General features: G+C 43.9%; 2 protein-coding genes across 2 annotated transcripts; one reads left to right on the forward strand and one right to left on the reverse strand.

Annotated features, from left to right (window-relative positions):
* Positions 1-4,120: 4,120 nt before the first annotated feature.
* LOC119178378 (uncharacterized) lies at positions 4,121-6,784 on the reverse strand. Its single transcript, XM_037429582.2, has 2 exons — positions 6,618-6,784; positions 4,121-5,739 (listed from the first exon to the last, which is right to left on the reverse strand). Exons 1-2 carry the CDS (start codon positions 6,782-6,784, stop codon positions 4,962-4,964), a joined length of 945 nt encoding a protein of 314 aa, XP_037285479.1. The 3' UTR covers positions 4,121-4,961.
* A 5,937-nt stretch (positions 6,785-12,721) lies between these two features.
* On the forward strand, positions 12,722-46,096 carry LOC119178701 (small ubiquitin-related modifier). Its single transcript, XM_037429932.2, has 5 exons — positions 12,722-12,970; positions 13,051-13,104; positions 21,265-21,342; positions 23,548-23,619; positions 45,378-46,096. Exons 1-5 carry the CDS (start codon positions 12,953-12,955, stop codon positions 45,465-45,467), a joined length of 312 nt encoding a protein of 103 aa, XP_037285829.1. The 5' UTR covers positions 12,722-12,952; the 3' UTR covers positions 45,468-46,096.
* Positions 46,097-60,403: the final 14,307 nt, after the last annotated feature.

Below are 60,403 nucleotides of genomic sequence, written 5' to 3' on the forward strand. Positions count from 1 at the left end.
TATATATATATATATATATATATATATATATATGCAAGTTAGCGGCAATAAATAAACTACCCCTATTCTGCACCTTACAAATTTTCCACATTCTTTTGCAAGGCAAACACTTTTTTTCTTAACTTTGTCAAATTTTTTGTCCACCTTATGACAAATGCGTTGAACCTTATTTGGTGCACTAAAAACAATGTCTATACCAAAACGATTTGCTATATGCTTCAGCCTATGTGAAAACTGACCAATGTAAGGTAAAACAGCAAAGGGTTCTGGTTGCGAAGCCTTTCTTGTACACTCGTGCTCCGGACCACTCTGTAAAATTTTAATCTTTATGACTGCTCTGCTCACGAAATTTTCTGGGTATGCAGCCATTTTCATGCGGATGATTGGACGTCAAAATGCCAAATTCATGGTGGAAATGCATGACTTCAACAAGGCACTTCGTAAACAAGACACAGTGATTCCATTTTTTACAATTTTAAAATGGCCTGAGCTAGAGTTGAGCCAAAATGTTACCAAGAATGTCTTCAAACCAACCCGCCCAACTTTACATTTCATTACATGGAACAACGAGCATCCCTCAGCTTCAAGATCCACTTTGCCTCAGTGATGTTGGCTGCTGAACGGTTGGAATCGTGAAACTTCTTCAGTGCCAGCCATTCCAGGTTCAACTAAACTGCACGAAGCAGGTAAAAAAAAAAGCACGCCTGCTGCCACAGTTTATGATGACATGAGCTCATGTCAGTATAACTCATCCCCTGATGAAGGGAGGACCCCTCCCGAAATTGTTGGGAAATATATTTATCCTTGTTGACAACGCTCCCGTTGTGCCATATCCCATACATATATATATATATATATATATATATATATATATATATATATAGAGAGAGAGAGAGAGAGAGAGAGAGAAATAAATAAAATTACATGCGAAACGTGACTTCAGTGAACCAACAAGAAGTGTTTTTTAGGGTGAAACAAATGAGGTGTTTTTTTTCTCTAAAAGAGCCAAATGCAGAAACTGGAATAGGCAAAATTTCACTGGAACTTAAATATATATATATATATATATATATATATATATATATATATATATATATATATATATATATATATATAGAGAGAGAGAGAGAGAGAGAGAGAGAGAGAGAGAAATAAATAAAATTACGTGCGAAACGTGACTTCAGTGAACCAACAAGAAGTGTTTCTTAGGGTGAAACAAATGGTGTTTTTTTTTTTTCTAAAAGAGCCAAATGCAGAAACTGAAATAGGCAAAATTTCACTGGAACTTAAAGCATGCCTAAGAATCTTCAATTTCTAGAGGAATTATACTTAAAATGTGGCAATGCCTTATTGTAACATTAGCTCAAAAAGGCAGTTTTCAGTAAAAAATGAGCCAAGTACTCCGACCGTTTCAATAAAAGTGAGCCACATTCATTAAACCAGCACTGCTCTAACAAGCATAATCAAAACAACCAATATGGTCTCACCCAAAATGTTTCATTTGTGTCTTAGTTGCTTTGTTATCATGTATACGTTCCGCAATTCGGTTTTCTAGCCCGAGTTGGCACTTACTGAAGGACATGATGTTCAATGACAAACCTCGATTGTAAAGGATAAGAAGCTGACTTGCCTAGTTCTTTTTTCATCTTAGTGGTTCTTTTTTACTTTAGCGCAACAGCATTTAGTCCTCCATGCAACAGCATTTAGTCCTCCATCCACTCCAACACAGTATATTTGAAATAAAATAGGCATCATATAAAGATGTTGGGTGTCCAAAGAAGAAGTGATCAGAAATGGCATAGCATAAAACTAACTGGAACACTTTTCAAGGTCCAGGAACAAGACAGTTTATAATGGTGCGCCTTTTTCCAGGAAGGACCACTCGCTATTGAAGTCTAGCAATCGCCATTACGCCCATATGCCGCCATGCGTCGAAGCACTGCCCCGACGGAAGCACAAATATGTTGGTAATTCTATTGCGAAATGTTGCTATACCATACATTCGAACTGTTTTACATAGTGTGCACGTGCGTCACGCAGCGCCGATTCGTCACTTTCGAAATGCGCCACCGGCCGACTTGACCGGGTACCTACTGACTCCGTGGCTGACCGCTGCCGTGTTGTTTCCTCGTGCATGCGCCCGTTCAGTTTTGCCTAACGATGCAAGTTTGAGCAATTATCAGCTGCTGGGGAGGCAAGTTGATATAGCAGTCCACTAAGAGCGAGCTGAGCGTCAGGGTGTTCTCTTTGCCGAAAGTTATTAGCTAAAATTGAGAACGCACATTGCGATTTTCTGAAAAACACCGACATGTTTGACTGGCGCATATTAACAAAAATGACTTGAAGAACCGGTGATATTTGCGTCTTCAGGTGTAACTTCATTTCGGGAAGTGCTATATCCAAGCACATACCTGCAAACAGAGATAGGTACTGTATATACAAACTAGCCCGCGTCTCCGCGACTGCTGCGTGCACCGTCAGCGTGTTAGGGAGGCGGTTAAAATTGTGAAGGCGATCGCGCCAATTCGGGTGTTGCATTAAAAAAAAAAGTGAAAATGGATACGAAACGATATTCGTTCACTCGCGATTTGAAGTACAGCCGTTCGGTTCGAGTTGGAGGGTCAGGTTTTTAAAAATTGGTTGATTGATTCCCTTAGACGGTCTGAGTCATTGTCAGGGACTCTACTGTACATTAGCGCACAACAACAAAATATACAAGGTAAAAAATGAGTCAAAACCTACGCGAAGAAAAGTGACCGGCTTCAGCGCGGCACGCACCACGCAAAGTCTCTACCTTGCATATTATATTCCTTGGCTGTTTCCACAAATTCCAATCAAAGACGCTTAACATCAGCACTGTTTAAAACACTCGAGGAGCCGCACTGCTACTTAGGTGGTGTGGGCCGCAGAAATATATTAAAATTATTATTAATAATATATCTCTTCTCAACTTGCCTAGCTCTGCACGGTGACTCGTTTTCGGTGAGAGCTGTGCACTTTGCTCATCCACTTTTAAAATTGGGACTCGAGAGAGCCTGAGCTTGCACTTGTTCTTAGACCACGCAATTTGTAGTGAAAGCGAGATAATGGGACCTCGCAGATCGTGGCGGGCAGCCGGTGTACGCGGTGACTGGTAAACATGTCACACGTTTTGATTTTCCGGTCTTGTATCGAGTGAACGAGCAAGGCCGTCCTGATCAGATGAGTTCATTAAAGCACGACAACGAAAAACCGCCTGCCTTCTCTCTAAACATCGCGCACAGCAACAGATGACGAGCCTCAACAAACCGCGCTGCAGAACGCAAACTGTTGTGGGTACCCAGCGAGGTACCCGGGCATGGCGGGAGATGGCGGCAACGGCGAAAGTGACATCACATGAACACTATGAATTATGCTAACTATAGTCCAAATGAAATGTTTCAATCTATATGTGCCAAATACAAACTTTACTGCACAATACTGAGGATATTTGGCTATGTATATCTTAACCACATTATAGACCTGTGGTACTTAAGGCAGAGGAACATACAGGCAAGAAGTTGCCAATGCAGGTCCAACCATATTGTCAGTAGAAGAAAAGTGGTGCGTTTTTCTCAGTTTCATTTAAAGTGCAATTGGCTCTTTTAGAAAAGAAAAAAAAGAAAACGCCTCAAGTGTTGCGCACTTGAAAACGTCACTAGGGTCGTGACCACAGAGCAACAATAGCATAGAGAAATAAAAAAAAGGTTAAGAGCGGACACTCCCATAGACCCCAGCGGCCCAATCGACCCTAGCACACCTGGTGGTTGGTGAGAGCAAGTGGCGTGCGCTTCCTGTTTCGGTTTCACTGGCGCAAATTTTGAATTACTTTGCATAACCGACGTTTGGCTATGACGAAAGTTCATGATTTCAGACCACTATTTATCGCCCAAATAGATAGTTCTTGTAGGTCATTTTGATTTAGCGATTCCCTGTTTTGTTTTGTGGTTCGTGCGAATCGGTCGTGACGCAATTTTTATTTTGATTAAGTTATAATAAAAAGACATGCAGGTAATGATAATTCACTACGGTTTTATTCATCGCGCTTGTGTTTTTCTTTTGGAACAAGTGATCAATGTATATATCAGTCAAAGAGACAGAGTATCCGCAATGTTTTATTCAAAGGCAAGGTAGAGTCCGAGAATATAAAAAGCACAATATGACAAAGGTAGACAACAAATGCATCTCACCTTACAAATAAATTGTAACAAATATTGTAACAAATAGAGAGAGAACACAGGCAACGCACACATCGCTAGAGTTGGCAGAAGCCGCAAAGCTGGTGAAGTATGACACACCGGGCCAGTGGGTAAGTAAGGATCTATGGCAAAAACACAGCGCACAATGCTGATGAAGAAGTGACTTATACACAGCAATGAAGTCGCGAATCACGCCTGGGGTTAACCGAAATAATGCATAGAAAAAAAGAGCGCACAGAAACCACACAACACAATATAGCAGAAAGGCAAAGGTGCAGTGTGCTGGCTGTGCTTAAGAACAGCTAGCCCAAAATGAAAAAAAGCAGACTTGATGCCTGCTTGTCCTCAGAAAGGTAGGGATTTGCAGCTTGCTCACTACGTGAAAGAAACTTTACGCTACAACACTGGCAGGTCTTGTGGCTCTTCTTATGCGTCGCCTTCATCAAAAACTTAAGATCCCAAGTGATTTGCGTGTGGGTGTTGCTGTGACGCTTGCAAGCTAAAATAGATTGTAGCCATCACTTATCCAGAATTGTGGACCTTAATAGGCAATATGCGAAATTAACAGCGCCATCTAGTGAACCTAGCAGGTACCATATCCGCCATTTTTATGCTGGCGAGGCTTGACCACTACGCGCGGGCGACCATAAACTTCTGATGGCTTTTTCACACGCAACGCGCCTTTGTCTGTCTGGCAGGGCGGATGCGGGAGAGAAATTTTATTGTCTACGGCCTCCTCTTAGCTCACCACAACACCTTTGGGTGACTGGGCTTTTCGGACAGCACTCCGCCTGCGACGGAAAATGCGAGCCGGACTCCGGCTTCGTGCACGTGGGAAAATGCGACGGATGGGCAGTTAGCGAAGGAGTTACGTCGTCTGCCATCCGTTCGCGCCAGAGGCGTTGGCAACGCTTTGAATACGGCGGCGGGGACGCGCCCACGATCCAGACAGTGACGCGTGCTCTGACACGGGTCTTTATAAAACGGTGCTTTATTATGAAAGTGTCGTTTAGAAACGCAGCGGAGGATGCAATGAGCGGTCGGTGTAACTTCGAGTGGGGTATACTTAGTAGTCGAGAAGACGCGCTCCAGCCAGTCGAGTAGTGTCACTTCGCCTGGTGAACTCGCTTTGTGTTCAGTGTAGGCGGACCGTGGGTGTTTAATGCAAGCGAATAAGGGTGACATTGACATGTCCATGCCACCCTCACGTGGACTCCGCCAGTCCATGTTCTGCATGGCCATGGGATTGATGCCTTGTCGTCGGGGGTGCCTCCATTGCTGTGGCAACTCTGTGCATGAAAGCTCTGGTGGTGCCTCTTTGAAGCCCTTCTGCTTCAGCAGAAGAAGGACGCGCCGAGCCACAAGAATGTGGCTGCACGCACCACCACTCCCAGCGGGGCGCTCACAAGTAGAATCAGCCACTGCTCCACTGTCAGTTTTCAAAGCCAAGCAGACTTTGTACGGCCGGCCACTCTTCTTCTGGCTTCGGTAGCACGTGGCACGTGCATAGACAATTCCGAGACTGTAAGAACAACAACAAAAAAAAGAACTTTGTAAGCTGCACACAGTCAAGCTTGCCATCTTTTTACCGAGTGCCATATCACAAGTACGAATAAAGCTGTCGTGGCACTGGCCAAGACAGCTTTATGCAAAGCAACACGATTATGCAACTTACTCTCCACAAAGCACTGACTATGTCATTCGGGAATATCCCTGCGCAGCTTACGTTACAGTGCAAAAGTACAAAACCTGCATGAAGTGCTTCGATGTGAACAACCTCTTGTGCAACATCAGAAACACTGGTTTTTATTCACGAGTTGGAAAACCACATGCCAATAAAAATCTCCGAACCAACGTGCACCCAATGAATCAGGTTTTTAAGAAGTCTCCCTGTTAACTTACATTGGCGCTTGTGGTGGATCAGTTCCGTTCTTTCTAGCTGTCCTTGTAGACCCGTTTAGTCTAAATGTTTAGTGAACAAACTAGCGTACGTCATTTTTCATACAAAGCAGCATGCGCACTCGTAAAGGCAGCACATTAATATTAGACCAGTATTGCATATGTGCGGACGTGAAATTTGTTTGCGCAAAAAACTGTTTTCATAGTACGAGCCATGTCTTTCGAGGCATGCACGCTGAACCACCGGAACAGCTGCGAAGTTCCTATGCGACCACGTCGGCTGATTGGACATGCTAAAAATAAACGCTAAAACATAGCCTCCTCTTGCAAAACCATAATGACAAGTTATCCATGCACGCGAGCACGTGCAGTGAAAGAAACACGCAGTGACATGACCGACCTCGCCGAGAACACCCGCACGACATTAACATCGGCGGCACTATTTGTACGTTGCTCCAAAAGGACAAGCACTGCATGCTTTCAGAAACGTCGCTTACGTACCTTGTGTCACAGGCGTTGGTCACAACCGACAACGGCAAGGTGTACGCTTCCACGGCGAAGGCACAAGATTTGGTCTGCTGCTTGGATGACGTCGGAGCCTGGTTTATTAAGTCCGCTACAGTGTCATTCAATATATGTGGCGAAATTCCTAAACAGTTTGTCCACATCACATGTTCGGGCACTGGGAAACGTCTTGCTGAGGCTACCACAGTAGCTCAGCGCAGTGAAGTAAATAAATGTTCAGGCGTCGTACGGCCGTACTAGCGAACGCGTTGCCGTCGACCGCTCGCCCACATTAAAATGGCGGCGGGGTCAAAATGCACAGTGTTGCCAGAGCACAAAGCAATTTTGCATATGGTCCATTGGTGCTACGAGAGCGGTATTACAGGGCTAATAAATAGCAGAAGGAAACCACTTTGGCTCATTATTTTTCACAAAGGCTCTACATCGTACGTTATCACTCACAAGCTATATAAAAATAAAATGACAGCGTCCGCAGTCCCATCAAACGCTGCAAGTTTGGGTATTTTTTGAAAATTTTGATGGGCGAGATGAGAAGGTTGATGAGAAGCTAAAATACAAAAAGCGTGATAACGTGAACCGTGCCCACTTCATACTGTGTTCCTTACCCGCTCGAACACATTTCAACAAGCGGTTTTGTTATCGATATATTACTTGAGCTGGAGAGATAAAGCATACACAGTGACCAAGCGACCCACAGTAAAGTGTACAGTTCGCCCGCATTTGCTACAAAAATACAGACAGGATACCCAACATTCTTTTTAAGGTTATGCAAATCACTTCGAGCGAATACACAGTGTCCCTACTCCTCATAGCGGGTAACCAAAACCTTGTATGCAACGAAGGAGTGGTTAGTCGAGTTGAACTGAATATAAGCATATAAGACCATAATGAAGTCTGCTGTAACGAAGTAATAACAAAGCTATTGCAGGATTCAGCTCAACTCGAATACTTTAGTGTAAACCCGCCGCTAATTGCTAACCTTTGAACTTGTCAAGCTGTATGCCTGAGATTGAAGACTGGAACCTAACCCTATCTAAGTTTCGGTTCACAAAACGCACATGCCAACATAAACGAACCCGGCAAAACATTTTCAGAAACTTCGCGCGACACCCAGCAGAGCAGAAATGAAAATCGCCAACACTTGACAGATGGTGATACAAAACATCGCACACTTTCAGGTGATGTGCAGTGGCCTCAATTATGGCAAGAAAGTGAGATTCAAGTTGTTGTACGTATGCAAAAGCTGCTTCTGATGGCACAGTGAGATTCCCAAAAAGTTTGGTGGGGACGTGGTATGCTTTGAGCATTGTGAAATACTGGTGGGTACCCTTAAGCGTCTCACTGTCGTCTTTCAGTAACTGTGGGCAACTGCAACCGTCACATGCATTCCGAAGGAAGTGTTTGATGAGAAAACCAGCTACATAATATGCAGCGGAGTCATCGATAATATGGGAGTGAATGTTGGTCGCAAGTTCAGAGAGATCGTCTAGAGCGGGAAAGTCGTCAGGCTGTGGCTGTGCACCACACTCCTCATTATCCACAAGAGACACACTGGTTAGGGAGAATGGCGAGAGCTGCTCCTTAAGGAGGTCATATTCATCATCCTCGACATTTCCGTATTCTGACAGCTTGAAGAGTTTTCTTATGCAGATGTGCTTCAGGCCACAAATAAATTGTGCTACATTGGGGTTGGTGTTGCAACCCTGTTTTTGCCTAATGCGGCCAAATATGTTCTCCAGAGGATCCTGTTGAAGCCTGCGTGTTAACAGGTATTCAAAATTGTAATTTTTGGAGAGGTCGTCCCATAGTTGACAAATTGCCTGAATTGTAATTTGCCAACCTACGATGGTTTGTGGTTGACGTCTGCCAACAAACTGCCATGATGCAATCCAGGGAAGCTGGCCTCGGAGGGAGTCAATCAGCTCTGAATAATTTTTCATGATTGCATGCCGCAGCTTTTGCGAAGTTCTTTTTTTACTCGAGCTGTTCAAGGCATCGAAAATCCTGTCCATACGATCACAAAATTGAGCTGTAGTGATGGCCGAGGCAGGCAGCACCTTCGCATACACCATTGCCGTGATAGCAATCGAAACTGATGCACTGAGGACCTGAGTTGCTTTGCTGACCTTCATATTAGAAAAAGGTTTCTGATGAACCTGCCGTTCAGTGAACTTTGGAGCCAATCCCAACCGCAACTCATGTGAGGATTGGTAAAGGCTTACAATGTGCGACCAGTTAACGATGTCATCCCCAATGTATAACTTGTGAGCTTGGACATTATTGCGCGTTGTTTTAATTAAAAGCGGAACATCGAAAATGTAATATACCCGCTCACCATTAACTTCAAAAAAAGGCTTTGCTACAGTCACTCTTAGTTGGTTAGCGAGACTTACATTTGAACTGCCCTGGTCACAAATGACTGCTTTCACTGCAATATTAATGCTCCTAAGCTCCAAAATGAGTGACACCAGCAAGTTATGCATAACAGATGATGGTATTGATGTGTGCCCTATAGTAAAAGCAACCGGTTGAACCCACTTTCTCGAAACGCCAACAAGAAGAAAAACCAGTGCTCGATCAGCGATGGTTGAAGTGCGATGAGTGCCATCATCTGTAAAACCCTGGACAACGTCTCTTGCAGCATCATAGTACAAATTCTTTTTGAGTGCTATTTCGTCGAAAACTAAAGCGCCCACTCGGTCCCGTTCATTCCAAGCTTGAGTATTTGTTGCAATGAAAGAAAGGATTCCTGGAATTATGCCTGGAGTCATCTTTACATTAGCTAGCCACCTCCTTAATGAACGCCGGGAGGGCAAAGAAAAATATGGAGCCAGAAATCGGTATGCTCGCGGACCTCGGAAGTTTAAGTGAAGAGCAAATTTCTTGAACCACACGGGAAACCGCTTGCCCTTGCATTTGGGCCTCAAGCGAACATGTGCAGAAAGAAGTTTAAAAACCTCCTCGGTGACGTGCGGTCGGATAACTTCAAGGGCCTTTGAAGTCGATGACGGTGCTTGGTGAGGCTGTCTCCGCAGTCTTTTGATAGTTTTCCGCTGTGCTGCTACTTTGGCTTGCAGATGTTTAATGGTTTGCTTGTACTTCATTGATGGAGACATTGTCGCTGGCACACAGGAACGCACTGCAATAAACAAAAAAATGGATGTAAAAGCGAAGAACAACTAATCCCATACGAGCACTTTCCTCGCTCTTTCAGACCCAAGGTGCACAACTTTCTGTGGTGCAAAGTTTTCGATTCCACTACCTAAAAACAAACCATTCACAATGTTGACAATGCACAAAAAAATGAAAATCACTGAGAGCCCACTCTTACATTTTGTAAGTGCACACGTAGTGTCCTTTTGAGGATAGTTTCCTCAGAATGTCCTAAACATAAAATAGCACATTAAAAACAGCTGCAATAAAAGCATAGTCACCATTTTCTCTAGGGCACTCAGGCGTGGAGCTGTTGGCGGAGACGTCTTCTGGAGGGTCTTGTGAAGCTTGTTCAGTGCCTCGGAAAGTGCTGTCGGAACAATCTTGCGAGCGGCCTGCGGAAGTCTCTATATCAATCCACTCTGGTGTTGAAGTGAACATACAACTTACCGGTCACACAAGTTCCGTTTGTGACAGCTGAACGACTGGTTAAGGTTTTCTCCGGCAAGACGAAGTCAGCAGAAATTCTTTCACCAGCTAGAAGGGAGCTGCCATCTGCAGAGGTTTGGTCAACAGTCAATTTGGGTAAAAAAAAAAAAGAAATCGCGACACTGAACGCACCCTGTTCATCGGGGCACCTCAATGTGTGGGAGCCGCTTTTTGAAGCCTCTACCGCAGGTCCTGAAGAAATGAAATTACGACAATGTGTCAGTAAGAGGCTTAAAATTACACAAACTGAAGCTCATCCGCACCTTGCAGTGCAGCTTCTGCAGCCATGTCACAGTCACTACTTGAAGCGACGCTCAGAGAACCTGCATATATGTGCAGTTGGTACAAGTTACAAAGCTTGTAGCATGGGGAAACTTAAACAGCTCTTTCAAACGCATAAATTGGTCGAACGTGGAAGAAAAGAGAAGGCACCAACTAGAAAACAAGTAATTTGTGATTTTTGGAATTATCAACAATGCCAGCTTTCACTGATGAAAGGTATACGTACATGTGCACTCAGGCTTGAAGATAATGTGAAATAGCCCTTTAAAGTCTTTCAAAACAAGTTGCGCAGGTCAAGAGCATCAAAAAACGACAGAAATGTAAAGCTGCTGTTAGGAAGGTAATAGCCCACAATTCACAAATTTTAAGACTTTCCAAGAGTTACTTCTATAGTGAGGTTTTTCCATCGGCTACAAAGATCTTCACGGTTAACTGTCGCCACTGATTCAATACAAGTGGCTGCTATTGCACATATTTGAGTTTCAGTCAATCACTTACATGGTGCAGCTGGTTGCACACTGGGAACAGCCATTCTTGTAAGCCTTGTGTGCCCAGGGTCCATGAAACTTTGAGCAGTAAAAAATAGTCGCTACAAACCCTGTACGTTGCGTACAATAGGCTGGCCGGCTTACTAAGGAGATCATCGCGTCCAGCATACTGCATCCATGCTTTCATCCTGCATTGGCAATGAACTATCAGCTGAAAGGGGAAGTGCTTGAATAGTGATTTTTTATTGTTACCCTCACTGAGCAAGTACGAACAGTAAGCCTAAAGACATGCAAACCATACAAAAGCTTTAACACACCTGCCGTCCCGTGGTATGCGGAAGAAACTCGTCCCAGGCTTCTTGTGGGTTCTGCCATTGTTGAAGCTACACGATACACAGCAGTAGCTGCCGTAGCTTGGACCGCCGGACGGCATCGCATCAGCGCGGTCTGAAAATGTTAGTAAGTGGATGCTTCGCTGTCAAATTACGAAAAAGATGTGCACGTCATAAGTGTACCAGCAAACCCCTTTAATGATTAGCTAATCGATGCACAATACAAAACCAGTGATACATCTCCGACCCATAAAACTGACTTACAAAGATAGACGTCAAGACCACGTACAAAGATCTTCAGAAGTTTCCAGGCCGCTATCCCTTGTAATGCAATGGTATCGCGGCCTGGGAACTTTAGAACACCTTCGCGCGTACGCAGTATCAGCAGTAAATTGGGAAGAAAAATTGTAGTTGAAATTTGTGCGGTAAAATTATATTGGAAACGTCAAAAAAAATTGTGGGCAGCTTGCACTAGTGGCACAAGGATAGCGAAGAAACGAAGATGATGGCCACTTGGCTAGTCCAGATTTACCTCCGGCACACCAAGAATTATTCGTGTTCCGTGCCTTCGGGAAACGCGTTGTGAAGCTTGCGAGGCCCAGCGAACGCTTCTCAATATTTTGCACCGAGCCTATGACCTAGCTGCCCAGCTATGCTCAGCGCACAGACGCTCGCGTCCGTGGCAGACGCAGCACGCGTCGCCTTTGCTATACTGCATACGTTGCACAATGTTCCCGTCTAGCCGCCGCATAGAGCCGCAAACTTTCTTTTTAGCGAACCTCCCCGTCCTTACAAGCTTCAGAAAAAGGTTACAACTGCGTGAATGAGACGCCACGTAAGAAACAAACTCGCACACACGAAGCGCAACGTGTGTGTGTGCATCTTTCTATGATTGTTGCATATAGTGTCTTATTCGCGCAGGTGTAACCGTTTTCTGAAAAAATGACCCAACAAGCCCAACAACATGTCATTCAACAAGCTTCGCTTGAAAACGTGCCTCACCTGTTATCTCACGCACGAAAACGCCGACGCAGCCGACGTTGACGAAAGCGACGAAAGCTTCTCGCTGTCAGTCATGCATGGGCTTGTCGCTGGGTGGGTGGTGTTTATGACAGTACGGCTGAAGAAAAATAATCGCGTAAAGTGTGTTGAATAAATTGTTTTTATGTATAAAAAACATACCTAATTTGGGCGTATAATTATTATTTTCTAAAAACAATTCTGTTGCATTGATTATAACTGTTTTTTTTTTTGCGCTTGCGCTCTTTGACGTTTGGTGAGAGCACTAGTTCGTTACGTCGTCTTGACGCACTTCCTAAAGCCAGGTTTCGCGGAGTGTCCTCTCTTGTCTTTTCCTTTCTCTATGACAATAGTTCTATGACGTCACACCGAACCATTACCGAAGTTTGCCCGCCATTCTCCACCGCGAGATCTGTGCAGTACCCGCCGCAGTGTGTCTGTTCGCGGATCGGGGGCGGCCGTTTGGAGTGTGTATCCGTTTTCTCAACCCGACGGCTGGCAGTAAAGCTGCTTCGACATCAGCGACAGCGCCGACGCTTTAAGCACAATGTCCGACGCAAACCAGGTGAGGTAGAACAAGAACACGGCCCCAAGTGGGGCGAAAGTCGTCGCGATTCTAAAGCCCGTCATACTTCCATTTGTCAGGACCCCAAGCCCGAAGGCGACTGCGAATACATCAAATTGAAGGTGGTAGGCCAGGTGAGTGGATTAAAAACTTCGTAGTGCGCAAGCTGACCTATAAGCCTAACTGCGCGTTGAATGACTCTCCGCGCGCAAAACGTGCCGCGCTCGATGTCGGAGCCTCGTGGTTGGTTAGTCATAAAAGCGCCCGTGGACACTTGTGCCGGCCGTCTACTACGGCGCAGACTGCATGAAATGGGCAGGAAAATTTCGAACCTAGCCGTTGCCCAGGTAGTCCCAGGCACATTGCTGATTAGTTCTCGGCTCCCTTGTCAGTTCTCCACCGTAACCGTTGAAAGGTTTCTCTCCACGAAAAGAAAGAACTTACGCACAGTCGAACTCAAGTCGCCGATGTCGCTCGGTGGAATTCGAATTTGTGCACATGCTTCTATTTATTATTTGCGAATGTTGTTAGCTCATTACAAAGCTTATACTGTCGTGTGTGTCGACACGTTCGTTCAAAAAAAAAAAGACAGGCGGCAAGAACGAAGTACAGGCGTAACAAGCCCCCCATAAGTAAATTCCTGCAGGTATAACACGTCTATCTGTTTAATTATGGAGATGGGCCGTTTCACTGGTCAACAACTTCACGAATAGACAAAGCTCAAGATTGCCGACATTTATTGTGATAAAATAATGTACTAGCACAGCTGATGTGGGCATAATTGCAACTAGGTGGAACCCAAATCATATTTTCTTGTTGCATGGTGGGCTCTCCTGAAATTCCCTGCCTCTTGGGAAACATAACTGACTTGTTGTAAACACTCGCCGAAATATATTTTGTTAATGAACACTCCGCTGTCATTAGAGGACGTCAGTCTTGCAGAATAAGCTGCGTCAACACTCAGTATCTGCATCCTTGAGCACGTCACCAAGAATGTACTGCTTAAATAATGCATTGGCATGTGTGACAGTTCGGTGTTGGGTAGATTCTTATTTACAGTAGCAGTGCATATTTAGTTTCTAGCTTTCTTCATCAGCGTGTAATATCAGTATGTTGTATCGCAAAAAAAAGCTAATGAAGTCATTCTTCAGTGGTAACGCACGTTGCCATGTGCCATTGATACAACCAAGAGTATTTCTTTAAATGGTCTTTGAGGACTGGTGTGCATTTTGAAGCCCCCCAATGGATCAGTAAGCATGATATATGCCTCTAATTAGGGGCATCATGCCGTCTTGCTAAATGAACTCAACGTCTCTCATCTTGGTGTATCAGGTCATTCTTGCTCGACCTCTTTTATGGCTCTTGCTTTAGCTGTGCTTGAGTGTTTCAGAATTGGAATGACGCACGTAGCACAATTGTTCATTTTGCTGTTGCTGTTAATGCCTTGCATGCGGGTTAGGTACAATGCTGTGTGGCGTTAGGTGCGACTTGTATACATTCAACTTGCGTAGCACTGTATTACATTCCAAATCGCTCCACACGTCTTTTTCCCTCTTACATGTATCTTGCACTTAGCGCTTAGTTCCAGTATATGGGTATGAGCATATGCAACCATAAGTTGGCAAAGTAATAGGAGATCATTTAAACTCGCTGGACTTTTTTCTTGACGAGACGAACTCAGGCTTGAACTCTCCAACGTATTACTAAGCCAAGCTCGCTCAGACTCACTGCTTCACCTTAGTCAGTAGACTAATGACTCCGTTATTGTAGACTTAGCCTTTTTAGTTTTGGTGTCAATTTTCTTTGACAATGATATTTCACATAGTCTGTACTCTATATGATAGGCCTTTATATCTTGTACCTTCAAATACTAGTTATCACATATTTCAATCCACTAAAGACATGATTACAAAAGTCGCACGAGATATTTTTTACAATGGCTTTCCCCGATAGAGTTTGGCGAAGAAAATCATTACACCTGCCAACGTTGCACCTCAGATCAACAAATATCTGGTGACACATTGTTGAGGAATCTGAGAAAATATTTGAGCATAAAATTAAGTTGATATAACACTGACAATAATGCTCGATATGAGTAGCTAAGATCGTAGGTCTGCAATTAAGGAAACATGTGGTTCGAAAAAGAAAGAAAAACCGTTGTGTTAATCTGTAGCCTGGTGTAATTAAAGTTTTGCTGCACATAAAAGCTTTTATGCTGATCTCAAATATGTAATTACATTTATAATAAGTTGCACAGTTTTTGTGCCATGACAAAGCGTAAAGTATACTTCGTTTTAAACAAACATTTTATGCAGTGAGCTTTTATGGTTCTGAGCTATTATAGGCTCATACTCTTCCAAAATAACTTAAAAAAAGTGCATACAAAAACATTTGAGCGGACAAGAAAAATTTCAGTGCTCGAATTTTTAGAATGCTCACCCCTTACTCCGTTATTTCAGAGCTTTGTCCGGACTGCCACAATCACAGTGATTTTAACCACATGCTCTTGATGAGCCCCTTTTTACAGGGAAAAAAATGATGAATTTTCCGAAAATAATTTTCATTTAATGCTCACAAGTCCGGTTCTCATACAACTCAAGGCTGTCCAGAATGCCCACGATGCGGCGATGAGGCTAGGCCTCCCCGTCCCTACGTGGAAGGGGTCCGCGATCCTACCCCTATAAAACGGGGGTGGAATCCTTCAGGACCCCAATAAAAGTTTTTCATCCATCCATTAGCCCATACTAATTGCTTACTTCAGGGTCGTATTAATTAGTGGTATCAAGTTGTGAAGGAGAGATGCTCGCACCCTTCACATGCTAAGGAATAAGTGTGTGAAATTTAATCCCCATCAGGCTATCAGAAGTACTAAAACATGTCTAAACTCAAGGTGTAAGCGAAATCTCATCTGTGTGGAAACGATGTTTTTTAAGATGGTTTCTTCGATCATGAGATCTGCCGCGGTGGAGCAGTGCTTATGGTGCTCGGCCGCCGACACGAAAGTCAGGGGTTGATCATGGCTGCGGTGGTCACAATTTAATGGAGCGGAATGGAGGAGGCCTGCGTACTCTGTGATGTCTGTGCATGTTAACAAACACCACATGGTCCGAATTTCCGGATCCCTCTACTAAGGCGTTTCTCATAATAATATTGTGGTTTTGGGACGTAAAGCCCCTGATAATGTGGTTTCTTCCATCATGAGAGCTTGCCAGTCATTGTTATTTTGAGCATGTTGCTTTAGAGACATGGACCTCGTCATGTGAAATGAAATGGCAAGCAGCCAGGGGACTTTATTTAGACAGTGAGCTCTTTTTAGTTTTTAATAGCCACCTTGTGCTCTTTTAAACTGATTTTAACATACTTTGAATTTAATTACAGTGTTCAGTTTTTTTGTCATGAAAGTAGAGAAGCTAAACTTGTGAAAGCAAATGAAAACGAAAATGATGTAATAAAGAAAAACGAATTTTTCGACTCGCATCTCTTATTATAGGTCGAGCTCCTCGTACTCACTCACCACATAAATGTTGGGCTGAAAGCTCACTCATACTTGCCAATATTTATCTCAACCAGACTTGCCTGGACTCTAACTCGCCAAAATATTCTCAGCCGAACTTGCGGGCCATTCAGTGTTTGAGTGAGTCGACTTGCGAGCTTGCCGACCTATAATTGCAACATGATGGTTTCTACAACAAAGCAATGATTTGAAGTTAGCAGTTCCTCTGCTTTGGACTATGCCTTATTCACTTTTTAGACTTCCTAGTCTACTCACTTTGACACTGCAGCAAGTGTTGGTTAACGTTTTTATGCTACAGCCTGTGAATGCTACTAGTAGCAGAGGCTCAAAATAATGTTGGATGTTTTGGTTCATCGATGTATTTCTACCCATTAAAGTCAAGGTCCATATCCAGAATTGTGAGAACATCTGTTAAGATTTCTTCTTTCAATAAGTTGCAATGTGAACAGCTTTCTTCTCATTAATATGCTTCTCTCACGCATGTCACTTCCTAGAATGTCGTTGCTCTAGCTAATACTACTGTTCTCAGTAGCAGCTGTAAACCTTCCAATTGTGGAAAGGAATGACTGAGTAAACAGACTTATCTTTGTTGGCTCGTGTGTTGAAGGGGTACTGACACAAAATTTCGCAGACGAGATAGCATGTGGGGTCGATTCCCGTGAACATTCGCATATCATCTGCAAAATATCTACAGCGAATATAGTGTGAAAGGTATTTCATAGATAATTTTGAAGCTTGCGTAAGCGCCTGACTCCATCATGCCATTGACATCCTCGAATGGGGACCCCCTACTACGCTCAGGTCACCACGCTGCAGTCAGTGAAATAAATTATGACATCGCCTATTTTTTTCTTTTGCCATGTTTATTCTCACAGTCTACACTTCTCCGTGGCTGGTCACGAGTGCGCGGTCGTGGCACATGCTTTTAAAGTTTTGTTTGGAGACACTGCAGTACAGTTTCCTAATCGAAAGTAATGCTTGATGCGGACCGTGCGGAAGTGTCACAGTCCTGGGTGCTGATGTGGTTGAGAACTGCACAAGCTAGGTGGCGACAGTTACACCCGGTGGCTTCTCGTTTTCGGAGTACTCTCAAACTGAAACTGGTCGATAATGAGGGGCCTATAATTAATTATCTGTCACGTGTTGTAGCAAGTGATGTGTCATGTTATGACTAACTAGCCCCAGCAACACATTGCAGCACAAAAACGTGAAGCCCAAGTTTTTGGGTCAGTACCTCTTTAAGTCGATAATGAGGGGCCTATAATTATCTGTCACGTGCTGTAGCAAGTGATGTGTCATGTTATGACTAACTAGCCCCCAGCAACACATTGCAGCACAAAAACGTGAAGCCCAAGTTTTTGGGTCAGTACCCCTTTAAGTCATCTGTAGCCTTCTTACTTGTGTGTAAAAAAAAAAGTGTTCAGGGGATGAGATGATGTCTTTTAAGCAATGAAACAATGTTTTCCAGTGTTACAGTGCATCCATTGGAAATACATGCCAGCTGACTGTTATGATCCGAAATATTGTAGAATTTTCTTCTGAAATCAAACTAGTTTTCAGTGTTTGTACAGTGTAACCGACCACCAACTGCTACCACACTAGTTCTGACACAGGCTGACGTACGTACAGCGAGAGTAGTGTCATTGAGATGGTTGAGAGATTGATGCCAGTAAGGTGAACTTCACTGCGATGAAGTGGCCAGAGAACTTGTGTCTATTATGGCTGCTTGCGACTCTTTCAACATTCGGTAGTTGGGTGCAATTTAAAGGGCCAGAAAAGAACCTTGGCATTAAACATTTGTGATAAAGAGATAACTCCATACTGTTACGATGCTGTTGCAAGAATTTTGCTGTCGTAATAAAGAGGAGGAGCTTAAAAAAGAAACCTGCGTTTTTTGCTCAACTACAATGTCTTTCTCCTCCACCGAGCGGAGTAGGTGTGGCCTATGACTATGCACACGCCTTGGCACTGTAACACAACATCAGCTGTTGCGCAAGGTTACGAACAATAGTGCATTTACCCTATTTTTCCGGCAGCGTAAGGTGTACGGCGGTAATGATATTCTTATCAGGCGTAGGGTGATTTCCCTCTTTAGCTCATGATCAATCAGTATAAAATATAGACGACTGGCACAAGATTTCTAAGTGTGACATTCCTAGATGAAGCAAAAAAAATAAATCATTCTTTGAATAAAATCGGAAAATTTTCAATACGCACATCACCAGCATAAAGCAAAGACCAAAGGTAATGCGTCCCACATTTCTGCGCGAGCATTGTTTTTTGCAGCAGATGTTTTTCTTTTTTTCCCTCCCCTATCAGCCGTCTATGATTTGATTGTTACGTGGGGAAGCTTTCGAATTCCGCAGTGGCAGTTGGTTTCAGTTATAAAGGTGAAAGTTTTAAATACTTCATTGAATGCAAAAACTAACCGGACAATGCGAGCAATGCAAAAAAAAAAATCAGTGCATGATTAGGCACCTCGTTACGTCAGCTTGACGTCGCATATTGCCAGAATTGGCAATGCCATCATGAAGTCATAGTGATGACATCACTAAGGTGACGTCAAATTATGTCATAACATTGCATTAATCATAACATGGTCATGGTGGACCGACTCCAGAGGTGTTAGGTGTAGAAAACTTGCAATGTCTTTGATCCAGGAGGCAGTGCAAAATTATGGAAGATACAGAAATATATCAGGGGGGGGGGGGGGAGATCATTACAGTCAATAGTTAGTTTTGTCAACTGTGAGTCGTATGTGTGTGGGAAGGGTGTTATCTCAACGCTCCTCCCATAAGACACTTTCTCTTCTCATCAGCAGTCTTTTGTGGTCCTTTGTCTCTTTTTGAAACTGCTTTTCAAGCCAATGTTCAAAGTTGCTACTGATTACAGCGACCTTACACGTCTGTATGTCATGCAGTGAAGTACGTACATTATTATTGTTATGTTGCATTCTTTTTAAGCTTAGGATAAAATGTTGGGCAATGAAAAATATTGATTAGGGTAATTGAAGCCGTAGTGTTAGGTATATTTCACTAATTGGTTGGCAACACTGTCATCGGGTCATTGGCTGGCAAGCACAGGCAGAGTAAACCTTTCTGCACATGTTGTTTGAATTGGGTGGCAGTGTGGCATGATGAGAAACTGTGACGTGAGGTACTGACGAGATAAATAATGTGTTACAAGTGCAATTTATATTGAACTTTAGAAGTGTGGCAGCTTTGGCTGGTTGGTAGGACATGACGATAGTTATAGTGCGAGAACAGAACGATCAAACAGAGTCATTCGTGTCCTTCTTGTCTGTTTCGTCGTTCTATTCTCGTGCTATAACTATCCTCATATTGCATGTTAGGAGTCTACAAGCTCTGTGCTGAACATCGTCCAAGGGCAATGTCCTATCACTTGGCAAGCAAAGAGGACTGCATGCGGTCCTGGAGAGGGGTGTGGGATTTTTTTATTAGTGTTGATATTCCTTGGAGCAGCTGTGCAGCACACAACACTGTGGTATCTGTAAAATGGTATTGCTGTGGTGTTCTGCATAAATTGGTAACCTAGTTAGTGAGATATAAATATGTCGAAGCCGATTTAGTGGCCTTTTAAGAGGGCAGGAGATTCCCTGCCTAGATGCGATTGCCTGTCAACTGAAGGAATATAGTCCTACTCGTGTTACAGATGGCATGTATTGCACATAATAATAATAATAATAATAATAATAATAATAATAATAATAAAGTTTATTTGCCATCTTTGTGAGATACACATGGGAGATTATAGAAAAAAAGCAGTCTCTGGCTCGCAACTTTAATATAAAGTGCACACCCATTGGTGCGGGCTCGTATTCATCTTATTTCTTATTTGACAGCACTGCTGGCTCCAAACGAGTCATTGCAGAGTAGTCAACAATCATTAGTTACAGACAAAATTATTTTATTAGCATGAAAGGTCGAAAACACGAAGTAAAGCAACAAAATCCATATATGTGCCCTACAAAAAATAATGAAAAACATACAAGACAAAGGCAGTGACCTTCAGACAATTTTCTTATGTTCATCCAGGCAATTCATCTGCCTTCCTAAGTTGTGTTTGACAACAAGTAACTCAAAGTGGACCACAGGTATTTGGATGTTTTTTCTCTGTATGAGTGGTAATATATCCCACAAAAGGTGCATGCTCACCGATATTTGAAAATAATTGTACTTCCTCTTCTCTGTCCGTGTGGCATTTGTAGATCTTAAGTTTACGTATTAGCAAATAAGCCTGTGTAGCCCTGTCGCGGTGGTCTAGTGGCTAAGGTACCGGCTGCTGACCCGGAGGTCGCAGGATCATATCGCGGCTGCATTTTTGATGAAAGTGAAAATTCCTTAGGCTGGTGTGCTGAGATTTGGGCGCACGGTAAAGAACCCCAGGTGGTCAAAATTCTCGAAGTCCTCCACTATGGTGTCTCTCATAATCGTATGGTGGTTTTGGGACGTTAAACCCCATGTATCAATCACTCAATAAGCGTGTGTTAGCTGGCCCTTCTGTTTGACAGCATCTGCTTTCTTACACGCATGCTGCCGTGTATTGTCCACGTCGCAGCCATTTAGTATCTCCTATAGTGGATGGCAAGCAAAATGATTGACACTCGAGAAAGAAGTGAAGCTGTGAAAACTTTAAAAATTGTTGACTGATAACTCAATGAGATTGACTGGGCAGCCAATTTGTGCAGTCGAGGTGGGCACTGATTTGTGAATGTCACGTGTGCCGCAGCAGCCATCTGATGTGTGACTGTATTTTGCAGGACGGCAACGAGATCCACTTTAAGGTGAAGATGACCACGCAAATGGGGAAATTGAAGAAAAGTTACAGTGAGAGAGTTGTGAGTAGGATTGTCGGCACAAGGCTGACACTTTTTCTATTGTTGCTGTGGATTGAAAAGCTGGCTAGTTATGCATTGTTTTTTGAGGGGGCTTGCTCTCATGATTCTAAATTATCAGCAAGTTAATTCAACTTTCACTAACTCGGAAAACCAGGTAATTTCGGACGTGTTCTCTGGTTTCAATCTGCGTGTACAGGCAACCTCAAAAGATGTGAACCACACGAATGCGTGCCAAACTGCCTGTTCGCGCCGCAGTGCGAGGCCGTAAATGGCTTTTTCTGTTATTCACTGGCCTTTCAATTTACTGCTGCCGTATAGCGACGCACTCGCGTAGTCTAAATTTTTTGGCCGACTGTACATTATTCAATGGCTCCAAACTGATTAATTCAGTCATTATTTGACCTTGTATGAATTAATTGGAATATCCTCAGGGAGTGGCGACTGCTGAGTGTCGCAAATGGGTGGCGCACAGGAACAAAAAATGGTGTTCGTGGACAGTAGGAATGGCCACAGGCTTTCAGAAAGTCATTGTTGGCACCCACAATGGCATTTTTGGTGCGCAATAATGCATGGGTTCAGAGCAGGTTTTGTGCACTGAGATCTTGAACTGCCCAAGTTCACTGCATTGTGAACGAAGTCACGAATGACAAATATAAAATTATACTTTGGCTTTCACACCGTTCATATGCACAATAATCACTGGATTTATATATTTCTCAATAAAATGCAAGTGCGTAGATATAATTGATACTTTTGATAATTCACCATTCAATTAGTTTGGACTGTTTTTCTGGTATTCTGAAAGGGCGTTAAGAAATGTTTACCAGAATATAGACTTTCTAGTCTAGAAATGCATTAAAAGGATTGTCTTGCCAGAATATAAATGGGGAGTACGTTTATAAATCATACTGTTGAGCATGATGCATGGACACCCTCTCCCAGAAAGAAAAGGCAAAATCTGCCTTATGAAACCGAGGCTAGGGATTGTGCTTATTAAAATCATGTGAGAAAACCTGGAATTACTATGGAATTTGTAGTAAAAGTATTGGTATACACCCTGGGAGAAACAAACTAAAAAAAAATGGCTAAACCCTGTCACGGTGGTCTAGTGGTGCAGGCACTCGGCTGCTGATGCGCAGGTCGCGGGATCTAATCCCGGCTGTGGCCGCTGCATTTTCAATGGAGGTGGAAATGCTGTAGGCCCGTGTGCTCAGATTCGGGTGCTCGTTAAAGACCTTCAGGTGGTTGAACTTTTCAGAGCCCTCCATTACAGCGTCCCATCATCATGTGGTGGTTTTGAAAATTGGCTGATCAATTTTTGCTTTCAGAAAAGATGCAACAGCCATGTTAATTGGGCCAGTTGAATGGAATTATTTATGTGCCATGCTCTGCCAAAATGACCAACTATCCGCAAAATTTTTCTCAGATGTGCTAATTTTAGCATGAATGGAAGGCTATATTGGCTACCTGCAGTTTTGGCATGGATCATTGCGTCTCTCATAATCATATGGTGGTTTTGGGACGTTAAACCCCACATATCAATCAATGGCATGGATCATTGCAGTCCATTCATGGAGAAAAGATGTAGGCATGCTCAGTTCAGGGTGCCCCAGAATTTGCTCCGCTTATGCCACTTGTTGCACTGTTGTACTTGAACCTTCCACATTTAAAGTGAAAGCTTCGCCTAGAAACTGGTGACACCTTGTCGTCGGTGTATTCAATAGTTTAATTGGTGTTACCTTTCCTGCACAAACTGTCAAAATTCGATTGTACAGGCATGGCACTGAATATCTCGAAAAGCAGCTTAAGTGCCACCTTGAAAAGAAGCAACCCACAGCAGTTCTAAGATTTTTCGTCATGTTCTACCACTTGCAGAATCCTTTTAAAATCACTTTCACAACTCTATATTGGGGACTTGGCATAAAGCTTACAGAGATTGGGAAGGAGCTGCTGGCTGTCACAGGTCCCGGCACACTTTGTGTCTTGATTATGTACGCATGCAAGTATGATCGACTGAGAAAAACAAGAACACGTCTTTGGACCTTTCAGTTGTCTTAGCTGAATGCATAAAAGATCGTGTGGCCCATTTTCGCTTACTAGTTTATCTACATGTTACAGTTTGCAGTCAGTGTGCTGGTGCCTTATGGATGCTATGTTTTTCAGTGCCATTTGATTCTTTTTCTTTTTTCCTCCAATTTTCTGCAGGCGATGTCGGTGTCCTCCCTCCGCTTCTTGTTTGATGGCAAGCGCATCAGTGATGACGAGACGCCGAAGCAGGTGAGATGGTGGTGCTCGTCGCTAATTATGAAGAATGTGCTGTACATAAACGGCATAGAATTGAGTTGAGTGTGAACAAGATGATGAGGATTATGTCAAGTTTGATGTGATGCCATGCCTACTAAGTCCTCTGCACAGCGATTGCATGACATGCGTAAGGCTGGAAGAAATGAGATCTAGGACACTTGATTTTGAGTGTAAGCGAAACTATCTCTGCCTGTTCCTTTGTTCGCATTTTGATGGAAGCAGAAGGCTAGAGGCTCGTGTACTCACTGCATTGCATGAAGTTGATGCATGTTTGAGAACTCCAGATGAGCGAAATTTCCAGTGCCTATGCCGTCGCCCATAATCATGTTGTGGTTTTGAAGTGTGAAAAATGAGGCAAGTTGCCGAGACATAATTGAACATAAGAACAGTGCAACAAAGTCTGATGAAGGTAACAAATACAGCGCTGACTTCCAACAAAGATTTAATAGAGGAAGTATTGTATATATATGGGAGAGAAAGGTAGGCACAAAGTAGAAGGGTGCAGTAACAGTCATTGTGATAACAATACCAGCATAAATTCTCGTCACTTCGTGATTGAACAGGAAGCTAGTACACAACTTAAAATTGGTCAACACACGTAATATTTTTGCAGTGGAGCAATTGAACAGAAACTTGCGCATGCGCTGTCAGACATTTATGAGATAAGCCTGGATGGTTTCACACATGGCCTGCGCGCAGTGCTTGCCTGTTATATTGCAGCGCTTAAAGAGGACGTATCGGAATTCGGTGCCGTGACTGTGGCTTCATGACCCTCTTTGAGCATTTCAATGTAATGCGCAAGCACCAATCACTAGGCCGCACACAAGGTCGTTCAGGCTTATTACATGAGAAAGTTCGACAGCGCATGCGTATATTTCCCTTCAACCACACTGTTGCAAAAAGAGATTGCTATCTTGACCAATTTTAAGTTGTGTACTAGCTTCCTGTTCAGTCAACAAGTGACGAGAGTTTATGGTGGTATTGTTATTGGCCGTTATTGTTACTGCACCCTTCTGTGCATGCCTACCCATCTTTCATGTGTGTGTGTGTGTGCACGTGCGTGTGTGTGTACAGCCGGCCAAATCATTACTATCGTGAGCACCGGTGACTTTTCTTGACTACTCTGTGCGTTAGTGCCATACGACAGAGTCAAGTTGCAAACAGGGCAAGGGTAAGCGCATCCCCACAATGTGTGCCCAGATGGGCCCAAGAATGTGAGCAGGTGAATAATGTCTGTCATATTTTTATTTTCTAAAAATGAAGGTTGCAGCCACAAATTGAGGAAATAACATTACTGGTACGCCTACGCCCGCACCAATGAGGTATACATGTAGAACGTGGTTCATCTAAGGTATGTATAAACTGGTAGCATAAGTTCCATAGAAGCCCATGTATCCAGTAATTGGTGGCTCATTGCCATCTACGCATGGAGTAGACAACTAGCGACAAAGAATAAGATATGACTTCACAACCGTAAGCGGTAGCGACGTCATGCATTTGTCCTACATAGCACGAAATTTTTCTCAGTTGCTGACCTTTTACGTGCGATTATAAATACGTGATTTTGCTGCACCTTATGGCTTGCCAATTTTGTGCACAAGAGAAAAGGAAGGCCAGCAAGGAATATTGAGGAAGCAAGGTTGTTTTATTCACCAAAAGCTGTACTCGCAGCATACACTGTAAACTTTGCAGATGAAATTGTGAACAATACCATAATAGTTTGAAAATTCACATTGCCTAATTATAAAAAACCACTGCAGCGAGACAGCAGCTTTGTGAATATCACTTTGGCAGCCGTAGAGTTCAGCGTCTTGTTCCTTAGCGTGTTGCATTCACCGCCACCAAAGTTGAGGGTACGTCGGTTGTGCGCCAGTGAAGGCAGTCGCAAGAGCAGCTATCTACACATTCTGCGAGCTAGTTCAGCTCTGAAATGTCACGCCTTGGAACAGCACATCAGCAAACAAACTGCGGAATGTACACACAAAGCTACCAGTAAAAGTGAGCGATGCCTTGTTGACCTGGCAATGCGCCGAACTAAACCCAAGGCCTGATAGCAGATTGCTGTGATATGCCCAGATTTATCGTACTGGACCAAAAAATGAGGCAATCAACCATTTAGCCAAATGTCAGATAAACCAAAAAGTAAATTTATAGTTTACTTTGACATATAGAAAATTACAACTATTTGGAATGTCTATATAGAGTTTTTGGTGTTGGTTATTTCTTGCCTCCTGACCTAGTCACTGGCGCACTTCAATCGTTGGCTGGCGTTGATGCCCGTGGAAACAGGTTTTCGGCACTTTCTGTTCCAAGTTTTGCGACCCATATAATTTGACCATGGTTCATCTGTATGCGCTGATAAAAAGGAAGAGCCTGGCAGATGACTGGCCGAGTTGAGCACAGTTTGTGGGCATGCGCTCATCCTTGTCCTGTTTGCAACTCCGCTCCGTCATGCGGCGCTGATACGCAGAAAAATCGCTGTTCATGCATTATAGATTTACCCAGCTGTACTTCGCTTTGCTATTAAACCTTTGTTGAAAGTCAGCGCTTTATTTGTTACCTTGGTCAATCTTTGCCTGTTGCGCTGTTCTTATATTAAATCGTGGTTTTGGCTTGTAAAATTAAAGAAATCGCAGTGCACTGGTTGCCAGACGGCGGACTGAATCCGGATTGGTCGTGGGCGTGGACAGCTCATTCGTAGATAATCGCCTGCAGACGCATTCACACGGTGGATGTTGTCCTAGGAGAGAACAGCTAGATTACACTTGACTGCATCCTCTACGCTCACCTGCGCCTGCTACCGGCAGACCTGTTCGAAAGTATTCAAATATGGAGGCCGCAAAAGTGTGAAGCTCACTGTGCTTTGTTGGGCATTGTTGAGGACCTTGCTTTGTATCGTTGAACAGGGTGTTGGCGGAATGGCTTGATGGGAAGAAAAATGTGCTTTACAGATGCCAAAAACGGGGCGGGGCACCGCAGGCGAAGAGAGGGTACAGTGATGCAATGATTTATATACAATTGAACCCTGCTACAACGAAACTGAGGGGGCACGGAAGAAATTTCGTTGAAGCAAAAATTTTGTAGTAGTGAAATCAGAAAAAATGTAGCTGATGTGAGCTAGCAAAACAAAGGAACGTTTATTCTCAAAATTAAAAAAAAATGTCCACTGCTTCCTATTATTTTCCAGCAGCCTCACGTGATTCTCAACCATGCATAGCAAGGCCATGGGGAAAAGCACGCTGAAACAATACGTAAATCTGCTTTCGTGAACGAACCAAACAGTTGCATTAACACGTTAACACCAGCAGCTGTCTGCCGTCAAAAGTATCCGACAACGCCAAGATGGAGGCAGGGTACCGTGGCGCGGCGACTTTTGTATTATTCTGTGCCATTCTTATCATCTATCACTAGTGGCTAGCTGATTTTGTTCATAATAAGGATGAATAGCCGCTCTGATTAGGTACCACTGGCCAAGCGCGAACAAATGATAAGCATCGGAATCGGAAAAGGCATTGTTCCGCGATTGCATGAACTGAGCAAATGAGCTTCAGCTTCGGATCGTCTGCGGCTCAAAAGCAAGCCAGCAGGGCAGTCTCATTGCCATCGCTATCAAGCAATGGCGGCACCCATGCTTGCTTGCTGAACAGTGGCGGTTTCTGGTGGTGCCAACGCGTATGTTAGACTTCGTTGACCTCGTGTGTGTGGGTGTGTGTTTATATATATATATATATATATATGTATATATATATATATATATATATACTGAGATCTAACAGACAGTAATGCCAAGGAATGTACAGGGGAAGTTATTAGAACCAATGGAATGTAAATAAGAAGAAAGAAAAGTGGATGAAAAAATAACCACCCGTGAGCAGGATGGAGGGAAGGCCGCTGTGGTAGCTCGGTGGTTAGAGCATCGAACGCGTTATTCGAAGGTCGTAGGTTCGTTTCCTTCATATCGGCGTGGCACCGATATGAAGGCTTCAAGCAGCAGTCCTGGGTGGAGTGGAGCTCCAAGCTCATAGCTGCTTTCGGTCGTAATCCTTACCTCTCCACCAACACCCCGTCCAACCTGGCCGGTATCGAGGAGCAAGCTCCAGAGGCTTTCCACCTCGAGGCTGCAGCTGTGCGCTGCAGCTTACCACACGAGAAGTTCCCGAAGCAAGTTCACTGCGGCCAGAGGCCGCTACCGAAGTCAGACCTCTTGAAGGGCGTTGCTCCAACGAAACAGCCCCAGAGAATTATCTCCACTGTGCTGCATTGCCCTTCACCGACGCAACCCCATTCGCACACCGAGCTGAAGTGGAGCAACACCTCGAAGGTTCCTCGGAGCCCTCCAGTCGCACGGCAGAAAGCTTCTCCGCCTGTCCTACGAATGACGTCATACGCAGGTGCGACACGCCACTGCTGCTCTCAGTACCCGCGCCGGTACACGATGCCATCATGTCAGTGGAAGAGGCTGATACGAGTCCTCATACAGCTCAGTTAGAGAAGCCAGCCCCAGTATCACCTTTACTGAGGCAAGTGGAGACACCAGCATCGCCTATGCTTGAACCGCCCTACGGTGATGGTGCCGGTAGAGCCCAAGGTAACCACTGCTGGTGTCACTGACCAAGATCATGAGGAGAAAGTTGGCGCTCAAGATGCAGGCAGCAACCAGTCTCGACCTCCCGATAGACTTGTGGAAGACTCTGGCGCCCAGTTTCAGCGTGGCCAAGGCCGACCTCCGAGGTGCAGCCACTATATCGACCCAAATACCGGGACCAAATCGCGGCTGAGAGCGTTGGCCGCAACGGGGCAGCTAGTGCTGGCCGCCTGAGTCCACAGCACTTTTTTAAAAGATATCGTGGCGTGCAAAAGGGCGACCAGCTCGAGGCAGCCAGCGTCGTCAACCAGAAACTTTGCCGCCAGCTCCGCGCGCGCGCAGTCATGGCCGAGTGTCATGACCAAGAAAGACGCTGGCGCTTCGGCGCGCGGATAGCTAGAGCAAGGAGGAGGAAGACGAAGTACAGAATAAGAACAGCTGGCCCAGGATCGGGTGTTGTCTCGTTCTCTGTCTCGCTCATCACAATATATATATATATATATATATATATATATATATATATATATATATATATATATATATATATATATATATATATATATATATATATATATATATATACATACATATATATAAGCGAAACAAGTGTTTTGACACAATATTAATTAATTCTAACAGACAATAATGCCAAGGAATGAACAGGGGAAGTTATTAGAATTAATGTAATGTAAATAAGAAGAAAAAAAGGGGGGGGGGTGAAAAAGTAACTTGCTGTGAGCAGAAATCGGACCTTCGAATAATGCGTTCGATGCTATATATATATATATATATATATTTTATTATATTATATTACACGTTACGGAGTGCTCTTGCTAATAGCTGTTGACCACCTGGCAACCAACTTGCCGCTTCGGGGGTCTCCGTATTCAGTTGTGGAGATGGTGAATATTTCGTGGGTTGGGATGACCGCTACATGCATGTGAACCTGTTTTTGCGAAGCCGACTTCGTCGGCATCGAGTGCAATGCCGAGCCTGAAGCTTCCGAACAGAATCACTCCGGCAGCAATTTATGGCAGCGCATCGTCGACTCCGACCTGGGAGAGCGGATGGGACATCTATTGCGATGGTTTAATTATGGCCGACGATGATGCCGACACTGCGGAACCGTGCACGGATTAGGGCGTTGTGAATGAAGTACGTGACGAGAGTGATTTGGAGGAATCTGGTTACGAGAACGACGAAACTTAGGAGCCAGTGCCTCATGCAGCTTATGCCACCGGCCTCGGCGAACGAGCACCCTGTCGTTTTAAATGAACACGAGACTGCCCTTATTGCTCCTGCTCTTCGAAACACGTGCATCAAGTACTTTTCGGGGCAAAAAAAGTTTGTGTTTTCACTCACAACATTTTTAAGAGCTGTGTTTAATTTACTACGAACTTCGGTATATAGCGAACGGATGCCGCGTCAGGCACAAGTTCGTTATAAGCGGGCTCAACTGTATACAAGTATTGACAGTGCACATTGCATTACTGCATATTGTGTTTTCCCTCCTGGTTTGCATCTTGGCCTTAAAATTGTCGTTCAAACAATTGAGGGTCGTGTTGCGAGACCTACAGTCGAACTCCGCTACAATGAACACGGCTTCAACGAAATTTACGCTAAAACGAAAAATTGACGATTGCCCGTCAGCAGTCTATAGGATTCAATGCATAAATATTGTCGCCACAACGAACACCTTTTCTTCGATCGTCCTGCTTCAACGAGACTTTACGATGCAATTCCATGCTCAGATACTTATTGCTATGCAGTAAACCCAATCTATAACATTTATCATATTCAATCGCATAATTTTCTAGTTTTTTTTTGGCGGAAAACCGATGCAAAGTTGGGGGTTGCGAGAATTACGTGGGGAAAACTTTCCATAAAAACGTACCGAGCGAAAAAGAAAACCAAGTGGCCGCAAATCGGGATTCTCATACCAGCAACTAATAGCAAGCTTTGAGAAGTACTAATTAAAACTTACCTCAACAATAAAAGCACAGGTTCAACACAAGGCAAGATTTATTTGAGGCACAAAAAGTGCAAACAAATAGTCAATAATTAGAATACCATACACAAAGCTTGTGGGCGTTTCGGGCGTAGCGGTAGCGTTCGTTTCGCAACAGGAGCCCTTAAAAGGTAAGTGTAGGACATCAGTATTGGGCTGATGGCTGTTTAACAGAATCGTCCGCAGTTTTCTTAAGTAATAAAGTTTACCATCTATCCCAGTTTTAGGCAGGCCCAACGCGTCTTGGTGGCTTTCAGCTGCCGTTACCAGTAGCGAACACAATACTCGTAGACTCTGCAGGGCCTACCGGCGACCCTGTTACCGTTGTTTAGTGCATGATCCATCACTCAACTTGAAAGCAGCCGTGTAGCTTCACTGTCGCCCCATAACATGACAAGATTACCGACACAACATATAAAACACGCCGCAACACGCACTGACCACTTTAGCTCGGCTTGGATTGGATTGAATCTCTGTGCAATAATAGTACGCTTGATGCTTAAGAGATGACGCACGATATCATCAATGGCTGCAACGAGCAGACGACAATATTGCGGCAGTTTTTAATAGTGCGATAATTACTTGAGGAAAAAAAAGAAATCGTATTTTTGTTGGGCGATGTGGGAGGTGTGAGAAATATGCGAGTGCGAGCGTTACGCGAGTAAATACGGTACATACATTTTCAGAGCCTGAAAATGCGTCAACGAAGTCTAAAACACGCTTTGGCACCACCAGAAACTGCTGCTATACCACAGCTGTTCAACAAGCATGGGCGGCGCTATTGCTCGATAGCGATGGCAGTGAGACTGCCCTGCTTTCGTTTTGCCACTGGCTCGCTCTTGAGCCGCACAGGATCCGAAGCTGAAGCCCATTCGCTCAGTTCATGATTTCTTCCACGTAGCTGCTGGGTGCAATCGCGGAACGATGTGTTTTCCTATTCCGATGCTTATTTGTTCGCGCTTGGCCAGTGTGGTAACTAATCGGAGCGGCTGTTCATCTGCATTATAAACAAAATCAGCTAGCCGCGAGTGATGGATGATAAGAATGGCTAGAATAATGCAAAAGTCGCCGCTCCACGATACCCAGCCTCCATCTCGGCGGTGTCGAATACTTTTGACGGCAGACAGCTGCTGGTGTTAACGTGTTAATGCAACTGTTTGGTTCGTTCACGAAAGCGGTTTTAGGTGTTGTTTCAGCGTGCTTTTCACTATGGCCTTGCTGTGCATGGGTGAGAATAGTGTCGTGACTCTGCTAGAAAGAATGGGAAGCAGCGGACATTTTTTAAATTTTGAGAATAAACGTTCCTTTGTTTTGCTAGCTCAGCTCAGATATATTTTTTTCGACTTCACTACAACGACATTTTTTCCGTGCCCCGTCAATTTCGTTGTAGCGGTGTTCGACTATAACACTTTTGGTGACATCGCCACTTTGCCTGCTGCAGAATCATGCATGTGCAATGATTAAAGTGACAACTTACCACCTACCCTCTAACCTGCCAATCGGTGCACATCAAATGTTATAGGTATCTCAAAGGTGATCGTCTCAGAATAAGGCCCAAGAAATGATTTGAACTTAGCGCCAACATAGCTGAAATCAATTGTCATACAGCTTCAGTAGACGAAAAGTGCACAAGTTGCCAGTCTATATGTCCACTAAAGCTGTGGCATTCCGCTGCCAGAAGTCCAGTATGAAAAACAGGTTGGGCTCGTCCGTCTGCGAGGAACGCGCAGAAGAGTTTTTTATGTGAAGTCATGTGATGTATCGTCCAGGCAGCTAAATCCAGATTCATTTTATTGCTGACGCACCATAAATGGAAATTTCTTAAATAGAGTTCTAACGTTGAACATGCACCGATTACACAGTCTACTTAAGAAGTGCGTTATGACATGCTTTTTTTTTTACTTTTTGAGCCTCATGACTAGTGAGCACTAGGTGTTTAGCTTTGCACGCACTGGAATTGAAGTTCAATAGAAAGCACACAACTAAATGCCTAAGCCTCCCTTGTTTTACTGGAAGAAAACTTCCAGATTATGAGTATAGTTTCCTGAGCATTGTGCCAAGTGGCACAGATACAGCCATGGAGAGACAAACTGTTTAAAATAGAACTAAAGAGATTAGAACTTGTGTACACTGTCAATTTTTATAAAAGAGAACACGCAAGTGCATGGCCTGCGTGCTTCGATGACTCCTTGCAAGCACGGTAACGCAAAAGCAACCGTAACCTCTTGTAGTGCCATCTAGTGGCCTCTTGCATAATCGCTTTGAAGGGGGAGGGGGTTGCAATCTTGCCGCTGGTTTCATATCAGAGATGGCTGGTTGTTTTACTCACCACTGGATGACTGCCTCGCTCAGGCTTGAACGTGCTGCAAGAAACTGTCGTAGCATGCAGGCCCCACTCACGTGTTTTCTTGCATAAAAATTGACAGTGTACATAGCTAAGTGCAGCATGGAACAAATACTGCTTAGTAAGTGCTGTGAAACAGTGCTGCATCTGCTCTGAGCTGTGTTTCTGAATGCTCCAAACTCATTTAAAAAGGTTTATCAGCCTGTTCCACACCTGCTCCCAAACCCACGTTCCATCAATGCCGGTAACTGTGAAGCAGGTAACAGTGAGCAGCTACGTAAAACTTGTGGCAGCTGGGCACTCATTCATATAAATAAATATGCACTGAAAGGTGTGTGCTAGTTGCAGCCATTCTTGCTGGGACTTTTGTTCTGCTTGATGCTTTTGCATACCTGCCAACTCTCTCAAATTGTCCGGGAAACTTGCGAATTTTGACCTAATCTCCCGACTGTACAAATGGTATCTGGAATCTCCCAAAAATGGCCGCCACTTGAGCTGGCTTTTTTTGGGGGGGATTATGTGCGTACGTCGCTTTTTCCTGCTGCGACAGTTGTGATGCTGCTGCAGAAGAGCGCTCGCCACTGCTCTTGTAGTTCATTCTAACCATACTGTAGAGCCGTACTTACTCTAATCTAGGCTGAACCCAATTTTAAGCAGACTCCCCAAAGTCCGAAGCCTGAAAAAAATAATAATAATAAATTGCCTCGAATGTAGGTTGGGTGAAAAGCAGACAGCATTCACAAAGTGAAAACATTTATTGAAAAATGTGAAGATGAAATGGAGCAATTGGTTCATCATCAAGATGCCGCACTCATTCCAAGTCGTCGTCACTTATCTCTTTGTCGCTGACCTCGAACAGCGTGCAATCCTCGGTGCCATGTCGTTTCACTCTGCAGCCCAGCTTGCCAACTGAGACAGTGCAGGGTGTTTGCCAGCCGAGAAAACCTGGAAAAGTCAGGGAATTGGGACCCTTCTGGATAATCATTTCTAAAAAATCTGACCTGGTCCTGGAATGACTGTAGCCTGTGCGATCATCACAAAAATAAGCATTACCATTGATCAAAGCTTAAAAAGACACTCCTTCAGCTGTAAATACAGCAAACAGCTGAATGATTGCAAAAAAAAAAAAAAAAGCTCTGCGCAACTGTTCCTTGTTAGTGTGGACGCGAGAAGATACACCCACCAAAACAATACAAAGTTTGCTGACATTATGGCACCCACTATGGGGGCCATGTTCACAAAAATAGCCATAAGAAAGGCACAGCTTCCCACTACAGTTTCTTTACTTGGGGAGCCTCGCCTGTATATTTGTTGATCTTGGAGCATTTTTTTAAACAATGAGCTGAAGATGAAAAACCAAAAATAAAATGAAGTACGCCTAAGTACATGCTATAAGCACTGGAAGTACATTGTTGAAAGTGTCCCATCACTCCTGTTCAGCATATGTGCAGTTGTCTGCATGTGCTGGTATTTCAAGAGCAGGCATGATGCAAACTTTCCTTTGGCCAGAACACACACACTTGACCAGTCAGTTTGGTGGCCTGTAGATTCCACTTGCTTAGCGAGGGCATATCAGGTCACGCATAGTTTCCTGGCGTCATATAAGTTTTTTGTTTAACTGTTTCCTTGAAGTAGGTGGTCTCACCAATGTACTGATTGTCAGAATTTTGGCAGCCAAAAGTAAAAAAGACAGTGAAATTTTTGCTTGGCAACATGTCCTTCACTGTCTAAAGCATTCCCTAGCTTTTATATTCGTACACAATCTATTTTGTTGTTTGTTGCTTCTACTCATCAGACAGCATATCTGACTTTCCAACCACAACACAATTCACGTCGTTAAATTTGTGCATGTTTGTCTTCACCATGATTTGGCTCGGCTTGAAGGCCCTTCTGGTTTAGTTAGGACTGCCATTAGCAGAGGCTCGCCGGGCTCTGTCATGCCTTTTATTATGATTATTACTATTGTCATTGTTATTGGTGATGCAATGGCACACGTCCTCAGCTTAACACTTATTGCTGGTAGCTCGTGTTTCAAGGATAGTTGGGTAACTTCATCTAAATTGCTCATTTCAGTTTCTTGAGATGGTATTATTAAATCTGTGATTACTTTTTAGCTTTATATCCATAGAAGAGTATACAAACGAAGGTAACCCACCGGCATCTCTGATAAATCTATGGAATCGAGGGACCTGTTGCGCGGTGACAGATTCCTTCTTGCCAGCACATGTTCAAACGTCATCGCTTCATAAACGCTTTCATTGCAGGCATCTGAGGACTAACTCTAAGTTTCAGAGCCCAGAGAAATAAAACATTGTGATGATGTTTATTCGAGCAGAGAAGTCGCGACGAGGTTGCAACCAAAAATGGCTGTACGGCAAGTCTGGCAAAGGCGGCACAGGCTCTCGCGCAATCAGAGCACGGGGGCACGGGGCTTTTTGTTCTCTTCCGAAGGCGCATACGCGTTGGTGCGTATGCTCCACTACAATACCCCCGGAGTGAAGAGTAGCCATCGTGGCGACTCGGGGAGTAGGCACAATGAGGGGGTCGTAGTAGGGCTTGAGACGGTCGACGTGTACGGTCTCGCGTCCTCGACTGCGCAAATCTGGTGATTGTGTTAGTGGCTCGATGATGTAATTCGCCGGGGAGGTCGCGTCAATGACACGGTACAGACCATGGTACCGGGCCAGAAGTTTAGAAAACAGGCCAGGAACGTGCGGGAGCACCCAAAGCCACACAAGGGAGCCAGCACGAAACGTAGGCGCTATGTGGTGAACGTCGTGATGTCGAGTCTTTTGTAGACCTTGAGCTTCACTTGTCAGAGACCGAGCCAACTGACGGCAGTCTTCAGCGTATCTGGTGACTTCCGAAAGCGGGGAGCACTCGCATGCATCAGGGCAGTACGGGAGTATAGTGTCGAGTGGGTGGGAAGGTTCGCAGCCGTACAACAGAAAGAACAGGGAAAAACCGGTAATCGCTTGCGTCGCGGTGTTATAAGCGAAGGTAACAAAAGGTAATACAGCGTCCCAGTTAGTGTGGTCGGAGGAGGTGTACATCCGCAGCATGTCGCCAAGTGTGCGGTTGAAGCGCTCAGTGAGCCCATTTGTCTGTGGATGGTATGCGGTAGATTTCCGGTGGATGATGTTGCATTCAGCGAGGATAGCTTGGATGACCTCCGACAGGAACACTCTACCCCTATCATTGAGTAATCCCCGCGGAGCACCATGGCGTAGAATGAAGCTGCGGAGAATGAATAGTGCAACTTCGTGGGCAGTCGCTGCCGGTAGAGCTGCAGTCTCAGCGTAGCGTGTCAGATGATCGACGCCGACAATAATCCACCGGTTTCCAAAGCCACTATATGGGAGGGGACCATAGAGGTCAATACCCACGCAGTCGAATAGGCGAGTCAAGCACGGGAGCGGCTGTAACATGCCAGTAAGGTGCCGTGGAGGTGTCTTGTTCTGTTGGCAAGTGATGCAAGACTGAACGTATTTCTGCACAAAGCGATACATTCCTCGCCACTAATATCGTTAGCGCAGCCTTTCGTAGGTTTTCAGGACACCTGCGTGAGCACTTTGGGGATCTGCATGGAAATTCATGCATATGTCAGAGCGCATATGAGTTGGGATAGCAAGGAGCCACTTCCGACCACCAGGCATGTAGTTGCAGCGGTACAGAATATTGTCTCGTAAGGAAAAGTGGGCTGCTTGCCGGCGTAGTGCTCTCGTGGAAGGGGCAGCAGACGGATCGGTAAGGTAGTAGACTAATAAGGCAAGGTATGGGTCTTTACTCTGCTCCAAAAGCATGTCAGTGGTGTCAAGTGGTGACAAGGTGGTAAAAAGGGGTGACAGAGAAGTCACAGCTGATCTTAATGGCGATCGGGAAAGTGCATCGGCATCCGCATGCTTGCGACCGGAACGATATACGACACGGATGTCGTATTCCTGCAATCGAAGTGCCCAACGCCCCAGGCGTCCGGACGGGTCTTTCAAGGTGGACAGCCAACATAGAGCATGGTGGTCTGTGACCACGTCGAAAGGACGGCCGTAAAGGTACGGGCGAAACTTCGTCAGCGCCCAGATTATGGCCAAACACTCCTTCGCTGTCATGGAGTAATTCAATTCAGCCTTCTTGAGAGCGCGACTTGCATAAGCGACTACGTATTCGGTTTGGGTGCCTTTCCGTTGTGCCAAAACTGCACCAAGACCGACGCCACTTGCATCGGTGTGAATTTCTGTGGCAGCAGTGGGGTCGTAGTGGCGAAGAATAGGTGGTGTGGTCAGCAGGCGGCGCAGCTGGCGAAATACGTCGTCACATGCAGGTGACCATGCATATACTTTTGATGTACCTTTGCTGTTGAAAACATGACTGCGTCAGTCATGTTTCGCGGCGGTCTCTCAGCCATCTTGCGAGAGCGGAGCTCCAGGTCTGCTTGGGGATCTCAGCAGCCTCCACCAAATGTGATGACGTTTATTCGAGCAGAGAAGTCGCAACGAGGTTGCAACCAAAAATGGCCGTACGGCAAGTTTGGCAAAGGCGGCACAGGCTCTCACGCAATCAGGGCATGGGGCTTTTTGTTCTCTTCCGAAGGCGCATACGCGTTGGTGCGTATGCTCCACTACAACATCAACATGCATGTGCTCGTGGTGGAAAAGAATGAAAGAAAGAAAGTTACGCAGTAAGGCTCTTTCCTTGGTGTTGATAGTCATTGTTCAATGCAAGGTGCACAGAATAAGGGAGTAGTTTTCCTTTTTTTTTTTCTTTTTTTTTTCCCCTGGAAAGTATCTACTAGAGGTGTGCAGTTTAAATGGGCATGCAAATCAATAGTAAATATAGCAATCCATGTCGCATCAGATCCAATTCAATTCACATCCTGTACGGCTTTTATTTCGGCCAGATATACACATTTTTTCATATTTACCGCCCGTGCTGAGAACATTACGAGTACTTGTATTACATTTATTTACTGATTTTATATGAGTACCTGATTTTTTTTATCGCTCGAGGGTCTGTTTTCAGTGCAGAGTTTTCCAAGCAAGCGTAAGTGTCATGGAATTAGCTTTAAAGGCCAACTCCTGCGATTTTTCGAGGTCAGTGGATCTCAATAGAATTCATAGGTACATTCATTTGCACGTTTGCGTCATTCATGCCAAACTGCAGGCTTGAGAGTTTTGCAGATTTTTTTCAAATGAATTTTATAGCTTGCCTCGAAATGCTCACCTCACTTGCCAGAATTAATGGCAACATTGCGTGTGTGACATTGAGTTTTGTCTGGCGGAAGTGACGAACTGATGTGCCACTGCAGCATCTGCTTGTCTGCTATGGATTGTGTGGGTTTGGCTGGCGCTTCTTTGGTTGAGCATGCGATTTCCTTTTCCGTGTTGGTGGGCGTGCGATAAGTGCCAAGTCGTGTTGCGTTGTGAGCCACACACAATTCGCCATACATTCACCATAACAGCGTAAGCGTTTTTGGCCGATCGCCGCAGACGGCGTGGACAGGTAGTGCCATCTGTTAGATATTACGTGCAATCAGGTAGGTTCCGGCAGCGTCAGGCAAATCTTCACGTCACACGTTGAAGCGCACTCTGTTGGGTTTCGGTTTCGGTATTGCGGTTTTTCAGTAATTGAAAATTATTTTTGAATTTTTTTAGCATTTCAGTTATCAGGCATGGGAGAAGAGTGTCTAAGGAGCATAAAATCACGATTATCCTGACATGGTTGAAAAATCGCGGAAGTTGACCTTTAAATCATCATGAAAACCAGGAAAAGTCGGGCAATTCTGAAAAAGCATATTGGTAGACACCTTGACAGTGATGCCTGCTTGATGCGGCCCGTTGGCGTCAGCTGGTGGTCCTCAGTGCTTAACCAGTCCGTGTATAATTCCCGCAGGCTATCCTTGAATGGCTTGTTAATGCAAACATCAAGTCGCTGCAATTGGCCCATCATTCCACTCGAAATCACGGCAAGGTCTATGTCCATATCAGCCAGCGCAGCCTTGACGCTGTCTTTGAAGTGGCCACGGTGCGAGTCCAGCACAAAAAAAAAAACAATCTTGCACAAAACGGCGCCTGGACACCGTCAGCCATACCTCAACAATGGCGCTGGTTATCCAGCAGTTTTCGTTGCTTCGCACAATCATAGTCTCCTAAAATTAACTAGAGGGGACTCTGGCGCTGCGATAGTTCAGCGACCATGGAAATGATGGGTAGTACATGGATTTGCCTAGTGTTCGTACTTGCGGGCGGCGAGTCGCACTTATGGCGTCGTTTATTACTGTGTTTCGGTTTTGTTTCGAAAAAAAGGACGAACCCTTTGAACTTCGTGACTTGATTTGAAATGGTAAGCTTAAAGGAATAAGGTGGTGAAGCGCTACTGCTGAACATTTGCTGAGTAAGAAAACTGATCCAAGTCACACAAACACACACGAAGCCAAAAGTACGAAGATAGACAAATTCGCCTACTGCCCATCATTCCCATGCTCGCTGAAGTGTCGTGTGTTGCAGCTCCCATAGACACTTGTGCCAGAGTTCCCTCTAGTGTATATTTATGAAACTTTACGCGCACAATGGCGTTACATGGGAAGGCCTCTTTGGTGGGCAGCATCTTTCTCATGAAAACGATATAAGGAGGGGGCTTGTGCCCGCCTGCTGTGCAGCACAACATCACAGTCGCAACCTGCTTTTCATAACCAGCAGAGCGCACCTTCACTCCCTTGGCCCCTTTTTCTGAGACTGTGTACGCTACCGGCGTATCAAAATACACCGGCATTAGGGACCGCATTGCCGAATTGGGCTTACCAGATACTCTCGCTTCTCCCTTTTACGCACGAAACTCTGGAACTCCAGCATTTTCTCTTCATAGTCGGCCGGTAACTTTTGGGCAACTGAGGTTCGACGACGGAAGCTGAAGCCAGAGCGCTGCATTAATTTCTGCAGCCAGCCTTGGCTGGCTGTGAAGTCTGCCGTCGAAACACCTTGCTCCCTTGAAAGCTGCCTCGCCTTCGCCTGGAGCACTTCTTTAGAAGGGCAGCTGCTTGCTGCGTCCAAACGAAGTCAACCAATGCAGTCTCCATTTCAGGGTGACGGCCTTTTCGTGGACTGGTAAAAGCCATCCTCGTCGCAGTGTACACGAATAGCTTCTCCCGTTGGCCCCTCCAGCAATGAACATTCTTTTCGTCCACTCAAAAGTCCCGCCCGGCTTGAATGTTAGAGGACGACTCCACAGCTAGTACAACTTTTATATGTCGCACTATAATGACTACGCTTTTTTGGCGCCATTGAGCTACATACACCTTGAACTGACGAACGGCTGGCCTTGACACTTGCCACAAAGTTGAATACAGCGACCTCGCGTGCATACTTAAAGGGGCACTGACACAAAATTTCGCGGCCGAGATTGCCTGTTGCGTCGATTCCCAGGAACATTCGTATATCATCTGCAAAATATCAACAGCGACTATTGCTGGGAAGGTACTTCAAACGAATTTTGAAGTTTGCATGAGCCCTCAACTCCATCGTGCCATTGACACCATCGAAGGGGACCCTTTGGGGACCTCCTCACGTCACCACGCTGCAGTCAACAAAACAAGTTATGATAACGTCATAGCCGCCATTTTTCTTTTGGCGCGTTTGTTCCCACCGTGTATATTTCCTAGGGGGTGGTTGCGAGTGCGTGGCTGTGGCGCATGCTAAGAAAGTTTTGTGTTTGGTGGCACTGCAGTCCCGTCTCCTATTCAAAAGTAACTCTTGATGCGGACCGTGCGAAGGTGTGTCACAGTTCTGTGTGCTGACGTGGTTAATTAATAGCTGCACACGCTAGGTGGCGCCAGTTGCACCCAATTTTTGGAGCTTTCTCAAACCGCAACTGATCGATAATGAGGGGCCTGTAATTATCTGTCGCGTGCTGCAGCAAACAATGTGTCGTGTCATGAGTAACAGGCCCCCAGCAACACATTTCAGCAGAAAAATGAGAGATCAAAATTTTTGTGTCGGCACCCCTTCAACTCTTTCGTTACCACACCTACTCAAATCGATCACCGGTGATCGACGCTTTGGACCATCGATTTTAGCATGTTAAATTTGTTTCTCGTGCACCCAGCGCATTCTAGTAGTTAGTCCAGCCACTCAACTTTCCGAATCAATTCAAATTTGCCCGTTTGGGCAACATGGCGATTTTTAAGACTTTTGCGCGAACCAATGTGCGTGTATTGCTGGAAAAGTGCACTAGGTTAGCGAACTTGAAAAAAGTGCGTGCCCCTCGAGATTATACTGCAGTAACATCGAAGTTCTGTTATGAAAGAAATCTTTGCAAACCAAATATCGAATGAAGGCGTCAGCTTCGCAATTTGATCATGTTTAGCAGTAATAATTGCCAGATAATTATGCCAGCTATTCGATAGACAGCTGTTGCTAGGAGTCGGAGAACATTTATTTTACAAAAGGTATTTCCGATGGTCTGCCGCATGTTTAAAGGGTTGAGATGGCCTTCACAGCCAGTTTCCAGCAGCTTTGGGTTTGCTGGTATTGTTATATTAGACACAGGCTCGCATATCGTGTCACTAGTTGTGCATAGGTGCGCACCAGCGCTACAAAACACATGCGCTGTTCGAAACTGTCTTGCAACACCACCTGAATTGAGTAAGGACGAGCTTAAAGTTCGAGGATAACACCACCTCAGCTTCAAGTTTTAACGGAGACGGTGTTTTGCGTCAGCCTGAGACATCGATAGCCGTCCATGGGTTTGTTTACGGCCTTAAGTTGTCTCCTCCGCCGCAAGTGTGTAGCTGCTGATCTTTGTGCACAATCACAGTCTTATAGCTAGTCTGGTTACATGCGAGGTCCACACTTCGCTGGGGTGCGGTGTGCTGGCGCCGGCTGTAGAGCTTCTCCTATCGACAAGAAGGTTTCGAGAGCACTCCAAACTACAGAGCAGCACGAAACATTTTAGAACTGCATGCGATATTGTTCTTTTTGTAATACGATGTGCAAAATGCCAAGTAATATGCTTGGATGCATATATAGGAATGCCAACCTAAGCGGACTGAGGTGGCTTATGGAAAAAAGTGACTCTAGACGAAATAAATAAGTTCATTAGACATCTGATTTATAGAGGGATTGTTCACATCATGGGCGTCCATCTATATTGAAACAGCTGGAGGCTCTTATAACAAGAAAACGAAAATTTACTGGGAAATATGTACGAGTTCACTTGTGTTTCACGAAAAACCAGGCTATGCTTCACCACATGACTTGAGCAGCGCAGCAGCACCTCTGTTCTGATTTTCTTTGTTTATGTGAATAGAAACTTCTTGTTCAACATTTATTATTTTTTATAATGTTCCTGGTTCATTTTTCTTCAAAATGTATATTCTGAATTTTCTCTTTTTGAATATTTTTGCACATATATGGTTTTCTGTTGCTCTGTTTACCTATTGGCAACTAAAATTGTACGCTTTCCACATTTTTATTCATTCTAAATTATTTGTGTTGCTACATAGCACATAATTTTTTGGAAAGAGCAATTTATTGCGCAAAATTTGGTATGCTGCATTGCGTGCTGGAGTACTTTTTCGAACTGGCAAAACCTATGTTCCCTAGACATGAAAAATAACCATTCTCTCACGGTAACAAAAGGTTGAGTCAGGTGTTAGCTAGGCTACTAACGGCTACAGTACTGTCTGCGTGGGGCGTTTTTCAAAATCCTCATACCTAAGTTGACCCTGGAGTTTGATACAAGGAAATTCAAAAAAAAAAAAACTATCCGCCTAGATCGAATACATACTGTATATTCTAGGCACTGAAGCACCGTGCATGTGAGCCAAGGCCAGCGAGACGTGCTCACCACTGTACCGAAGGAAGGCGAGAGAATGTACCGCCACTTGTCAGTCTGTCCGTCTCGGCCCTCATATTTCGCACACTAGGCCTATGCGGCTTGCCTATAGGCGTTACTTGTGTTTGTTACATGGTTGTGTTAGTTGCATAGTTCCCCCGAATTCAGTTAGGAGGTCAATGGCCGTGTCAAAAGCAAAAGAGCACTTGCAAGTGTTTCTGGACTGGTACACAACGAAGTTTCTGTGCTTTGTGGTTGCGCGGAAAGGTGGCACGTGCGGATTTTGTACCATGTGCACCTATAATGTCTTTTATCTTGGGCGGCATGCCCGAGATTAAAATACACATCGCTTCACAGAAGCACCACAACTATGTTTTTGCGGTGGAAGGGCAAGGACACATCGGGAGTTTCTTCCAAAAAAGCTGCGAAGAGAGTGCGATCCACGCAGAATGCATGTATATGCATTCTCGAGATTTCTTGTGGAACACAACTTGCTACTACAGTGAAACCTCGTTAAACCGTAGTTGGCCGGAGCTCGGAAAAAGTACATACTAAACGGTAGTACTGCTTAACCGAAATAGCGTCAGGTCGCTCACTTACCTGTCAAAAAAAGAAACCTTCGGGGAGTGCGATGAAAAAACAAGACACGTGCAGTAATTTATTAACTTCGCGTGACAAAGTCTGTAAACTTCATTTGACGACGCGGCGGCCTAGCAGCAACGACAGCGGCCTCAAACTTGCCTATGCTGTGAGCCAGCTTTTCCGCCAGCCCCCTCTTCTTGGCAAATACCCCCATGACGCTGACGCAATGCGCAGCTTCGGCCACTGTCGGACCTGGATCACCCATGTTGTCGCTTTCCATGTCGTCCTCATCACTATCATTTGGCGACACTTCGACAACCGAGGCAACAATGGCTTCGTCAGACATGTCCGGAGATGTCTGCACATCGCTGTCTGCGTCTCTGAAGTTGGGGAAGGAAATGCCTTACGTAACGACCTGCCGCTCCAGCACTTCAGCTAGCAGAGTTTTGCAAGCTTCATCTACGATGTCCGAAGTCTGGTCGATGTTGTCATTGGCGTCATCTGCGTCGCCCGCACACACACTGAAACTGAAGCCAGCACACTTGAAGCAATTTTGAACTGTCGTTGCTTCAACCTGCCGCCATGAGTATTTGAGCAGGTGAATCGCGCCAAATGGCCGATGGAGAATAATTTGCCACATTCAGTGGCGAGAAGAAATCTGCGCAGCAGATTCTTCTTGTAGAGCTGTTTTACAGCTCGAATGATGCCTTGGTCTAAGGGCTGGGCAATCGCTGTTGTGTTTGGTGGCAGAAACGCCAACTTCACAGCCGTCAGGTTGTCAGCTTCGGCATGACGCAAGTACAAAGCAGCACAAGCACACATACACAACACTTGAAAAACGACGCGAGAGCTGTACGGATCAACCAGAGAACACCTATGCATGGCGCCAAAGGAACAAAGAAAGCAAAGCAAGCGCACATCGTGTTTGCGTGTTTGTGGAAAGCGCCATCGCGTGGACAACACCAAAAGCCTAGCCGGCCGAGTGCTTCTTGTTGCAGAAAAATCCAAGAGATGGCGCTCGCCAACACAGCCGCCATCATCAACACAAACAAGCGAGGCGTGTTTCGATCTCTGGGGCTTGCTGTTCTGTCGGGACGCCCAGTGGGGGACGACATGCCGCGGCGAGTGCGCAACGAAAATTGGAAAAACTACTTATTAACCGATACATACATGATAAGCTGGTACGGCTTATGCGGATACAAAATGCATTATGTTCAATGGCCGCTGAGTCGGGGATTTGACTTCACTACTTTTAAAACGAAACTACTCTCTACGCGGGTACGGTTTAACGAGGTTTCACTGTATAAGCGTATGACCACGTAGGACTGTTGTTTCGGAAAATGTCTACAAAGTGCGAGGAGGTGAAGCAGTAGGGGTGCGGACGTATGAGAACACCTGCCATCGTAGGGGAAATGGCTGCAGATGTCGAAACTACAATGGCGGAGGCTCCGCAACAACGTGCTTTTGCAATCACAGTGGATAGAAAAATGACAGCAGGTTGTAAATGTCTCATTTCAGTCTCGGTAAATCCCGCTATTTAGTGCTGCCACCTTTACAGTAACTCATGCTTGCAACTGCCAACAAGGGGCACACGTAGTGCAGACTAAAGAACTGGGCTGCCCCGCCACGGTGGTCTAGTGGCTAAGGTACTTGGTCGCCGACCCGTAGGTTGCGTGATCAAATCCCGGCTGTATTTTCGATGGAGACGAAAATGCTCTAGGCCCGTGTGCTCAGATTTGGGTGCACATTAAAGAATCCTAGGTGGCCGAAATTTCCGGAGCCCTCCACTACGCCGTCTCTAATAATGTATGATGCTTTTGGGACGTTGAACCTCACATATCAATCAATCAATTAAAGAACTGAGCTGTGTTGTGTAGTACATAACTGTGTGCCTGGGTCTTGCATGCTCTGAAGATGAGTGCATTCAGATTCACCCTTGACATTAGGTTCCCCGAAAAAGTCCACTTCGGCTCTCGTGTTTTCTGGAGAACAGTGTACAAGGTGCATTCACAAAAGTTGCATGTAATTCAGTCGTTTGACAATGGGCACTTGCAGAAGTTCTAATTTATTATAAATCGGATTTCGGGGATTCTTCACACTTAAGGAAGGGTTTCGAAAGAGAATTTTTATAGTTTATTGATGTATTTTGTAAGATGTATATATGTGTATGTGAGTGCAGATTTCTCTGAAAGTAAAGCTTTTTGGCTTACGAAAAATTTATTCTTGTTTTGCACTTGAACCTGGGACGAATGTTTACCAGGGGTATTTGCTATTCTGATTGAACTAACAGGGCCAGCAGCACTTGGCGCTGGTTCCCCCCCCCTCTCTCTTTTTTTTTTTTTCCAGCCTGCTCCGCCTGTTAATAACTTTGACATTCTCCTGTGCAGTTGGAGATGGTGAACGACGACGTAATCGAGGTGTACCAGGAACAGACGGGTGGGCTGCGGATAGGAGCAGCCTCTCTACCACATTCTTGAGTCGTCAAGATTCCTCTTGCGTGCGCGCTCACACATACACACCAACGTTCACCAATCATTATTACCATCAAATAAATCCCTCTCATTTTCAGTGAAGTCTCGAGTATGAAGCGCGAGTGGTTAAGGTAGTGCAACGTTGAGTGCGACGCTGCCCAAGATTTGGCCGAGGCTGCCGCTTGTGTTGGTTTAGTATGGATGGACCAGTAGATGTAAAGTAATCATCGTTAATTTACTTTTTTGGCGAGCACTTACCAATAATCTTCATAATTTTATTGTATGGCTAATCTCAAAATATCTTAGCGTAGGCTCACTTTTGTGGATTCTGCTATGGCCGGTAGACTTTTCCCATATGCCTGTATGTACATGAAGGCAGCCCTTGAACGAGATTTTCTTCAGCAGCGTGTGGAAACCTCCCACGTCCGCCAAGAGATAATTTAGGCCTACTCGATACTGCCTGGAGGTCCACATAATTGCCACCCAGAAAAATGTAAATTGCATTGTAGCATGTTATAGCATTCGTTCATTGTCTCGTATGTTCATCTTAGTCGTCATCACGCTGTGTAGTTTGTGCATGCACCCTCATCTGCACATCCTGGCAGCTGAAATAAAGGGATGACTGCACTGCATTAGCCCAAAATCTTTCATTTCTTCATAGTTGCAATGTCTCGTGCTTTCGTCACTATCCGCAACGTCTGTACAACACCAAGGGTTGTATTACCTGCAACATGTTCACCATAGATGAGCTAAGTGAACATAACGGATGCATACCGACCAACCGTTCCAACTTTGGGCCAATTATACATTTTACTGGTGTTTTGTTAGATTTCACAAAGACTGAAATCTGTCTCCGAAATATTCTGAATTGTGCCAGGAGGAGGTGTGCGTGTATATTATGCATGGTGTATGCACTGCTTTCCATATTCCATTTTATTCCATTTTCTGGTTTCGAAGTAATGTTTTGCGGCAACAGTATCGCTTCTTCCAAAAGTTTCGGGGAACTACCGAAGTGCCTACTTGAGGATACAGGGTCGATTTCCCACGGGAGCTGTATTTCAGCGAGGATGAAATGCCAAGAACACTCGCGCACTTCTATTTACGTTTACATTAACAACACACTAAAGAAAAACAATGGTTTTAGACTGATGAATTAATTTATGAAAACTGCTGTCATGTTAAGACCAAGCTTGCGAACGCTGACACAAGAGAGCAGCTGAGATGCCACAAACTTTTGTGTCCATGTTTGAATGTCCAGTCTGACCACCTAGCTCAGCTCTGTTATTCTAAGTTTTGTTGTCGTTAATTTTTATGTAATAAGTTTATTAATAAAAGAATGATCACTGAAATAACTAAAAATGGACATCAGCGTGGCATCATGGAAGCACAGAAGTGTTTTTCTCATCTTTTGGTTGCATTGCCTCCCTCAAAATTTCCTGAAACTTGGTGTGCTGAGTGTCTAGCCCCTTGGAATGTAATCTTCACTGATAAGCCCTTGCAGATCGGCAAAGCATCAACATCAAGGATGCTGCCATGATTGGTGTGGGTGCAGGTGGTGATGCCACCTGCATTTTATTTTTGCTTTTTCTCACTTGTCAAACACAGCCTCTTGGCAAGAGGGGTGCTTTTTGTATTGGGAAAGGGTATTTTACTAATTCAAGAAATATTTTTTCTGCTTGGTGTCTCTTTAAAGCACTCCCAGGAGGCAGAACAAATCTGGTGCCCCTCACCATGGCATGCTTCGTAATTAAATTCTGGTATTGCAATAATGTCTATTATAACTAATTAAATGAAACGATTGCCTTGGTTTTCTCTTGATTCTACAGTTGCAGCAAAAGACTAATTTAATTTCAAGGGGAGATGCTTCTCGAACACTTTTTTTTAAATAACTCTAAAGCAATGAATCTTGAGGTGTTTATGGAACTTGTATGCTGATTTCAAATATATAATTAGTTTTCTTCCAAGTTGCATACTTTCAGCTCTGCGACATGACAAAGTGAAAACCTTAACCCTTTTGACTCCCCTCTTTTCATCTCTAAGCTTCTTTAATTTTTTACCATTCATTGTTCATGTTTCAAATACATTGTGGAATGCAAGTAACTAGTTAAAAGTCCATATTTCACCCACCCTAGTGAAGGTTTACATACAATTTTTCATTATATATAAATTATTGATATTTAAACCAAATAATTGTATTTGTCATATTTAGGCAAAATTTTGTGCACTTCCTCAATTTCATGCAGATCCTCAATGTGCCCCTCTGAAAAAGGAGGGGCACATGCAAAAAATGGCAAAATTTGTGTTTTGAGAAAAACGAGTTTTAAAAATAAATTGTGTTTTTATTTATAAAAGATGTCATTAAATGCGATGAAATTTATGCACACCAAGAAGAACAATCCTTGTAGTGGCCACTGCCATTAAAATACGCCAACATCATGAGTTTGTCCCTCTCAGCTTTTTCGAGCTGACTCCTCACAGAGAGGGCCATGAAATGCTCACCAAACTTCTTCCGCTCCATCTGGCCGAACCTTGTGCTGACTGCGAGCTAGGAAGAAGGACTGCGAAATCTAAAACTAAGTCCAGTGTCGAGAGACACAACAGTGCCGATGCCATTTTGCAGCCATGTGTGTGTCACATACCGTCGTACATAATGGCAATGTTGTCTCCGCTAAGTTTCTTCAACCTTGCAAGATTGGCGCCTACGTCATCCATTGCCGCATCACGAACTTTCTGACTGATGGCTGTGAATGACTTTTGATGCATTGGCTTTTGCAAGCCAACTGCCGCAAATCAGACCAGCTGCTCGAAGCCTATTCTAAAGAGCGCATCTCCACAATGGCTTTCAAGCGCAAGGAGTGGTTTTTTTCATTTGTAACAAAGATAAAATGCACGAGAAAAGCGTTCAGCTGCGCTGCTCATCAAGACATGGACCCCGCAAGTAGGCTTCACAGCACATACAGGTGCGCAGCGGCCAATGGCGGTCCCTGATCTGTACCGCATGATAAGCGAGTCGCAGTGCTCTAAATACGCACAAAAGTGTGCTTTTTTTATTATTTCTTGTGCCGCATCAGCGAGGAATACTGGCGTTATTTGAACAGTGAGGCTCGACTCTGCCCCATGCGATCGACAATGGCGAGCGGCGGCATATTATCGGCGGCAAGGTGCTTGAAGACTGCCCACTTTAGGTCTTTTTTAACAGGCACGTTGTGCTCTTTAGATGCAATTTTAAAGCATTTCCAATTAAGTCCCAACATGCATTTTTTTTTTTTTTCAGGAAAGTAGAGGTACTAATCTTATCAAAACAGGCGAAAATAAAAAAATCAGTCATTTTGAAGAAAACTCGCCTTTTTCGACCCGCATCTCCCCTTAAGAGCACCACAAATAATTACGCCACCTATTAAAAAAATGTATTCAAAATGCACATCAAGTGCAGTAGAGCTTAGAACCTTATAAACTTAGCTCATTCCAATAAATAAAAAAAGTGAACCACGATTCCAGTGTTAAGACTAAAGGGGCCCTTGCAACAGTATTTGAACGTGGCCGAGATCTGTTGCCAAACTGGTTGAGGGTTCCTGCAGACGTGCAAACCAACCACTACACGGTATGTGAAGTGAACTTTATTGCCACATGTTGCACAGATTTGAAGATTTCATACATAAAAAAAAATGGCACATTCCTTTGTAGTGTGTGTCGCAGACTCGGCGGCAAGCGGGCCCAAAAAATAATGGCCACTTTCGTCGTCGATCTCTGTGCCCAGTTCTGTAGTTGACAGCTGTCGTTGTGCTGATGATGGCATGTAAAGCAGCAGCAGCAGCCAGTTCACACGCAGACTCAATCCCTCAAGGCACATTGATGCAGATGGCATGTAACCCCCTCGACACAGTCCCTCTCGGCGAAGCTTCCAGCTCACTCATTGCGACCAAAGCTGAAACAAAGTGTTAGCCTTGTGTGAGAACTCTGCTCATGTTTGACAGCTTCGAAACAATGTTGCAGCACGAGATCTCCAAGGCAACAGAGTTTTACAATACAGTTATCCTGTGACAACTAGGAAAGTTTTTGCTGGGCTTTTGTCACACACATACAACTGGCTCTTGAAATGGAGACCATTTCCCTTGAAAACTCTGTAGAGAAAAGGGCGAGCTGCCGTCCCCATGGCGAAGCCCACCGTCGACCTCCTCTTTATTCGAATATACCCCAACTCTGTCCACACGTCCTGCCTTGGCCCCACTGCCCTTCATCTTTATGTCAACGCCACACACAATTTCCAACATCCTCCGCCCCGACAAAAAGACTTAGCTTTCCCTAAAGTTCTTGAGCAAGCTGTATCACCCTTCTACATATTTGACAACATCCTCTGCACCCCACAAGGGTGTGTGACGGGGAACACTTACTACAGAGATTACAAGTGTCAGTACAAGTTCCAAGACGCTGCTTGAGGGCTCATCCAAAAATCTCCTCAAACTTGATTTTTCATCGATGCTTTCCACACTTGTTCCAGGCTCTTGCTGTGGAATGTGTTGACTTTGCTGAGCTTGCGCTGTCTCTCAGGTGTCTTCCTCGGGGTGAAAATTTGCAATGAAGGCTGTTAAATGAAGATCTTGGGCAGCCTTTCCTAAGGTACCTTTTCCTTAGTTTTCTCTTCTTGACTGCATTTACCTACGAGCACTTGCCTTTTTCCTCCGCCTTGGCTTGGGTTGCATTATTCGCTGCTGTGATTCTGTCTTGGCATTGGGCATCGGCAGTAATGCAGCCCGCACGATCCGCTTTTTTCTATTCCTTGGTGTCTGCAGTTTTCTCGAAGAGCTACATTCATGAGCTTTATAGGCAGTAGGCTTCTGCGTCTTCACGCCCTTTCTTTTTCTTTCTTGTATTTCTTCCCGCTTGTTACTGTGGTGGAGACTTGATTCCTCCCGTAACATGTAAGCACGGAATTGAGGACTGCCTCATAGTGGACATTGCCAACCTGGGTGAGTACTCATCCTTGGTATTTGGTGCAAGGTATCCTGAATTTCCAATGGCATTCCGACATTCGATTGTAGTAGCCTACCCGAGTTGCCACTTTCTTGTTAACTTGACGGGTATTGGACGTTGACGAGGGCTATGAAGGCATCGTGTGTAGAAGTTCATTAGTGGTCTTTCTTGTTATATTCTCTGCAGTGGGAACGTTTGTTGGTCTGCTTCCAACACATTCTTCTATCTGTCGTGGGGTTGAGCCGTTGACCTTTTGTGTGACAATATCGCAATTGAGAAAGCATTGGCTACACGGTTGCACAACAGGTGAAGAGAGCACTTCCGCTTGCACCTCTGTTCTGATCCTTTGCTTTAGGGTCTCTCTGCGAGCCTGCCGAGCCGTTAACGCATCTTCAATTCTATGCTCAGCTTTTACTTTTTCCAGAATAATCTTGCGCACATAAACGTCGTCTTTCCCCATTTCTGCTTCTAAGTGGCCGATGTCAACCGTGTCTTCTATGTCTTTATCAATTCCTCTGAGAAGCTAGAACTTGTCAAAGCTTGGTGAATGTTCCGCAACCCTCTTACTTGAGGGCGTTCCAGATGCAGGAGACTTTCGATGCTGGCAATGGCTTCCATGACCATCTTTTGTACTGCGCTTTTCGATTGGGGCCTTCATGATCCAGTCCAGTGTCGGGAAATGTATAAAATCACTGGCCGGCCATATCATAAGGCGAAGTAGGCGTCGCCATACCATCCGTCGCAAAACATCGCAGGATGAAGCTCTGAGCATCGTCTGCATGTCACGCCATTTGGTTCATGGGCCGGGTTAGGCTTCGCACACGAGATTTCCCAACGGCGGCGTCTCAAACGTCCTGCAGGCTGCAGGCGCAAACTAGATGTCGTGAAAGTCTACCCTGTCTCACCTCTATAGGCCCTTTCTCCTGCGTTTTACGGCACCAAAAAGATGTAGAGAAGAGGATGAGCTGCTGTCGCCATGGCGAAGCCCACCGTTGACCTCCTCTTTATTTGAACATACCCCAACTCAGTCCACTCGTCCTCCCTTTATCCCACTACCCTTCTTCATCTTTATGCCGGTGCCACGCACAATTTCCAACGAAAACGAGGGGATGCCGTTTACCAGGTGTCCCACGACATGTTGAAACTGGCTCTACTTTTAGCAGAGCATATTTGTAGTGCATGTGTATTAGTACATCAGCAGAGCATCAGCAGGACTACCATAGTTCACAGGTTTCAAACTAGTGGTGAGTCTCCTTTCTCAAATTGGTTGATATCTTTTATGTTAGGTCAGCGAGGCAGCTGCCTACATCCATTCCTCTGTCACATGAGACGGATTACTCTAAAGAAATGAATGTATTAAACAAAAACGTTCTTTGTGTTGAACAAAAATGTTATTTCTGGAGCTGCTATTCAAGACTGTGGCACCATGCTCCAAAACCAAGTATTTACCCACTGGTCTGAACATGCACTCTTGCTGAAGGTGAATACATCTAAACCTTATGTGTGCATTGTACCTGTGGTGCAAAACAAACTTAAAAAAAAAAGAGTGCACATTTGGTGAACGTCATGTTGAAATACGTTGAGCTGGTGGAACAAAAGTTTACTGTAAGGAAAAATTTTGAAGCCAATGTGGTGGATTGTGCACAAAAGAAAGTTCCAATTTCATGAAAATTTAATCGTAGTAGAGGATGGCTCAATGTTGAAGAGAAGAAATACCATGCGGGACCTGCACTGGTCCTGCTTGGTCTTTCTTGCATTCATTGTATTGTACTGTTCTCTGCTACAATTATGTACCAATTAGTGCAAGTCATTTATTTTGTCATACTGTTAACCCTCACTTGAGGGTCCTTACAGGGAGAGTGAAGTAATGAGTTGTACAAGATTACATAAATGTTTGAAGAGCATTTGTAAGATAAATTCCATAGCATATAGCACAAATTTATGACATGCAGTTATATGGCTTTCCCTCATAATAACTGTAACATAATATTTATGACCTATATAACATTTATGAGGAAACACATACATGAACACTAATAATCTATGCAAAAATGCCTTTCAGGAGCAACCTGAAATTCACTCGGACCACTTTTTTGCACCACATCATTCGGTAATTCATTCCACATTTTAATAGCATCAGAAAAGAAGGGAAATTGGAATAAATAAGTTCAAGCCTGTATTAGTTGTATGAATACACTGCGTGATGTTCTTGGAAACTTTTTGTAAGAGCACGTCAAATAATCATCCTTGTTTATTTTCATCCCTGCATATAAAATCTGGAAAAGCATTTTCAATCTCTCTCTGCTTTCTTAATTTTAGCGTTTCTGATTTACATACCTTCAACATTTCAGTTACAGAATCCCTTCTTCGATATTTCGAGCAGATAAAGCGAGCTGACATTCTCTGAATGCATTCTAGATTATTTTTCAAAACCTTTTGATATGCTTTGAAGATTTCTTGATTTTATTTAAAGTTTTTTTGGTTGTGGAATGCACCTTCTGTAAGGTGGCTGCAGATGCTGACAAGTGCTTGCAGGAAGAATGAAGACTGCACCAATGCAGCCCAGCAGCATTCTGTTGAAGGCTGCTACTGTGCAGTTTTCTACAATAAAAGTTTGCCACGTTTACTCGTCTCTTGGACAACTTCGAAAAAGAAATTTCAGCACAAAGATTTTTCTTGTATTCAGAAGCATGCTGTCATGCACGAAAGCTGGCTGTACTAAAAGGTTACTCATTCATATAGATGAGGCAAGGTGGTGTGCTTGCATAAGGCTTTGTTTGATATTAAAAATTTTCTGAAGTACACTTTGAGCTTAGCCAAATGATATTGCTGCCTGGTGGCTGGATTCGATGCCGGACTTTTTTTTCTCTGTTTTAATGATTAAAGAAGCACTGTAAAAGAAAGCTTGAAGAAATGTAAAATTGTGTCCTGTACTAGGACTAAATGATTGATAGTGGAAGGTTTGTGTGCTTTTTTTTTCTTTCTTGAAGAACTTGCAGTCTTTGAAGTGTTGTGCAGTTGTGTATTACTGAACAGTATATGAAAGGCAATAACCGTCCCTGTGAAGGTGCATTTGTGGTTATTGTTCACCTCACAATTATTTTCTTTTTTTTATTAATGGTAATTGTGTTACAGTGACATCTGACATAGTGTAAATTAACTCGTTAATAATGCACACTTTTAAGCTGAGGGAGTTCAAGTTTAACCTTGCACCAACAACCAAATTGTTGTAGCTCAGTGCAATGTTGTGACCCAAAAACAGGTGCCATCATGAACTGATATATGCTATAGGAGAAGGGCAGAGAAAAAGGCATTCTTGGCGGCGAAAAAAAAAAAATGGCTGGGATTCGAACTATCACACCCTCAATACGAAGTGAACGTCTTCACCATAGGTCAGCAAACTCGGCCTCTGATCGAGCCAGAAGTCTGGGTGAGTGATAGCTTGGTGGTTTCGAGTTCAAGTGAAGGAAATCATCGTGATTGTGAGTCGGGCTCGGGGAAATTTTGGCAAGTCCGAGTGAGTACAAAGTTTAAGATGTGCTATTTTTTGAGTGAGTTCCACTTTTGTTTACCTGCTTATGGTCCTAACCACTCTGCTATCTAGGCACGCTAGCAGAGGTAGCAAAGCCTGTTATGCAAGAGGGTGGGAAAGGAAGTATGGAGAGAAAGTAAAACATAGCATAGAATGAGAGAAAAGGATTGAAAGCAAGCGAGAAATGGAGAGGAAACAAAAAAATAAAAAGCAAGACAAAGAAAGTAGAAATAACTGTGAAACACGGTGACGGCTTGGATTACATTCAGCTCCACTGCTTCTTTAGCATTGTGTCTCAAGTGCAAGCTGCGTAATTTTTTTGCCACTGCAAATAGTTGGTGTTTGATGGTGCAATGCTGCGGTCAACCTAGCAACAACGGACTACCAGTGGTAGCAGACAGTCTTTGGACACAGCTGCTGCAAAAGTAAATGCAGTGTAGGGTGTTAATACATGCAACTCTGTGAGAACCAAACGAAACTGTAGCCTCACTTCATCTTACCAAAACTGTAAACGGATAAGTAAATTACATTTTGGTGGGGCTTGCCTGCATTAATTGTTCAAGTAGCGGATTGCCTCTGTGTGTCACGCTGATTCAATTGCCATCAAATTGAGATACAAAATATAATGTCTTTTATTGGTACTAAGTTAACCCCCAAAAGTTCTCAAACTGTCAAGATATGTTCCAGCACGGTGTGTATAGAATTTTTTTCTCAAGACATTTCTGCAACTTGTTGCCATGAAAATTCTGGTACCCTTAATAAATAAATAATATTAAATTAAATGGCATAGCACTGTTTTGTTACTCAGTACTATGTTATGCACTCTATTTAAAACATTGCTGGCATAAAATTTTTTTCTTCTTCCTCTACAGCACACTTTACATCTGTAACATCATAAGAAGTCCAGTTGTATCCAGTTTTACTAAATTTTTCTATGCCTGTATTCCACATACATGTGTTGCATCTCTGACTATTCACTGTGTCTGATAATAAGGTTCATCGTTAAAGAACAAGCCTAGCTACTATTTTATAATGTGGAATGATTCAGTGTTATTGTGAGAGCAGACATGCTGTAAGCCAGGAAAGATGTAAGAATGAAAAAGTAATGGTGGTGCCACTTTAAAGTACGTAGCTGCACCACTTATCCCTGATGCAAGAGCATTAAAGAAACCATCTAGCAGAGCCTACGTAATCTTGTATCTGCATAGGTGGACCATTTATGTTTGAAGGATAATGCACCAAACATTGAAGCTCCAATGGATTGAGGTATGAGAAAATAGTGTGGAACTCTTGTCAGCTGATGTGTTATCACTGGGTTTGAATGTGAAATTCAAGGTAAACAGGCAAATGTCGACATTTTACTCGAATATAATTTTAAACAAATACTTATTTTTTTGGAACCATATTTTGAACAAATACTTCATCTGTCCTATCTGGTTTAGTGTATTCCCTTAGTATCACCTTCAAGGCTCTTAAAGGTGATACTAAGTGTGATTGTGATACTCGAGGACTAGGAATTGCAAACACCAATCCCTGATTGAACAATCGTGCACACTGTTAGCTCATGCACAAGGATCACGTAAAGGTAATGCATTACATTTAGATATTGAACACGACCACAAGAACGATGTGATCCACCACGCTGAAATTCACCAGGATCCTGACATACTGCTCACTCAGGACCGACTGCACCCTAACTTTTCAGGCACTCCAGCGATTTGCCGAAACATCAAGCACAAAGGCGGGAATGAATTTAAACAGACGGTGCCCCTTACACTGCCTAATGAACCATTCAACAAACCACAACACACTTCGCTGACTACAAGCACCAGCTTCAACACACGGCCCACCGTAGCTAAGACTCAAGAAGCATGTACTCGAATGGTGAACACGATCATAACAGCATTAACAGAACCCAGACAACAAGCAAAGTCAACATATCTACGCACTTCCCTTACAAAGACACCTGTGAACGCTAGCAAACAAAGCACTAAGCGAACACACTATGGCTCGGTTATGGGCGCTAACACAAAGAGTTGTAAGAAACCACCTGAAAATATTTTGCCCCTGAGGTCTGCCCGACTCAAGCACAAGTGACAAATGAACACCAAGGGCAGTAATGGAAACCGTAAATCTCGCTCTTTTCTCCAATCCCGCAAAGTCGCTGGAAAAGAAGCAAACTACAGAATGCATTTGAAGTAATACTCTAGATGCATTAAAGAAAAAAAAACGTGAAAAGCATTGAAGTTGAGGTCGCATGTGCTCTGGGTACCCTACCGCCTAATATATTAGAGCAATGGAACAGCGTTTCAGAAAGCGCATTTTTGTCTATAATAGACATTTTATAAGAGCATTGTGGAAATCATCTTTCGCTAACAGCCAATCAACTTAATAGCATCTATCTGGAGAGGAGACTGAAGAACAAACCCAATTCATAGAATGTAGGGAAGGTAAATTGAGGATGAAGAATAAGCACAAGTAAATTAATGCTACAAACGTTACCCTGAATAATTAAATGAGCACGACACAAAAACCCTAGTCCAACACGCAGCAGCGAAGTAAGCTTAAGTCCAGTCGATATAGATCTGTCGAAGTGTGGCCTTACATTTTGCCCCACAAGCAACACAGTGAAAAAATACGACCTCCACAAAGATATAACTAAGTTTTCAAGACGTTTGCGCAAACAGGAGGCAGACACTGAATGCGTTAGCTATGACTCCTTGAGACTGCTGAGCACCTCGACACCAGATGCAGAACAATTTCAAGATCAATACATTAAGCTAGTTTCAAGAGACATCCTGGGTACAACTAAACAGTCAAAAGCCGAAGAACTCAACTTATGCAGAACACAACGTCTTCAAACAACCTCAAACAGAAAGGACAATGTCGTACCACCAGCAGACAAGGGTGGTAGTATAGTAATCTGGCCTATAGCCAAATATAAGAACGATGCTATCGGACAACTCGGCAACAACATCCGCTATTGAAAGTTAGCCTCAAACCCTACTCAAGAATATAGCAATAGCATACAACACATCATAACAGATTTTCTAGCGAGGGAATTCAAAGTTTTGGGACCGAATCAGTCCCGAAATGTCGGGTCAGTTTATAGTTCTTCATTTAAGCTTTAAAAACATTGGACTAAATGTGGCTGGAGAGTCTATTTTACCCGTATGGACCTAATGAGTCACTATCGAAATTTCTAAATCATCATTTATCTGAAATACCATCCACTTTACCATCCTTGATTCAAAATAAACCTTATTTCCTTCAAATAGTAAATTCCATACATGAATCACCACTTTCGGATCAGGCCGTTCTGGTAACATTAGATGTATGCTCTTTGTATACGAATATATGCATAACTCAAGGAATTAAAGCTGTGTCAATGTCACTCATAGAAAGCAGGCAGACACATAATGCTGAAGTTTACCTCTTGTTACTTGAGTTAGTCCTGATGCTTAATAATTTTGAATTTGATTCGTCCTACTACTTGTAAACTTTCGGCACTTATATGGGAAAACCTTTTGCACCAGCATACGCCAGCATTTTTATGGGGCACTTAAAATCAGAGCTGTTGAAATCGTCTACAGTAAAGCCTTCTACCTATCTCTGCTACAAAGACGACATTTATTACAGTCAAAGCACTTTACAAGAGACATTGACATAAGAGACGAATGGGTATAATAGACATCAGTGTGCCTACAGTAAAATGAGGGTTGATAAGAAAATGTATACAAGGTACTCTGCTTATAAGGGACATCTCATATATAAAGAAAGACAAGAATTGCTACCTGATGCATGCCTTTTATAAAGGGGTTTAACTGTATATGGGAGCATGGCAAAAGCACACTAAACACATTCACTGATCACTGTAACAAGTTTTGCTGTCGTATTAAATTTAACATGTACCATTGTACCAATGAAATTGACTTCATAGACGCGACAGTATCTGTTGAAGCAGGAAAATTAAAGGTGATGCTTTACAGAAAACCAACCAACAGCCAAAGTACTCAGATTACACTAGTCACCACCCGCGACACTGCAAACAAGGGATTTTCGTCAGGCAGGCGAGACGTATAAGAAGGATCTGTAGTGACAACGGTAAATAAGTTCACCTCTTGAGCAACCTAAAGGAAACACTAGTTGAAAGAAATTACCTACAAGAGGCCCTAAACAAGGTCTACAATGAAGCATGTAAACTAGATAGGAAAACAACACTAGCTAAGGACCCCCATAGCACAACCCAATTAACTTCCAGGATTTATAACCGAATACTCAGGTGCGCTGCCAAACATAAATAATATCCTTCATAAGTATTATCCAATTGGCAAGCAACGAGCACCTCAGAAAAGCATTTCCAAAAGTACCAAGTCATGTATCGCCGCAATATGAATTTAAAAGAGATGTTAGTGCTTGCAATAGTAAATCCCCATTCTCTGCCCATGTAACACCTTTCTCTCGTGCAAGGTTCAAGACTTGCAAATGCCTTCGAAATTGTGATAGTTAAAAGCAGTGGGAGTGATTATCTCTATTATATAAAATATAGTTCTACCTTCACTAGTGCAAGCATAATTTACATGGTCGAATATTGATATTGTCATAAACACATTGGCAAAACAAGACAGCCTGTTAATGTCAGATTAAATGGTCATGGTCATCACGTGGGCATGGCAACGAAATTACTGAAAGTAGTGGCACAGAATTTTAATGTAGCAACACACAACTATGACAATCTTAAACTTTATATACTTCAGTAAAACTTCAGTCTGCAAGAGACAGAAAATATACATAGTCACACCTTATTCACAAGTTCAATACACTCCAGCCAGTAGGTATAAAGACTTCTAAAGGAATTCTTGAATCCATTTGGTATAGTACATATGCAAAGAAAACCAATGCGAGTTAAACCCTCCGTCTAGGAATTTCAAACCTATCATTGTTAACTCCTAACAACCGTCATTCGGTGAAATGTGTACATCCTTACGTCCCCACCACTTCATTTTTTTTTTCCATTCACAAGACACTTGTTTCCTTTTCACTCAGACAATTCATCGCAGTGCCCCCACTCTCCCACGTCTACGTATTCAATTTTGTCCCTCCCCTTCCTTTGTTAGGATGGAAGAGAGGGTATGAAGCTAGATACGCTAGCGCTAAAGCAACCAGTTCTGTTCTGGCCTTGAGCAAGACAAGTCAACCCCTGGAGACATCTGCTCGACACAAGCCCTGTTTACGGATTTTTTCATTGCAAGTTTCCATCTTCCGCTGCCTGCCATTTTTTGGAATTACAGGCCCTTGGAAGTTGATTATTTAGCAGTCTATTTCAACCTACTCCTGGGCATAATGTATGCTGCATGAGTAAGAATGAGGCATATGGGTCAGTGTGGACATGTTATTTGTGGTCTGAAGCTTGCAGCTTGAAATGAGCCCTTGGCAAAGTGCTGTCTTGTCAGTGACAACTGTTCCGAAGGCGAGCCCGAGTGCATGAAGCGCTTAGCATGCACACTAATGTCTCTACTGTCCTGGCTTATTGGCATCCACATTCAAATGTGTAGCAGTTGCTTGTAGATGTATCACGTAATGATATCACCCAATGGAAAAAAAATGATGAAGTAAATAAAAATTCGATTCAGAACAGTTCTTTTGGATTGGTCAAATTTCTCAGAATGAAATACTGCTTTCAAAGCAGGAATTTCTGAGCAACTCTCCTGAAGTTAGCCAACTGTGACTGCTGTTGTTTCATTGCTAATATATCAAACATGCTATTCATTAAGGACAACCCCATTTCATTTCATTCGTGATTGTACTTTGAAATCCCTGCAAAGGAACACAACACCAACTAGTGATCCATGACTATTCACATACTTGTTTCATGCCAGTTCTAAAATAGCTATGTCATATGGCACATGTGCGTGCCTCGGTGCATCCGATAGCTGAATCAGTTGCTATTTGGCCATATAGGCGGTTGGACACTGCATCCAGACATCTCGCTACCATCCCTGCTTCAAAAACATCGAGAAATTTCACCAGCACGGGAATTTTGTGCATTCTTGTTTATTCCCGCGCTGTTAGACTTTTCCTGGTGATGAACAACCAACTCGCCCAAGCACTCACGTTAGTTTTTGCAACAGATGTCATACATTACCATCATCCTCATAACGTCGCTATGTCAGTGCCTCGCAGTGTAATTTGAACTGGCCCACAAGTGAGCGGTGGTGAATTGTTTCTTTTTGACAATAGAACTTTGGCCCTTCTAAAGCAGCAGTACTCACTGTGCGACATTCATCAAGTTTGTGTCCATATAAACAGTCCATTTCTCTAGGCGAGTTTGTAGTTTGGTCGTTTTGTTTCTTAATACAGCAATATTTTAATTTTGTTGTTCAAGCATTACCACTCCTGCAGTAGACGTGGATGCAGTCCATGAAAATGAACAAGCCAG

Source organism: Rhipicephalus microplus, chromosome 1 (genome assembly GCF_043290135.1).
Source record: "Rhipicephalus microplus isolate Deutch F79 chromosome 1, USDA_Rmic, whole genome shotgun sequence".
Taxonomy (NCBI): Eukaryota; Metazoa; Arthropoda; class Arachnida; order Ixodida; family Ixodidae; genus Rhipicephalus; species Rhipicephalus microplus.

Excerpts from the sequence above, each read along its gene's own strand:
- LOC119178378 (XM_037429582.2), bottom strand. The coding sequence starts at position 6,784 with ATGTGGACAAACTGTTTAGGAATTTCGCCACATATATTGAATGACACT. Across the intron at positions 5,740-6,617 it reads ACCAACGCCTGTGACACAAG|TCTCGGAATTGTCTATGCAC; the intron begins GTACGTAAGCGA and ends TTGTTCTTACAG.
- LOC119178701 (XM_037429932.2), top strand. Across the intron at positions 13,105-21,264 it reads AATTGAAGGTGGTAGGCCAG|GACGGCAACGAGATCCACTT; the intron begins GTGAGTGGATTA and ends TGTATTTTGCAG. Across the intron at positions 23,620-45,377 it reads ATGACGAGACGCCGAAGCAG|TTGGAGATGGTGAACGACGA; the intron begins GTGAGATGGTGG and ends TCTCCTGTGCAG.